At 42.7% G+C, this 60948-nt stretch overlaps 1 protein-coding gene across 2 annotated transcripts; it reads right to left on the bottom strand.

The window, feature by feature from the left end:
* Positions 1–4130: 4130 nt before the first annotated feature.
* BNC1 (basonuclin 1) lies at positions 4131–35155 on the bottom strand. Of its 2 annotated transcripts, none has more exons than XM_003268447.4 (5): positions 34977–35155; positions 16503–16602; positions 15209–15444; positions 11217–13081; positions 4131–6376 (listed from the first exon to the last, which is right to left on the bottom strand). In XM_003268447.4, the coding sequence occupies exons 1-5, from the start codon at positions 35073–35075 to the stop codon at positions 5692–5694; spliced, it is 2985 nt and encodes a 994-aa protein (XP_003268495.2). In that variant the 5' UTR covers positions 35076–35155; the 3' UTR covers positions 4131–5691. The 2 variants fall into 2 exon arrangements, with proteins under 2 accessions (XP_003268495.2, XP_012362640.2); XM_012507186.2 differs by lacking the exon at positions 34977–35155 and adding an exon at positions 33566–33888.
* Positions 35156–60948: the final 25793 nt, after the last annotated feature.

The raw sequence follows: 60948 nt of genomic DNA, 5'->3' as shown, positions 1-60948 counted from the left end.
TGGATGATACCTGAGCTGAGGCTCAAGGGGAAGCTCACGGGTTAGTGGGTCAGAGACTGGAAAGGCAGCTCCCGCAGAGCCAGCAATACACGCATGGCCATAGGCAGCTGACCACCTCTGAGACTGTGGAGCAAGGGCTGGGGTCAGCCTGCCGAGGCCAGGCATAGTCATGAAGGACCTTGCCAAGGCCAGGCACGGTCATGAAGGATCTTCTGTTACTGTAGAACCCCCTGGGGATGTCATCCGAAGGATGGATTTGAGAGTAAGTCAAAAGGCTGCTGAGATAGCCTTAGAGAAGGAAGAGAAAGAAGGAGGGGATCGTCTTGTTGAACTAACATTGATTACGCACATGAAAAGGGGTAAAATTTTAGAGTGTTTTTTGGTAGGTAGACTTGGGATTTGGCAACTGATTGCTGGCTATTGGGAATGAAATAAAAGAAGCCTAGGATAGTGATGATGATGATGATGATGAAGACATTGTAGTTGACATCTGTTGAGTGCTTATGTTCCAGGCATTAAGTGCTTCATAAACACCTTGTCATTTGAGCCCCATCACAAACCACTAAAGTACAGACTGTTTTGTTATTGTTGTATGGGTGTTTTAATTCTGATCAGTACCTTTTCTTTTGGGGAGGGGTGAGACTGTTTTTGTTTGTTTGATTTTTGAGACAGAATCTTGCACTGTTTTCCAGGCTGGAGTGCAGCGGTTTGACCTCGGCTCTCTGTAGCCTTTGCCTCCAGGGTTCAAGTGATTCTTGTACCTCGGCCTCCTGAGTAGCTGGGACTACAGGCGTGTGCCACCACACCTGGCTAATTTTGTATTTTTAGTAGAGACAGGGTTTCACTATGTTGGCCAGACTGGTCTCAAACTCCTGGCCTCAAGCATTCCGCCTGCCTCCGCATCCCAAAGTGCTGGGATTGCAGGCGTTGTTTTTATCCTCATTATACAGATGAAGAAACTGAGACCCAGAAAGCTGTGACTTGGACAAGGCCACTCATTTAGTATGTGGAGTAGCCAAGGTTTGACCCCAGCGTGGGGGAGGGTTGGACCTGAAGAGCCATGCTCTTAACCGTACCTGGTATTGACCCTGGTTTTTTAGTTTGGGTTGGCTGGGTGGGTGGTGGCACCATTCTTCAATCCAAGGAAACAGGAGGAAAATGGTTGATTGGTGGTGAAATGACAAACTGAGTTTGGGACAAGTTGGGCTGGAGATGCTGTGGATTATTCTGTGATATCCAGCAGGTATTTGCTAGTCAGGAGTGCAGCTCTGGAGGGACTCTGTTGGAGGGGTAGACTTAGGAGGCACCAGCCTACAGACAGTAAAGTCATGGGAATGAATGAGACAACCTAGGAGGAAGCATGAGAGTGAGGAGAGGAAAAGGTCAAGAACAAGACTAGGGGACACCAAAGAACCAAATGTGTCCTTTTGGATGTGGCCATCAGGAAGTCACTGGGAACCTTGGTTTCCTAAATGGTAAGGGGCCCTAACGGGTAAGGGGAAGAAACAAGAGTGCAGTGATTAGGGGAGAGGCAAAATCTGCTATTCTAAGGTCCTTGGCTGTAGAAGGAGGAGGAGAGAATATCACTAGAAGGGATCAGGGTCCAGAAGGCTGTCTTTTTCTTTTAATCATTAAGATGAGAGAGATCTGCAAATGTCATAGACTAGAGAGATGGAGCCATCCTAGAGAGATGGAAAGGATGAGTTTGATAATGAATGGGAAAGAAGGGCTGGCACCACACCCTTGAGGCAGCTAAAGGGGTGAAGTGAGGGCATCAGGCTTCAGAAAGAATAGGGAAACTTTTGAGTCCAGAGAAAAGTTAAGTATTGGTTTGAATGCACCTTGAACAGCACATAGGGGCTTTAGAAAAGTAAGATTTGGCCAAGGGCTCCCCCTACTATACTCTGAAATCCACTGTTAACATTTGCTCTGTGGCACCCTTCCCATGGGCTGTTCAAAGCCAATGACTGATCATGGCAGGAATATAATTGCAGGGAACCCATTCCCCAGAGACGCAGGACTGCTCTGATGGTTGACCTTGGCTCAAGGGCTCCTTACGGCCTTCCTGAACTTCCTCAGACTGTGTCAGCTTTGGATACTTTCACCTGACCTTCCCTCCCTCTCCCCTTCACTGAGAGCCAAAACTGTGTTGCACAGGCTGGCTCTCCCAGCTTTCCTTGGCACTCTCTCTCTCTCTGTCTCTCTCTCTACATATATATATATGATTTTTGTTGTTGTTGTTTAGACGAAGTCTCGCTCTGTCACCTAGGCTGGAGTGCAGTAGCGCGATCTCAGCTCACTGCAAGCTCTGCCTCCCGGGTTCATGCCATTCTCCTGCCTCAGCCTCCCAAGTAGCTGGGACTACAGGCACCTGCCACCACACCCGGCTAATTTTTTTGTATTTTTAGTAGAGACGGGGTTTCACCATGTTAGCCAGGATGGTCTTGATCTCCTGACTTCGTGATTCACCTGCCTCGGCCTCCCAAAGTGCTGGGATTACAGGCGTGAGCCACTGCGCCCTGCCTGGCTATTTTATCTCTAAGTAATTTATCTTAATAAGATCCATGCACATTTAGCCCTGTTGGCATCGGCATCATGCAGGACCCAAACACAGCCCCCTATAGGCACAAGTGGATAAAACCAGAAAGGCTGAGTCAGGGAATTTCAGATCCCTCAATGACAGGTGTTGAGCCCAGGGAGATCATGATGGGTCTGGATGTGACAGCAAAATGGGTGGTGGTGGGATCCTGGTAACTTTCTCATAGAGATGTTTGCAGCTTACTGTGATGGCCCACCAGGCATGAGGTGGATTTTCAGGAGGTTGAGGCAGATGTGACCACATGAAGATGGGTGTCATTATACACAAACTGAAAAGGAGGTGGTGGGCGGTGGGGGAGGAGGTCTCTCAATTATCCGAGACTAGGAAGTGAGGCCAGCTACTGTGAATATGGAGAGATGGTGGGGTGGGATCTTGCAAAGTGGTTTTAGAAGAACTGTGGGAGAAGGAAGATAAAGCTGGTAACAGATAAAATGTAAGGAGACTAGTGGGAAAAGCGGATGGAGAAGTAGCAGGGGTGGGAACCTTCCAAATGACAAAGCTGTAGGCCTTGGGAGACTGGATTTTATACTAACTGTTAAGGGAAACCACTGGATGGTTTTGAGATGAGGCACTACATCATCTGATGTACATCTTAGAAGGACCACTTTGGCCATTGTAGAATGTATGAATGGAAACAACAGATCAGTTAAGAGGCAACTGCAATCATTCAGAAAGGAGATAGGGCTTAGAGTAGGGGGAGAACAGTACAGATGATGATAGATGTGTTTAATTTCCCTCTGATAACTTTTATCCCAGTGAAATACGAAGCAAGAACATCAACCGAGAGTGGGGCTGGATTAGATAGGATCATACTCTTATCTATGTATTGGAAGAGTAGGAAAAAAGGTGAAAAAATTAAGTTACAAAAATCTGTTTTTTTTTAAAACCTGCATTTTTAAGAAAAGGCTTAAATTTTTTCACTGCACTCTATTTGGAGCATTTGGAGACTTCTCTTTGATAGCACAGTATTTTTTTTTTAAATCACTTTTTTTTTTGAGATAGAGTCTTGCTCTGTTGCCAGGCAAAAGTGCAGTGGCGCGATCTCAGCTCACTGCAACCTCTGCCTCCCGGGTTCAAGTGATTCTCATGCCTCAGCCTCCCAAGTAGCTGGGATTACAGGAATGCACCACTGTGCCCGGCTAATTTTTTGTATTTTTAGTAGAGACAGGGTTGGCCAGGCTAGTCTCGAACTCCTGACGTCAGGTAATCTGCCCGCCTTGGCCTCCCAAAGTGCTGGATTACGGGCGTTAAGCCACCGGGCCCGGGCTGTATTTTTCTTGATAAAAGATCAGCACACCCAAATCCTCCTCCCAACGAAGTAACCACTTCATTTCTTTTTGAACTCGTTAATTTCTGCAATTTTTGTTTGATGTGTCAGTAGTTACTGACACTCTTCCCTGTCCACCAAACTCTCCCCCACCCTCCAGGGTTTTTCAGCTCTGTCAGATTCATAATGCATCTCTGTGTGTGTGCATAAGGATATACACTTGTACAAAACGCAGCCCATATGACAAAACCATTTTTACAAATGTTTGCCTTTTCAAACAAAAGGTGTGCCATATATTTTTATTAAATCATAGAAAATATTTGTATACAAATCTTTTCACTTTGGGAAAACTGGAATATTAAACAGCTGGGTAACTAAACAGTTGAAAGATACATCTCACTTTAAATAGAAACAAGTTTTAAGTTGTCACATTTATTAAAACGAAAAAAAGTTGAAATAATTGGTAACAGGTTGTTGGCTTTTTTTTTTAACCTTTAGACCACAGAAATAATATCTCTTATAACCCTCAACTTTCTTTAAGAATGTTTTTTATTACTTACATCAACCACGAATTTAAAAGATAGTTAACTTGAATTCTGAATACAAAATCAATGTCCTTGTACCTACACAGGCTTTTAGAATACTGCAAATGCTGAATTTCAGGAGATGGTTTCATTCCACAGGACTGACTGAATTTCCTTTCTACAATGGAAAATGTATGTAACAGTGTGGAATATATTTCAGAATAAGTTAAATATTAAGACATACAATATGGCAATAATGTCCTACTTTTTTTCCTACCAAGTAAATTCAAAAGTTCATCCTAATCTTATACATTTATAAAAGGGTGAAGACTGAGGGATCCAGTGATACTGAAAATACACAACAACTATCAGAACCACATTATCTATGGCAGAATATGTACAAATGTTCCTGCCAAAATCATGCTTGCATTCATTCCACAGGTGACCAAAAAGAACAGACTTTGAAGTTCACCAAATGAAAATGAGTGGTGATTTTGACATTTAGGTCATCACTTGTTCAGCCTCTGAGCAGAGATCCAGAGGTGACACAGTGCAATATCTGCACTCAACACCAAACACCACATAAGCACAAATGAAATATTATTGAAATATTTTTAAATTAAATTGAAGACTGTTATTTAAGTGCATATTTTTCCCCTAGCTTCTTGAATGCATGTTACAGAACAAGAATTAACAAGGAACATGTTAGAGGCCAACCCAATCCTCTGAGAACTCCCTGGGGTAACATATGAGACCTTTGGCGCAGGGCTGAGGGGAGGGACAATTATCCACTCCAAACACAGGGATGGTCTTAAAAAGTCAGTCTTCCAAACTCAGGTCTGGATTTCAAACTAATTGAAGAAGGAACTGAAAATGCTATCTTAGGGACTGGTATCTTGTCCACGGTGAGTCTTCTTCCCCAGGACCCTTCTGATCCAAGACCCTTAACACTGCAAGCCTCATTTAAAGCCACCCCCAGGTCCTGGGCCCACTGGTGTCGATCTGCAGACCTGGATCTGTCCCAGGTAACATGTAAACAAATCTGGGAAAAACTGCATTTCTGCAAGTTTTCCTTGTATCAGTGAAAGACCTCTTGGGCTAAGAAAAATAGGATGGGCTGCCCCAGTGTCATCTTCCCACAAGGTTTGTCTTTTGCTCATTGTGCTGTGGAAAACTATAAAGTCAAATCAAATACTTTTACCTGACTCGTCCCAAATGATATGAAACAAACATTTCTATGGACTACCTTATTCCTGAATTATGAAAAAAGCTTATCTGAGCATATTTGGTTTGCCATCTTGTTACTGGAGGTGACTTGGAGATGAGGCCAGGCTTTTGTGCAGGTTGGGATTCTGGCTGTGTCTGTTTCGACTGCGAACAGACGAAAACATGGTGTTGCAGCCTGGTACTTTGCATTTGTGGAGCTGCCGGAGGTGCACAGTTTTGTAGTGGGCCCTAAAGGTCCCCTTGTTACTGTATGTCTTTTGGCAGAGATGACAGGTTATGGGCAACCCAGAAGGCAGGCTAGCAAGGCTCTGGTCAGCCTTCTCCATCAGGACACAGATGGGGTACTCATCTTCCCCAGGGACAAGGCTCGACCCTTCACAGTTCCCATCACTGTCCTCCATAAGCACAGTGCCTTCCTCACTCACCCCGTCAGAGTCCCAGGAAGAATGGCTGCTACTCTCTGACTTCATGCTCGAGGTAGTGCTCAAATCCAGGATGGTGCCCTCGCTCAAGGGGCCAGAGTTGTAGCTCTCCAGGCTGGCACTATGGACTTGGGTTATTGGGTAAACCAGACTGCCCATTCGACTTGTTCCTTTGAAGATGACAGATGTCTGGGAGGCTTGCTGTGTAAAAGCCACATCCTGATAGGCTTCCTTAGCCACATCTTTCAGAAGGTAAGCTGCACGGAAATGATCTTCACTGCTCTCCAATGCTTCTTGGCTCAATGCTTTTTGGTGGAGGTTTAGGTTTGAGCTGTGTCTATAAGAGTGAAAAGATGGTTAGTAATGGGTTGGGCTGTTTTAGAAACAGTCATCATTCTGAGTGGAGAGACTTGGTAGATACCAGGAAAAACATGTGGTATGGGAGCACCGATGATAAGGGGGTAGTCCCCCATGGGATGTAACACCTGTCTGGTGGATACAGACCCACTGTTGTTCATTGCTTGTCAGAAGTCAGTGTTCACCAGGAAAGCCGACAGTCTGGAAACTGAGAATATGTAGTCTTTGATTTCCATTGTCTGTTTGATGTACTTTCGGTACCTCATGTCCTTTCTGTAAATGAGCTCACTGTTTCAGAGCTACTGGTTTAGACATACCCCTTCTTCCAGGAAGCTTTCCTTAACTTCTCACGGTGCCCTCCCATGTGCCCACAGCAGCACTTCCCCCATTGTAGAAGTCATCACATTCAACTGTAATTGCCTATTTCTGGTCTGTCTCCCAGAATGGCTAGACTACATCAACTAGACCAGTTTAACTAGGACACTGGAACCAGGAGATCCCAGGAGAAAACTGGTCACAAACTATAAGGAACTAAGAAGAGGACTTGATTTCAATGAAATCAGGAAACATTACCTTCTGGGGCTGCACTGTCCAGTGACAGCCACTAGCCATATATGGATACTGAACACCTGAAATGTGGCTAGTATCATATGTTGAAAGGATAATATTTTGGATATACTGAGGTTAAATGTTATTAAATTTTACTGCATCTGCTTTTTTACTTTTTTACAGTGGCTATAATATTTAAAATTTCATATGAAGCTTGCTTCGTATTTCTATTGGATAGCACTGGTCTACAGCATTGACATACACTTCATCCCAAAAATTCTAAAAGTGTGGTTGAGAATCCGATTGGCTAGAATTGTGTGTGTATGTAGTTTAGTTCATATTTGTAACGTTTCACTATCCTATACCAGACAGAAGTTTTGCAAATGCAGCAGAATAAGCATACCACCAATCTTCTACCCAATGATTACTCTCGAAGGACAGATAATGAGTATCCATTATGACACATGCCTTTTAGTCATATGTTATCATTTGGAAGTAACTTGTAAATCAATGTTGGCCTTCCTCAGAAATCCTCTGCTAACTTTTGACAAGCAAAAGTCCTTACCAAGGGGGTTACAATCTTAAAGGTGATAGGAGAATTATTCCAAATAGAGAAAACACTCCCCCAATACATATACATATCAGAATGTATGGCAGAGTCAAGTTGGGAAAACACCTTCACCAAAATAACTAAGAATTAAACTTTTTAAATCCCCAAAGACATGTGTGTGGGAAGCTTAATCATGTTTTATAAAATGTACAAAATTTACTGTTCAACTTCTGTCTTCTACTCCCTTACACATATTTTCTGGACATAATCAGAATTATACTCCCAGATCACCCACTTTGCAAGCAGCCCTTCTTAACTCCAGCTCTGCCCTGTGATTATGTCAGCATTCTGGGTTGAAGGGGCTGGTATGTGCCAACAGAAAACCAGACACTGGGTTGACGTACAGGTTCCAGTACATACAAGTGGTTAAAAAGAAAGACAAACACTTTTATTGGAACCTTGTAAAGAAAGGTCCCTACTGGAACAAAGCAAACCTCTGGGCCTCATACTCAACTCCTGAGTATTCCATGCATACTAATGGCTAACTTGTGGGCTCTCTTGCTCCTCTCAAGCCTTAGAGGGTTAGATACATTTCCTGAGGTGCCATGTCCCCTAAGACCACTAACTACTACAACTGTAAAAACCCTCTGGATCATGTGCCAGGCTTTGGTTTCTAGGACTCTGCTAATCCTGTACTCACTGCCCATGTCTCCATCTCTTCCCTTCAATCCTACAACCTCTGCCTCTCTCCTCCAACTCTTCCTCTTGGCTTCTATTTTGATTAGTTGAGAACAGTGGTTCTCAAAGTGTGGTCTGAGCACCCCTAGTGATCTCTGAGGCCCTTTCGGGGGGTTCCTGAAGTCAAAGTTTCATAATACTAAGATATTATTTGCCTTTTTCACTTTCATTGTCTCATGAGTGAACAGTGGAGTTTTTCAGAGGCTACTTGACACAATTTTGCAACAGAGCATATGCAGAAGCAGATACGAGAATCTAGCTGTCTTCTACGAAGTCAGACATTAGTGAGATTTACAAAAATGTAAAACAAAGCCACTCATCTCACTGAATTTTTGCTTTGGAAAATGTAGGTTTTTTTTCATAAACATGTTAATATATAATTTAAAGTTTTACAATTTTTAAGTTTTTAATTTCTAATATGATAAATTTTGATAGATATAACCCAAATAGAGAAAAGCTCTTGAGTAATCTTAGGTTTTAAGTATTTGTAAAGGGGTTGTAAGACCAAAACGTTTCAGAGTTACTGTTGTAGACATACCCCTTCTTCCAGGAAGCTTTCCTTAACTTCTCAAGGTGCCCTCCCATGTGCCCACAACAGCCTACATTTCCTTCACTGCAGAAGTAATCACATTCAACTGTAATTGCCTGTTTCTGGTCTGTCTCCTCCACTACAGAAGGCCTCTGTGGGCAGGGATTATGTCCCCAGCACCTAACATAGACAGTTCTTAATATTCACTGGGTAAATAAGCATCCAGGGTGTTGTCCCAGTCCCTTCCTGATGGGTCTTGGTAACTGTTGCTGGCAGTAGCAGTGGCTCAAAGAGAAGTTAAATGTCCCTACAGGAATGTGGTTCTCAATCTCTGACTGAGAGAAATGGTGTCAGGTCTGGGCCTGCCCACAAAGTCAAATTTAAAATACTGTAACTTAAATCATAGATTCTAGGTAAAATGCATTTCAAGTTCTAGACTAATTAGTGATTTTAATTTTATAACGCAAGATGCTTTCCTGTTGTGGTGGGGGAAGGCTCGGATCTATTAATACAAATGGGTCAGAACATAAGGAAATATTAAATCTATGAAAAAATAAATATCAAATGAAAAAGTATCTTGAATCCAATATGTCTTCTAATTTAGTAGATATTGTAGAACAGTATCATAAATATCAAAGATAATATGACCAACATGACTGTCTCTATAACAACAGCTTATTCATGAACAAACACTCCTCCTCTTGGAGGCTGAAGGAGAAGGACTAGTTCACTAATTAGGGTACCTTGGTGGTTTGGTTCAACATCCTATCAGTAGAAACACTGATTTAATATAAACATTTAACTAATATCTCCTGTGCTATATCCTCTTTGCTGAAGACAATGAGTATGTTCTTATGAGCCCTGTCCAGGAATGTGTGTGGGAGTCTGTACATTTTTACCCTCTTAACAAATTAGGCATTACAACTTGGACCAAGTGGTGGTGTTGAACTGCTTCAAGTCAAGCTTGTTTCTGCAGATGTAGCATTTTAATATTCAGTGTACCATTTAACATTTATCATATTCCATTTCATCAGGCAGCTGATCTTTTCCATAAGCCTCCTGGGGCCATCTTTTGGTATGCTTGCTCTTCCTTTTATAGGCTGGGGAGGAAGGTGACCTGAAGAGTGGTTAAGTGACTCAAGTTCATGAGGAAAAGCACAAGCAAGACAGTAACACCAGTGCTATCCCCACGGTGATGAGATATACTCTATAGCGGGGGACTTTGTAAACAGTTTGCCTGTGTGTGTGTGTCATGAAAACTCAGGATCTTTCAACCAGAAATCACAGTCCCTGAAACAACCTGCCAATCACCTTTATTCTTTTATATCTTAATATTTAAAAAACCTTCAATAAAGCAGTGATTCTTCCTTTCAAATGTAGCTGGGTAACTAGAAATAAAGGAAAATATTTTATTCTATGGATTTCATATTATCAAATGAAAATGAGTCACGTTTTGGGATGCTATAGTGGCAATTTAAAAAGCTCCCTTCTCACTCTTATTCAAATAGTTGTTTACGCTTTACTCAACCTGCTAATTTGACAACTAGTTCATGATTTCGTTTTTTTTTTTTGAGACGGAGTCTCGCTCTGTCGCTAGGCTGCAGTGCAGTGGCATGATCTCAGCTGACTGCAATCTCCGCCTCTCGGGTTTAAACAATTCTCCTGCCTCTGCCTCCCCAGTGGCTGGGGCATGACTACAGGCGCACGCCACCACGCCCAACTAATTTTTGTATTTTTAGTAGAGACAGGGTTTCACCGTGTTGGCCAGGATGGTCTCGATCTCTTGATCTTGTGATCTGCCCGCCTTGGCCTCCCAAAGTGCTGGGATTACAGGGATGAGCCACCGCGCCCAGCTGTAGTTCATGATTTCTTATCCCACACCCTTGGGGCCGGATGTGTTTCTGAGTTCAGAATTTCTCAGACTTCAGACAGGCAGAATGATGCATATAATGAAACACTGTTAATGCCCTATAATAAATCCATTACTATTTGTACTACATATGTATTTATAAATCCACACAAAAGGAGATTAAAGAAGATTACAAGTAGCCTCACATCACTTCAGGTCAGGTTTTGCAGCCAAATTAGGTTAGGTTTTTGGAAGTAAAAATTCATGAATGTTGAAATATGAAAATTCATAGAATAGTTTCTCAAACTGTAGCCCCCAGAATAGTAACATCAGCATCATCTGGGAACTTGTATTCATGAAAGTTGAAATATGAAAATTCATACAACAGTGTTTCTCAAACTGTGGCCCCCAGAATAGTAACATCAGCATCATCTGGGAACTTGTTAAAAATGCCAAATCCCAGGCCTCACCCTAGATCTAATAAAGTGGAAATTCTAGGGTGGGGCCCAGAAGTCTGTGTTTTAACAATTCTCCGGGTGATTCTGATGATGTTAAACTTGAGGAGCCACTGCCTTAGAAAAAATGATTGCCTAAAGATGCCTTACCTGTCTCTGCTCCTGCGGGAGGGAAAGGTAGCATTACAGCCCTCCACTGTGCATGTGTGCATTTCTTTGACATGCATATTCTTGTGATGCATTTTCACACTGCAAGCATTTTTAAAGGTCTTCTTGCAGATGTCACAGTGGAAGCGATTTTCTTCTATCTGCCTTGCTAATGCATGCTGACCCATGTGCTCCAGTTCTTTAGAATCTTCAAGACAAGGAAAAGCCATTCCCCTGTTGGATAAAGCACTGAAGAGTCCCCCAGCCAGCAGGCGCTGCTGCAGTTCCATGTAGTCAGAAAAAGGAACTTGGGGTTCCATCCCAGGTGTGAAGTAGTGTTCATGGCCACCATCCTCGACCTCCCTTGGCACCAGGATCAACGCTGGTGTCTGCTCAGTCTCCCTCTCTGAATTGTGTGTGGCCTGCTCAGGGGTTCGGCTGATGGCTCCACTGGACTCAATTATTGATTCACGATGGCAGGGCCTCTCCCCTTCAGGAAAAGGCTTCCCTAAGCCTCCTGACTGTACATGCTGCTCCTCAGATACTCTGTGTGACCGAGGACTGCAGGCCTCCTGCTCATCTTCACTGACCACCTGTAGGGGCATGTCTTCATCTGAGCTGAGGCTGTGTCTTTTCTCATTAGCTATTTCCACAGCTTCTTTCTCTATTTTGATAGGCATACTGGACTTCCTGGATTTCTTCTTGGGAAGGGCATCAAATGGCATTTCGTTTGAAATGAGCTGTTCTGGGATTGAAGAGGACAACAGTGGGAGGGAAGGCAGTATCCCAGGCGTGTTTGCTACCTCGGCAGGTGTGGCTGGACTGCGGTAGAAAGGAAGGACCGGCTGGACTGTCTTTAGGTTGGGAAAAAGCACACCATTTTGCCCAATGTTTGGGAAGGATGGTTGGCCTTTGGAATCCTCTCCTGAACCAGGGTAGCTGGGAGGAGGCCTACAGTCTGGGGACGTCACTGTGAAACCTGGGCACTTGTAGTTCTCAGAGCTGGCCAGGTTCAGGCTGTTCCTGAGGTCTTTGTCCCGGTTATTTCTGTTCATTGGCATGTGCAGCCGAGGGTTGGGGTTGGCACTATGGCGATTCCGGCTCCTTAGGGAGCTGAACACCATGTTACACCCTTCGATGGTGCACTTATGCTTGATCTTCAAGTGGACGGCATTGTAGTGGATTTTGAGGGTACCTTTGTCATAGAAGGTCTTCTCACATGCAGTGCAGAACACCCGGCCCTTCTTTGTACCAAGGCTATTCCTCTCAGGCTTCACTTTGGCCTCAGGGGATAACTGTGTCCTTTCAAACTTAGTGACAATGTTGTATGAGCTGGAGTCACTTAAATGGGTGCTGTCTTCTTTTTTAGTAATAGCATCTGGACAGTTTAAACATTGATCTTTTTCAACCTGAAATGGTGTGGAACTGGAAGTTAAGAAGCTGCTGTCAGGGAAGGGCCCATGGACTTCCTGTTTGGGGTCCTGACTTTGGTCATGACCCTGCTCCAACATGTATTGTTCGGGCAATGACCCTATCAGTGCAGGAGGCAGAGGGTTGAAGAACTGGAAAGGCAGCATGAAAGTCATGTTGCTTATGAGGTTCTCAAAGGGGTGTATACTGCTGGGGTTTCCTTTGTCCACAGGAGTGGGGAGGCTAGAACTCCTGTGGCTGCAGCTCTCGATGAAAGCCCTGATATCTACATTTGCTGTGGAAGGTGGTATGATGATGGATTGCTCTTCTTTCTCTTGAATTGCCATGAGTTCAACTATAGATTTGGTCTCTCCAAAACGAAGGAACTGCTGCAAGGTGGCCATTTCTTCCTCACTGGTCATGATGCTCCAGTGATCCAACACCTTTCCTGATGCATCCTAAACCCAAACCAGATGTTAAAAGTGTGATCAATTTACAACTCCTTACCCTTTCCTCTAAAAATGTAGTCCACTAGACTACGGGATACTTTTGTGCATATAGGGAAAAGATGAATGCAGGGCTTTGGGGAATTTAGTCCCTGCTCACCCTACTCTCCCAGGCCAGAAGCTTTGTGCAGAACATAAGCTGCACAAATATTAGCAGTAGTTCTACAATTGGTGCAAAAGAGACAAATAAAATCATATTACTCAAGCTGAAGTCAGGTAAATGTAGTGATTATTTTTTACCTCATTTCAGACCAATTGCTTGTCTAGCATTAGGCATAATAATTTTCCCTGCTAAAATTAAAATATGTATCATTTGAACAATAGTAACTTCTTTATCTAAAGAGAATAGATGGAACAATCAGGCCTAGATACAGCTCAAGTATTCATTTGCTGCAAGTTTAATAATCTTCCTAAGCAACTAACATCAGAAAACAAATGAACTTGTATTGATCTACTGTGCACATTCACAAAGCAGGGCTGTAATTACACGGGAGTGTTGGAGATCTTTCAAACTCTAGCAAGGCCTAACTTTTCCCAAAACTACAATAAATATTTTATCACAGAACATGTATTTGATGGCCTACTGAGATTTTTCACAGTGCATGTAAGAGTTTTGAAGATGACGAAGAATGTAACATCATAAATTTTTCATGCACTAGAGGTTCAAGGTAATTGATTCCATATTTTTAATCCTAACACTAGAAAGCAAGATTATTAGGATCATTAAATATTGATCTATGTCATAACATAAGATCATAATGCTACTCTACATAAACAGTTGTTTCTAGTCTGCTGGGGGTCCTGCACTAGAGGTGAGCAAACATTTTTACAGGGAAAGATTATGGTCTTTTGAGTTAAAAAGAAGTGAGTACAAATTCTGGGTCTGCCACATACTAGTGAAATGACTTTCAGCATGATTTTGAGGCACTCTAAGCCTCTGGTTTTTTGACTGGAAAATGGGGATAATATGCCTAAGCTTAAGATTATTGGGAGAGGGTCTGAGTCTATAAAATTGTTTTTAGTGTTCATTTTAATTACATGGCCTACCTCAGTAAGACTGACATCTATGTTGGTCTTGGAAATATGTTTGCCTCCCATTTCATTGAAATTTTTACCAAACTTTGACATTTTCTGGCGTAATGGCAAGAAAATATAATGCTGTAGCTGTTTCATATCTTAAAGGAATGATGCTTCATCTCAGGAAACATGTTCTTTGCTTCTAGAAACACCTTGATAGCCTCTTTGGAAATGAAACATGAAGCCTACACACTCAGCATAATCTGGGAACAGAGGTAAACTACTCTGCAAAATAAAGAGGACAGAGAGGATGAAGGGCTTGGAATACTGGAGAAAAGAAGAGAATATATGAAGATGCCAAAAGAAAACTGGGGTGTGGGGAGGGAGGGAGGGAAGGAGGGAGACATATATATGTATGTATATATATATATATACACACACACACACACACACACACACACATATGCACATACATATATATATATATATATATATATATAGAGAGAGAGAGAGAGAGAGAGAGAGAGAGAGAGAGAGATTGAGAATGAGCAAATGCATACATGAACACAGAAATATCATAAAAACAGAGCCTAGGAAGGAAGAACATCAGTGAGATGGCAGAAGGCTTTAAAGAACAGGAAGGTGTGCTATGAAATTGTAAGTTGTTTGCTGTGTGGTTCATGTAAGTTCCCTTTCTCAATCCCAAACTCTCAGTAAAATCTGATACAGACTGCATCTTGTGTCAGTAAGTAGTTTGGGACTAATGAAAGACATGGAGGCAGCATCTGAAATGGGGCAAATGGTTTATTGTGGAAGAGGTAGTTTAGTAAAAGCCAAATCAGAGAATATGTAATGCTCCTAAAGCTTCATAGATATCTTGGAGGAAAGCCTTGGACTCCTCCCAAGAACATGAGGTAGGGGCTTAGGCCATTAGAAAAGAAGTATTAAAGGGAAAGATGGCCACCAAGGGCTGTAGCATTGAGAGGTAACTGGGTTATGTCAGTTATATGGGCACAAATTTCAGAAAACACCCTAGGAGGACAATGTTCATGTTTACTGTACCTGCAGTACGTATCCACGGATATAATCCTGAAGTGTCCAGTCCAAGGCATGGAGGATCTGGAGAACCTCATCTTGCTTCAACACACTGAAGAGCCGGTCCAGTAGGATTTTTAGGCGAACGGGGATGGCCTGGGTCCCATAGAGCATGAGGCTGCTAATATCAAACACTACATTGGACTGGACAATCTCCACCTGGCTTGTTGGATACATCGGGGGGATCCTTAGCTTACTTAGAGCTGAAAAATCAAATTGAGGAAATGTCATTTTGAAAAGTTCTAATTGTAAGAGAAACACTGCAAAAAAAAGTAGGTTAGGACTAATTCTTGGTTATTTATTCCACAGAAAATACATGAATATACAAATGATTAAATACCTTAATAGCTATGAAACTTCAAATTATTTACAGGAACTTCTAAAATAAATGAACTAGCCTGAGACTTTTCTCCCTTTCTCGTGGCCTCGCTAAGGAGAGAATAGTCACAAACAAGGAAGGAATAAGGAAAAGGGGTAAAAACTGAGGTGGGAGGTGCATAATCAAGACAATAGCTAATCAGGAAGCACAGAGTCTGGGGGTAAAGAATCTGGGTTTGGGAATCTGAGAGATCTGAGTTTGAGCATTAGTTGTGGGGCTTGACATTTTCTAGTTGTGGGGCTTGACAAATTAACCCCCCTAAGGCCACACTGCCCAGTGTAATAGCCATCAGTCACATATGGCTATTTACATTTAGATTAAATTAAAATTAAACAAAATTTAAAACTCCATTCCTCAGTTACACTAGTCACATTTCAAGTACTCAGTAGCCACAAGTGACTACTGTAGAGTTGTCGGATTTGGCAAATAAAAAAAGATGCCCAGTTAAATCCAAATGTAAATTTGAGATATACAATGAATGGGTGTGATATAAATATACTAAAAATATTCATTGGGATATACCTAGGCTAAAAAATTATCTGTTGTTTATGTGAAATTCAAATTTAACTGAGCGTTCTATATTTTATCTGGCAATTCTAGCCTAGAGGCTGTATTAGATAGAACAGAACACTTCTATCATTATAGAATGATAGCACTGAAGCACTAGTTTCTACATCTTTAGAATGAGGTTAATAAGACACTTCCCATATAGAGTAGTTAAGATTCAAGACTCTGAATCTTAGCCTATTACCCGGGACATGCTAGTAACTTACTAGTTTACTAGTTAGTTGTCATTCTTAAGATACTAAATCAGTTCCTGAATAACTCTAAGTTACTTAGAGGTAACACTACAGGCCAAGAGAGGGTGAAAAATAAAGTTACCATGGGCCACCCATCCATGCTTGCATTGGTCACACTGACGGTGGTTTATTTTCCCGGGTTTGAAACTTTGGCAAGTACAGTTCAGAGTACAGCTGATAGCCTGAAAAAGAGGAGAAAACGGGTATGTGGAGCATGTAAGTGATGTGTGAAACATTCATTGTATTTCAAACAAAACATATTCCTCCATTCGGCAGCATTTATTGAGCAACATGTGCCCACTGTGTGCCAGACCCAGAGGTGTATATTGTACTCTGGAAAGATGAGCAGCCACCCCTGCACCTGGAGACCGTGAAGACATTACACAGATATTCCACATTCAAGAATGAGTTTAAACATCAGAACTTTTTATAAGAAAAGATTATGGGTTAGAATGAAATCTCCTGCACTGTTATTAAGGTCATAGAAAGGGTAAACGTATTTTCACCAAATTTCTAAGTTGACGAAAGCAGCAACCCTGGAAAGTATACAGAAGCTGTCTTGGAACAAGTAAAAGGGAGAATAATCTGAACTGAGAGTAATCTACATATAAAATTTATTTCCCCCCGCCCACAGATATGGTAGAAGCTGAAACTACAAATAAGATTTGAGAACACGTAACAGCTGACTACACTGAGGATGATTCCCTGATGCCACTCACTGAACTATGTGACTGTCAGAGACAGACACAGGCTGAACAAGCCTTGCGTCAATGCCCCTTGCATGTTATGGTGCCATGTTTTATGTGGGGTATAGAGTGTACAAAAATATAGCTGAAATTGAAAATAGAGATGTACATGTCCAACAAAGTTCTAGTATTAAAAACAAAGCTTTGTCTGAGTGTGGTGGCTCACATCTGTAATCCCAGCACTTTGGGAGGCCAAGGTGGGTGGATCACGAAGTCAGGAGTTCAAGACCAGCCTGGCCAATATGGTGAAACCCTGTCTCTACTAAAAATACAAAAATTAGCCGGGTGTGGTGGCACATGCCTGTAGTCCCAGCTACTTGGGAGGCTAAGGCAGAAGAATCGCTTAAACCCGGGAGGCTGAGGTTGCAGTGAGCCAAGACTGCACTGCTGCACTCCAGCCTGGGCGACAGAGTGAGACTCCCTCTCAAAAAAACAAAAACAACAACAACAAAACCCACAAAGCTTCACGTATATTTTTAAGATGAGTTTCTCAAAGGAGGTACAGTCCTGAAGAATATAATCTATTATTAAACAGAAAAAGCCCTCAAAGCAGCTTTGTCAGTGAGGTTCCTGGGAAGAGCTGCGGAGTAGAATTTGTATGATTCACAAGTCTTGAAACTGGGAAGTGCGTGTGTGTGCACGCGCGTGCACAAGCGCATCTGGAGGAGGGGTAAAAAAGCCTTACAATTAAGGTTTAAACCTCTAATCTGCCAATTGAGGGACTATGTGGCCCTGCATGGGGGAGAGGGAAAGGAGACTCTAGCTGAAGACTTGGGAAATTCATTTTAAGGAGTATATGGTCAGTCTCCACTTAAAAATTGGTTGCTGGTGGGATTGTAAAATGGTACAGCCACTTTGGAAAACATTCTGGCAGTTCCTCAAAAAGTTAAACACAGAGTTACTATATGACCCAGAAATTCCACTCCTAGGTATATACCCAAAATAACCAAAAACATGTCTACAAAAACTTGTATATGAATGTTCATAGCAGATTATTCACAATAGCCAAAAAGTAGAGACAACCCCAACATCCAAACAGATCAACAAAATGTGATATATCCACTCAATTGAATACTACTGAACAATAAAAAGTAATGAAATACTGATACATGCTGCAACATGGATGAACTTTGAAAATATTATGTACTAAGTGAGAGAAGCCAGGCACAAAAGTCACAGACTGTATGATTCCATTTACATGAAATGTCAAGAACAGGCCAATTGATAAAGGCAGAAACCAGATTAGTAATTACCTGGGGCTGTGGAGAGGAGGGTATGGATAAGAAGTCACTGCTAGTGGGTAGTAGTTGGAGTGTGTTCTTGTTTGGTTTGTTTTCATCTTTGAGAAAAACAGCTTTATTGAGATACAATTCACACATACCATATAACTCACCCATTTAAAGTCTACAATTCAATGATTTTTAGCATATTCACAGTTAGGCAACCATCATCACAATCTAATTTTGGAACATTTTCATCTTCCCCAAAAGGAACATGTATAAGAATATGGTAGACACGTTTTCATTTCTCTTGGGTATAGTCCTAGGAGTAGAACTACTGGATTGCATAGTAACTCTTGTTTAATGTTTTAAGAAACTGCCTTTCTCTGATGGCCAGTGATGATGAGCATTTTTTCGTGTGTTTTTTGGCTGCATAAATGTCTTCTTTTGAGAAGTGTCTGTTCATGTCCCTTGCCCACTTTTTGATGGAGTTGTTTGTTTTTTTCTTGTAAATTTGTTTGAGTTCATTGTAGATTCTGGATATTAGCCCTTTGTCAGATGAGTAGGTTGCAAAAATTTTCTCCCATTCGGTAGGTTGCCTGTTCACTCTGATGGTAGTTTCTTTTGCTGTGCAGAAGCTCTTTAGTTTAATGAGATCCCATTTGTCGATTTTGGCTTTTGTTGCCATTGCTTTTGGTGTTTTAGATATGAAGTCCTTGCCCACGCCTATGTCCTGAATGGTATTGCCTAGGTTTTCTTGTAGGATTTTAATGGTTTTAGGTCTAACATTTAAGTCTTTAATCCATCTTGAATTAATTTTTGTCTAAGGTGTAAGGAAGGGATCCAGTTTCAGCTTTCTACATATGGCTAGCCAGTTTTCCCAGGACCATTTATTAAATAGGGAATCCTTTCCCCATTTCTTGTTTTTGTCAGGTTTGTCAAAGATCAGACAGTTGTAGATATGCGGCATCATTTCTGAGGGCTCTGTTCTGTTCCATTGATCTATGTCTCTGTTGTGGTACCAGTACCATGCTGTTTTGGTTACTGTAGCCTTGTAGTATAGTTTGAAGTCAGGTAGCGTGATGCCTCCAGCTTTGTTCTTTTGGCTTAGGATTGACTTGGCGATGAGGGCTCTTTTTTGGTTCCATATGAACTTTAAAGTAGTTTTTTCCAATTCTGTGAAGAAAGTCATTGGTAGCTTGATGGGGATGGCATTGAATCTATAAATTACCTTGGGCAGTATGGCCATTTTCACGATATTGATTCTTCCAACCCATGAGCATGGAATGTTCTTCCATTTGTTTGTATCCTCTTTTATTTCATTGAGCAGTGGTTTAGTGAGATACCATCTCACACCAGTTAGAATGGCCATCATTAAAAAATCAGGAAACAACAGGTGCTGGAGAGGATGTGGAGAAATAGGAACACTTTTACACTGTTGGTGGGACTGTAAAATAGTTCAACCATTGTGGAAGTCAGTGTGGCGATTCCTCAGGGATCTAGAACTAGAAATACCATTTGACCCAGCCATCCCATTACTGGGTATATACCCAAAGGACTATAAATCATGCTGCTATAAAGACACATGCACACGTATGTTTATTGCGGCACTATTCACAATAGCAAAGAGTTGGAACCAACCCAAATGTCCAACAACAATAGACTGGATTAAGAAAATGTGGCACATATACACCATGGAATACTATGCAGCCATAAAAAATGATGAGTTCATGTCCTTTGTAGGGACATGGATGAAACTGGAAAACATCATTCTCAGTAAACTATCAGAAGGACAAAAAACCAAACACCACATGTTCTCACTCATAGGTGGGAATTGAACAATGAGAACTCATGGACACAGGAAGGGGAACATCACACTCCGGGGACTGTTGTGGGGTTGGGGGAGGAGGGAGGGACAGCATTAGGAGATATACCTAATGCTAAATGACAAGTTAATGGGTGCAGGAAATCAACATGGCACATGGATACATATGTAACAAACCTGCACATTGTGCACATGTACCCTAAAACCTAAAGTATAATAATAAAAAAAAAGAAACCACCAAACTTTTCCAAAGCAGCTGTCACATTTTTTTTTTTTTTTTTTTTTTTTTGAGATGGAGTCTCGCTCTGTCGCCCAAGCTGGAGTGCAGTGGCGCAATCTCGGCTCACTGCAAGCTCCGCCTCCTGGGTTCATGCCATTCTCCCGCCTCAGCCTCTCCGAGTAGCTGGGACTACAGGTGCCCGCCACCACGCCCGGCTAATTTTTTTGTATTTTTAGTAGAGACGGGGTTTCACCGTGGTCTCGATCTCCTGACCTCATGATCTGCCTGCCTTGGCCTCCCAAAGTGCTGGGATTACAAGCGTGAGCCACCGCGCCCGGCCAGCAGCTGTATCATTTTACATTCTCACCAGCAACGTATGAGGGTTCCAATTTCTCCACATCCTTGTCAACACTTGTTACTGTCTGTCTTTTTGATTAGAGCCATCCTAGTGACTGTGGGTGGGATCTCACTGTGGTTTTCATTTGCATTCCCCTGATGGCGAATGGTGCTCAGCATCTCTTCATGTGCTCATTGGCCATTTGTATGTCTTCCCTGGAGACATGTCTCTTCAGATCTTTTGCCTATTTTTAAATTGGGTTGTTTACCTTTTTAGTATTGAGTTATACAAGACCCTTATACATTTTAGATACACGTGCATTACCAGATATTTGATTTGCATACACTTTCTCCCATCCTTGGGTTATCTTCGCTTTCTTGATGGTATCCTTTGAAGCACAGAAGTTTCAAATTTTGACCACGGTTTCTTTTTGAGGTGATGAAAATGTTCTAAAATTAGATAGCAGTGATATCTGCACAACTCTGAATATACTGAAAGCCACTCAACTGTACACTCTGTAAGTTAGTTTCATGGTATGTCAATTACATCTCAATAAAAATGTTATTAAAACACAGACTGGGCACAGTGGCTCACACCTGTAATCCTAGCATTCTGGGAAGCCGAGGTGGGCAGATCACCTGAGATAAGGAGTTCAAGACCAGTCTGTCCAACATAGTGAAACCCTGTCTCTACCAAAAATACAAAAATTAGCCAGGTGTGGTGGCATGCACCTGTAGACCCAGCTACTCAGGAGGCTGAGACAGGAGAATCGCTTGAACCTGGGAGGTAGGGGTTGCAGCCTGGGAAACAGAGCGAGACTCTGCCTCAAAAAACAAAATAAAAAAACCAGTGACCCTGCTTAAATACAGGTTAAATTTTTCATGATTTGACTGTCTTCTACGATTTATTTTGGACTAGAATGGGTTTGAACACAGCTGCAGCTAGGCATTTTCAGGTGATGCGGAATAGGGCTGTTTATAACTGAGGTGTACGGTAAATAGCAACAGCATTACCTAATCCATTCAAGAGGCTACCAAAAAACAGGAGATGTGTGAGAAAAGGTTTTGCTCTTGTACACTGTACAGTATAATACAAAGAACTCCATGTGATTAACACTCACTTTAATAATGCATGGATTCTCAAGGGTGATGCTATCATCCCCAAAGGAATAAAAATTGGTCTTGGGGGGGGTGAAAGAATTACTCTATGTATAAATACAGATGTACATACATACATAAACCTATATCGCAATGGTGTGATACTAAAATTTCTTTGGAGAGGCACAATTAGGAAAAAATGTCTAAAATCTCCTTAGGTGTGGAGGTTAATGAGAAAAATCAAGAAACACTGTTCTAATGACAGAAATTATTTTACTTTTTGGTTACAGAGTTTCTACTTGCATATACACATACAAATGTATTAAATACATGAACAGTATACATCTATGTAAGTATACCTATATACATAATTATACAGTTACCTTGAATGTAAGTTAAAGGATACAAGTGAGCGATGGTTGAATTTACATTACACATTGTCAAAACAAAAATTCTAAAAGGCACGATTAACTTAGTTTGTAATACACCTAAAACGTTGTCCAGCATCTCAAACTTGGCTGCAACTCTCTGAACATCAGCTCACGGATGAACCAATTATTGCTACATTCTCAATAGCACCAGTACACTCAGTACTAAACCTCTGAAATATTTCACAATCTTGATTCTATAAATATGACAATTTTACAGAAAAATTTTAAAAGGGAGAAAAGTTCTTATTTTGGATTATATCCCTCAAAATGCCATTCCTTTTTTAAAATTTTTATTTATTTTGAGACGGAGTCTCATTCCATTGGCCAGGCTGGAGTGCAGTGGCACAATCTTGGCTCAATGCAACCTCCAGCTCCCAGGTTCAAGTGATTCTTGTGCCTCAGCCTCCTGAGTAGTTGGTATTACAGGCATGCACCACCACACCTGGCTTTTTTTTGTGTGTGTATTTTTAGTAGAGACGGGTTTTGTCATGTTGGCCAGGCTGGTCTCAAACTCCTGACCTTAGATGATCCATCTGCCTCGGCCTCCCAAAGTGCTGGAATTACAGGTATGAGCCACTGCACCAGGCCCCATTCACTCTTTAAAAACAAGATGTTGGAATTATATGAGTAAATTCACATTTTGCTTATTTGGAAAATAAGACCTGCTTTAACCAGAAGTAGAGATGTCCTTAAGCACATGCTTCCTGACGACTCTGCTCAAAAGGTTCATGCAACCCAGGAAAACAGGTGACTGTCTCAGGTTCAGCACAGCAAAATCATAGAGGGAACAATTCCAAGCACATTTCATAGATTAATACTGAAACTTATTTTTTGCATCTCTTGTCACCTAGGTCAGGTTTTCTCAACTTTGGCACTACTGACATTTTGGCTGGATAATGCTTTGTAGTGAGGGGCTGTTCTGTATGTATGACGTCTGGTCAGCATCCCTGACTGCTACAAACCAGATGCCAGTTACACCCTACCCTTCAGTTGTGACCACCAAAAATGTCTCCAGACACTGCCAAATGCCCTTGGGGGGGGGGCCTATACCACCCCCATGGACATTTGGGGCCTATAGTTTTAGTTTGGGGACAATTTTAGCTTCAGTTTTGGGACAATTTTAAATAATTTTGTCTATAATTCAATGAATGAATGCAGCTTTATGAGAAATATTCTTGTGGTTCTCCATGAGCCCATTTGAATAAGGCTTAATAAAGCTCATTAAACATCTATGGAAATAAATCTCAGAGGAATTATTTATGAACTAAAAAAGCTAATTACAGTGTCTAAGAAAACTTCCAATATCAAGGCCCTTGGGTTTTTCCACCCATCTTAGAACTCCACGACATAGTAAAATTACAGCACCATTATCTAAAGATAAATGAAAACTTCTAAAATGAAATTAAATGAAAATATTCTAATTACAGGACAAAAAGTACTCATGTAAATCAAAACGGAAAACTCTTAAAATGTATATAGCCTTTGGAATCCATTCTTGTTCCATTCTTCAGAAACATAAAGCAGATGTTTACAACATTCTGAACTCATCAAGACACGGTTATTGCTTTTTAACGCACTCATCTTAATCAGACTATTTTCAGAATTGTTATTAATCACTTTGATGTGCTACAAATCAACATTCAAAATCTTGGTTTGCTTTTTTGTAACTATCGTTTTCTCATTTATCTAAAAACTACTGACACACCTAGTATGTGATGGAAGTTTGGGTTTTGCAGTCTTGGGATAGAAAGTTATGACCTAGTTTTTAGGCAGGCTCCTGGACCCACTTCGTCTCTCGGACACCCTGTTCTACCTTTGGCTTGAGGAGATGCTACCACAGGCCTCTTGTCAGGAGATGCTGAGTTGAATTCCTGGCAGTGGTCAGGCTAGGCACATAGTTGGGTATATACATAGATATTCAGTGCCGGACAGAGTAGGCCTCTCATGGGATTTGAATTGAGCTCAGAATAAAAACTGTTTAGTTCAAGGCTGTTTTCATCTCTCGTATGTGCATATACTTTCATTTCACTGAAGACAAACCCAGGGGTATATTCCTGGGGGACTAACTGGTAAGGGGAAGAGGGAATTTTGGGGTTCCCAGATTCACAGCACTGGCCCTTTGACGGGAGTCATTTGTGTTCATTAAAATCAAATCAAATGGCCAGGCAAGGTGGCTCACGCCTGTAATCCCGCACTTTGGGAGGCCGAGGCGGGTGGATCACAAGGTCAGGAGATTGAGACCACGGGCGGATCACAAGGTCAGGAGATTGAGACCATCCTGGCTAACACGGCAAAACCCATCTCTACTAAAAAACACAAAAAATTTGCCGGGCGTGGTGGCAGGCACCTGTAGTCCCAGCTACTGGGGAGGCTGAGCCAGGAGAATGGTGTGAACCTGGGAGGCGGAGCTTGCAGTGAGCTGAGATCGCGCCACTGCACTCCAGCCTGGGTGACAGAGTGAGACTCCATCTCAAAAGAAATAAATAAAAAAAATGTAAAATTCAGCCCCTTGGTCACACTAGCCACATTTCAGGTGCATAGTAGCAAAATGTAGGTAGTGGCTACTCTATTGGACAGTGGAGATATAGAACATTTCCATCATCACAGAAAGCTCTACCGGACAAGGCTGAGTTCAATGGTAGGTAGATTAGCCACCCTTCCAGATCTGCTTTTTAACATGGTTTAACATGTGATCTATTTTAAACCTCACTACAGTACTGTGAGGGGAGAATTATTCTCAGAAACTTAAACTTATGGAAGATTTGTAACATGCCCAGGGTCACACAGTTGGTGAGCCTTATTGAGCATTTATTACATGTGCGAACTGTACTAATCAGTGTACAAGTATTATTTCATTTCTTTCTCACAACTACCCGGGGAGATTAGGTATTACTATCCCCATTTTATAGATGAGGAAGGTGAAGAACTTACAGGCTACTGGGATGGTCTCAAATTTGGATACTAGGGGAGGATTATGCCTTGAAATATCAGTATTTGGTGCTAACTACAGTTATAGTTTCATTTAATTCCTACAACCACTTTCAGAGTTAGGTATTATCATACACATTCTGCGGATGAGGACATTAAAGTTCCACACAGTAAAGACATTTCATTCATTGAATAAGTATTTACTGAGCATTTATGAGCCAGGCATTGTTCTAAATTCTACAGATTAAAATGTTGAACAAAACTGATGAGGTCCCTACCTTCAGGAGCTTATATTCTGAGGGCAGAGACAGGAAATGAACAACAAACAGTAACATTTCAGAGTAAGGCAAGTGTTATGAAAGAACAAAGAAGAGGCCAGGCGCAGTGGCTCACGCCTGTAATCCCAGCACTTTGGAAGGCCAAGGCAGGGAACCTAAAGTCAGGGGTTCGGGTCCAGACTGGCCAACATGGCAAAACCCCATCTCTACTAAAAATACAAAAATTAGCCAGGCGTGGTGGCGCATGCCCATAATCCCAGCTACTTGGGAAGCTGAGGCAGAAGAATTGCTTGAACCCGGGAGGCGGAGGCTGCAGTGAGACGAGATTGTGCCACTGCACTCCAGCCTGGGCGACAGAGACTCCGTATCAAAAAAAAAAAAAAAAAAAAGAACTAAGAAGAAAGCTATGCTAATGATTTAACTGGGTGGCATGGAGGGATAGAGACAGGAGTAAGAATGTTTTACATTGAGTCATCATCAACAGCCTTGGAGGAGGTAACATGTGAATTGAGTCCCAAGGCATGTCAAGGAGTTGGTCATGTGCAGACTGGAGAGAGAGGAAGTATTTAAGGGAGAAGGCATAGCAAGTGCAAAGGCTCTGAGGCACAATAGAGATGGGTGTTCAGGAAACAGTTAAGGGGCCAATGTAGCTGGAGTGAAGTTGGTGAGGTTATTAGCAGAAAATGGGAATAAGAGAGGTGTCAGAGACCACTCTGCATAGGACCTTGTGGGGCAGGTGAAGGAGTCTGGATTTTAACACTAAGTCTTTTTTTTTTTTTTTTAATGTATGAAATGAATATAATCTCCCTGTTAAAAAGATATCTCTGGCTGCAGGGTGGGGGAGCCTGAGCTCCTTCCCCTTCACCTCACTGAGCACCTTTCACTGAGAGGTAGTAAAACCTAGGATTGGCCTCAACCTATGTCTTACTTCCATTTAAGCCATGTAAAAACTTCAGCTCCATGCCTTGGTGCCTTTGGCTATCACATGGGCTGGAAACCCACTCCTGCCTACCTCAGAGGCCTGTTAGGCATATTAATGTGGATACACAGATGGGGAGCTGAAGCGATCAATCAAAACAGTGAGACTGTTACTGCTGCCAGACCCACAACAAGCAAGTTCTTCGGTCTTCTGGGCCCTGGTGGTCCAACTCTGCACAGAGCTACCAAAAATATCTAAGGTAAAAAGCCCCTATAAAAGTTGCTTCACAATGAATCATTCCTGCAAGAGGCAATGAAACAACTAAAACTCCAAACCAACACCTAGCACTGGGCCTGTTACTTGGTAAGCCCTCCATTGGTATTATTTGAGAAAGTAAACGAATGATTGAACAAATCAATGAGAGAACTGTACTATGCTTACCGATTATTAATCTTTTTCCCCCAGTTATCTTTTTCCCCAATATGCCTTAGTAAAAAGAACTTTAATTTCCAAGTCTCAGTTGGTGGTGAGGTGACTTAAGTACTGACCAATGGTATACAATACAAATTGCTGGGTGAAGTATTGTAGAAAACTCCTCATAAATAGCAGCTGACACTACTGTAAGACCTGTCTGCCTTTCCCTCTTCCTCTTTTTTGGAACAAGAACCTGATGGCAGGAGCTCAGATACCATTTTGTGACTATGAGGCAACACCGAGGTCATGCCCTAAGGATGGCTGAGAAGAAAGGGTAGCAACTATTATTTAGGAATTCTTTTAATTTGCAGCCAAATGCAGTTCCTAGTTTACACATTGATCTTCCAGCTGACTATGGAGAGGGCCATGTAAAAACCACGTGGAAAATGACTCACCAGCAGAGATTACCGAAGTTAAGTTTAGAGTGTGTGGTCCTCTCTTACGTGTGAGATTCTAAGGCTATGCCAGATTCTCGGTGGAAAAAATCGTAACTCTTCAACTTGAAATTAAAAAACCCAGTCTGGCAAACTACAAATCACTTTTTAACAGCCACCAAGCTTTACAATAAACATGCTTCAGGATTTTCTTTTTTTGAGACAGGGTCTTGTTCTGTCACCCAGGCTGGAGGACAGTGATCACTGTTCACAGCAGTCTCTACCTCCCAGGCTCAAGGGATCCACCCACTTTATTCACCCTCCCAAACCCCACATAGGCGCATGCCACCATAACCAGCTAATTTAAAAAAAAAATGTTTTTCTAGAGACGGGCGGCGGGGGGGGGGGGTCTCACTATGTTGCTTAGGCTGGTCTTGAACTCCTGATTCAGTTTTCTTCTTTTTTGGAGACAGTCTGGCTCTGTCGCCCAGGCTGGAATGCTGTGGTGGGATCTTGGCTCACTACAACCTCTGCCTCCCAGGTTCAAGTGATTCTCCTGCCTCAGCCTCCTGAGTAGCTGGGACTACAGACGTACGCCACCACACCGGCTAATTTTTTGTATTTTTAGTAGAGATGGGGTTTCACCGTGTTAGTCAGGATGGCCTCTATCTCCTGACCTCATGATCTGCCCACTTCGGCCTCCCAAAGTGCTGGGATTACAGGCGTGAGCCACCGCGCCTGGCCAGTTTTTTCTAAGTAGTACTTTTAAAATGTTGAATATAGATAATTGTTGCTAACGTGCATATCAAAAACTGCCAATCAGGACACATAAAACAAGACATCTTTTAAAGCAGCTGGGGTACCTTTGGTGTCTAGGTGGAGAGCCTGGCTTCACTTAACCTGTTGTGAAATTGTCATTCTTACTCTTTCTGTGGCTGCAGAGCTAGCCTTCCTGGTTTAGGAAACTGCATCATTCAAGGGTGGGAGTTAATTCTCTACCCCACTGCTCTTTGGAGCTGCTCCGCCTCTGCACTTCTCACTTTCCTTATTAGAACTGGATTTTTTTTTTCTCCTTACCTTCCCACCTCTCACTTTCCACTCACTTCTTCCACTTTTTCAAGTTTCCCATTGTTTTTCTTACATATGCAAACCCACAGAGGTACAACTAGGATTCTGAAAAATAGTATCACCCTTTGCCAAATAAGTAATAAGGACAACCGGGAAGAACAGAGGTGAAACCCACCAAGTCCTTTAATGTGAGGCAGCTTATCTGCAGGTGAAAGTGTCGGACTTTAGCTGACCTTGAGAAACACACATGGGGCAGACACTCAACACATCATGCCATCATCTTCCACTAATAGTTTAAGAAAATGATAATCATTTATTTAACAAGGTTTTTATTTGTTTGTTTCTAAAGCATCTACCATATACTTGGTAACCATGCGGAGCTTCATAGAGATACAAAGATGAGTAATTCCCAGTGTCTGACACTAGGGAAGACTTGTATGACTGCAAGAAAAATCACACAACTGGGTTGGTCAAAAACAGCAGAGTAGAGAATATGATTTGTCAAAAATTAGCATGAGTCATTCACTGTTAAAATCTAGGAATTCAAAATATACTCAAAACAAACAAAACTCATTGGCCACTTTTAGAAAATGCTAGGAAACCAACTATTCTGAAAATTGGTAAAGGAAAAAAATCAAGTACGTATCCTTTGCTATATAACCTGTATTTCAGGGTAAAAAAATCATTGATGAGACAAAGATTCTCTCTGAATGTGGATCAAATAAATGAAGAACTAGAGTATCACCATTCCACAACTCCTAATGAAAAATAGGAGGCCATTTGCCTCTGGACTGAAGGATACATACCACCACACATCTGGTGTTCTTGACAAAAAAGTTCAAACCTGAATTGGATCAAGCCTCTTACTCAACTTCAATTTAAGAATATACAGGAGATACAGGAATGTTTAAATGATACTACAAGGAAATAATCATTAAAATTCAGACCAGGGAGCACTCTACAGGATAAATGACCCAGCTTTTTCAATAAATAAATTGCAAGGAAAAAAGTAAAGTATGAACCTATATATTAAAAAAGACAATGTATGGACCTTACTTGAATCCTGATTTGAAGAAACCAACTGTAATATAAAGTTTATCAGGTAATCAAAGAAATTTGAACACCAATTAGAAATTTAATGATGTTACAGTTATTGTTAATTTTTTAGGTGCTATATGGTATATTGCCCTGGTTTTTTAAAAAAAGAGCCTTTGTATTTTAGAGCTTCATATTGTAATATATGAATGAAATTATATAATGCCTAGGATTTGCTTTAAAGTAATCTAGCGTTGGTTATGATGGGGGGAATGGGTAGGAAATACAGATGAAATGAGACTGGCCCAAAGTTGGTAACTGTTGAAACCCCAAGCACATATTACCAAGTTTCATTCTAATTTTGATTGTTTGAAATCTTCTATAATAAAAAGTGAAAAAAATAAGTCAAACTCCTACTCTCCCCCAAATTAAATAGTTTGAGTGAGATAGGAGAAATGGAGAAGTCAAGGTTGTACAGAGAGGCCAGAGAGGGCTTCCTCCTGGAAGAAGGCATGCTCTCATCAGTGCATGCAAGAAATACCACAAGCCTAGGTACAAAGTAAAGCTTATCATGTACATATGTGTCAGGCCAAGGAGCCTGGGCCACAGAGCACAGGTCTCTGTTATGGGCAGTGAGACCTACCTTGAAAGACAACATAAGGTGGGCCTGGGCTGTCCAGATGAGCAGCTAGGAGTCTCTTTATTGGGTTCATAGGATCATTAGCTTTCTAAACAATGGGGAGGCACTGTTTACCACAAGCATGGTTAAAAGGGGATGTGGGGAGCCTCAGAAACCAGGTAGTCAGCATTTGCAATATAAACACAACACTAAAGGAGAATGGACAAAATCTGGTTTCTCACTGCAAGTATGAGGATGAAATGAGAGACCAAAGAAGACTGAGGGCATGGAGAAGGGTCTGGCAGAGAAAGGGCAGGTGGGAGGTAGAGCTCCTTCAAGTGACAGATATTGGGCTGAGTCTGCCTGTGAGTTTAAAGTATGCATGACACATTTGTAGTGTTCTCTAGCTGCTTAGTTCAAAGACAGTGATGGGGAAAATACTTGTTCTTTTGATGTCTATGAATCAAAGTATAAACTCTGTGCCAAAATAATTTAATGTCTGTGCTTTTTTTCTTAAAATTATTAGTTTCAAAAACTGAAAATATATGAAATAGCTGAAAAACATGCAAACATTACCTTAAAAGCCAAGCCAAATATTTCTTCTTTAAAAAAATTTAAGAACTGTACAGAAATGTAAATTATATGGATATATTTTTTCCTTTATAACCTAAATTTGGGAAACCTCAGAGGTAATCTTTAGAAACCTTTGATAACAAAAAACCAAAAGATATTAATTGCATGTAAAGGGAACTTTCCGAACATAGTTGAATCAGCCTGAGGAAAAAAATACAGAGCAAAACACACACTTTAGCGTAATTTTACCTAAGTTACATAAGCAATGCAACTTCACTACTGCTGCTGATACAAAATAAAGACGAAATTGTGAACATTTCTAAGTAAAACTTTGGAAAACATTCTTTTCGGGATTCATTGAGAACTAGGTTTTCGAAACTAAGTTTTTAAAAAGAAAAGATCAAACTTAGTTAATTATGCCATCCTGATCCCTTTCTTCAAATTCACCGTGAAGTATCATGAAATGCTAAGAGTTGACAGTATAAAAATTTTACCTTCATAATGAATAATCCAAGAAACAATTAGAGGACTACAGAACAAGGACAACACTTCCGGAACCTGATGTACAGCTAGAAAAAAAATTTGAGGTTTGAGTATTTGGTAGGATCACACAAATAATCTGTAGGAGGAGACAATCAAACTAATCTAACTATATGAAAAAATGTTAGAACCCTGAATTAAGAGTTTACCTGAGGCAACTATTTCCCTATGGACAGGGCTGTTTGGCCTGACCCTCACATTTTACTTCTCCATCTCTCTTTTGTTTCACATTAGTTGAATGAAATTATCCCCAAGGCAGAGTCCTCCTGTGATTTGTTAGGCTGGTTTATAATAATGAGTCCATGTGTGGACGGCAAGAGTGACAGTCTGTTTGCCTATAACTAACTATGTGAGGTTTGAGAAGGCCCCAAATTGGACCCTGGAGAAACAAATCTGTTCTCTGTTTATACCCACCTTCTTTGGCTAAAATAGGCATGTGTCTGTGCGGAGAAATGGTGCCACAATGGAATCTTGGAATTTCCAGAATTAGGAAAAGGACTTCAAAGGATGACAAGATATGCAGAAATAAGGTTTTCAGGTGGAAACCAGTTTAAAAGGAAAAAGAAATGCTTTCCAGATGCTTCTTTTGAGCAGAATCCAGTTATCTTTAACATCTCTCAGAGAAGTCATCAAAAATAAAGAAACAAAAACTCTGCAATAGAACACTTGGAATTAGGTAATTAAAAGTACCAACTCCCTAAATCTTGATTTTAGATACCAAAATGATGGGTGACTCATCATTGAGATTTTACCTTAGCTAAGGTATTTTCAGTTCTAAAAAGGACAGTTTCTGACAAAAGTAACCCACTCTAAATGACAGCTGTAGAGGAGAAAATTCACCCTGGGGTGAAGCACACTCCTGTAAGTAATTTACCCTGTGGAACCTTCAGGGCATCCCTTTTAATGGCCACATCAAAATTACTTCTAAAGCCACATACAGAAGCTAAAAGACACTTTTGCCCCCCACTCCATAAGCTGCAGTTTAATTTTACTGACAAATTGAACTTTTAAAATGTTCCCCTGTTTATACTTGTCCCTAGGCATTCATAAATGACAAATGTGTACTTAGGGACAATTATTTTGTTCCACAGGGAAACCTGTATGGCTTTTCTCTCTCATCTGTCAGGTTGGATCGTCTTTCCAACCTGATGATCTTGAGGTACAGAAAGTGGGCATGGGCCTGGGATGCAGGCCTAACTGCTACATGGGGGAGATGCAATAAAAAATAAAATAGCCCTCTAGTAAATCTCATGCTTCCAAGGCAATTACTTCATGTTAGTCAATATTTCTAATGTGAATTATAACCACAGCAAACAGATCACTGTAGATATCAATGGCCAAAGAACTTTAACCACTTTCTGAAGGAGGAGAACGTCCCTAAATCCTTACTAGCCTGAAAGGACACTATAGGTACAGATGATATTCAAATTAAATTATGCAGATGCCTGAACATAATTACGAGTTCCCAAAGTGTGAGCAGCATGTGTGCTAGGTGAAGATTTCACCACCTCTTCTCAGCATTTAACTACAACAGGAACACGTTCAACCAACAGTTGACTTGAAATAGTAATAGTTTCTTAGTGAAATTAGTTAGCAAACTTATTAGATGAGAAATCAAACGATGACTCGTATCTTATTCGTTTTAACCATCTGAAAGTATGCCAAAAAGAATAAAGTTATTTCTCAAAATTCATCATCACAAAAGGGGAAGCTATCTTTTCACACCTCTTTAAAGAGCAAATCAAATCCAGTATAATTTGTAACATCTAAAGTAATGTTCTTTTATATGATGTACAAAATTTTATTTTGACAAACTATTTTAACAAGGTTTTAATAATATGTATCAACGAATCTGGGAAGGGATCACTGAAAAGAGAGTCAATGTATCCATCACTGAACAAAAGTTCCAATATATAAACACGTATTTGCAAACTCAGGGTCGAAGACTCTTAGAATCTTAGAAGAGATACCATAAAATCGAATAGCAAATTAAAGCAATAAACAGCGAATAAAAAAAATCTGCCAAATGCTGTCTTTCAATTCACTTACTGTCAAGCCAAAATCTTGTCGCTTTGATGAAAAGAATGTATTTTTTAAAAAATTGTTGCTACATCTGCTCTGTGGTCCTATGCAGAAACACGTTCTCTCTCCCTCATACACACACACACACACACACACACCCCACCTCCTCTCTCTCTCTCTCTCTCTCTCTCTCTCTGACAGGGATTCCCAGGACACCGGTGGGGCCTCTTTTAGGCCCCTTAAGTGTTAACAGCAGAGGCCTGGCTGAGACCAGGCGTCTGGGCCGATTTAAATGCCCTGGCCTTCACAGGACTGCGGCGAGCACAGCCATAAAACCAGGGGACGTTACCGAACCCCCGAGCGTCTGATGTCCCACACCCCCCAACCGCACACAACTTCACTCACACAATTAAGGCTGGGAGATGGCATTCCACTTAACTGTCAGACTCGCAGCAGTGGCAGCCCCGCAGCCACAAAGAGATGCCTTAAATGAGAAGAACATGTTTCTACACCGCATTTGAGAAAGTTTGGCTCGGAGCTACGCGCTGATTAATATCAGATCTCCTTCACTCGCCTCGCCACAATCTTGTCACATCTGGCTGACAAATCCTGAGGAGCTCAGGCAAAGCCAGGCGGCGGCGGGGCTCCGGGTCCGGGCGGCGGCTCCGGAGGAGCAGCGGGAGACCCCGCAGCGGCCTCCTCCTCCTCCGCCCGCGGCCCCCAGCCTCGCCGCCGCCGCCCGGCTCCCAGCACGGAACCGACGGGGCGCTCCCGAGACGGGCGAGCCACGAGCTCGCAGGTCCCGAGGCCAGGCTGGGCGGGACTGTTAAAGGAGCTCGAAGTCGGGGGCCGGGGGCTTCCCGTGCCGGCGCTTCCCATGCAAACCCCTGCAAACCCCTGCAGGCAGCGGCGGGCGCAGCCGCGGGCTCCCGCAGCCCAGGCCCACTTCCTGTCAATCCAGGGAAACCTCGGGGCGGCGGACGCGGCTCGGCCCGGCTTCCACCCCGGAGCCCAAGCGCCTTAGCCCCGTCCCAGCGCTTTCTGAAAGACGGGCCACCTCGCGCGGAGCCGCGACAAGGACTCCACGGTCCGCAGTGAAGCTGGTCAAATCTGACCCCGCACACGGTCAACGCTCGGTCTATGTCCCGTACGCTTTCGGACCGGACCTGTCTAAATAGCGATTTTCAGTCGTGGGTTTTTTTTGTTCTTGTGGGTTTTTTAAGTTTGTTTTTTGTTGTTGTTGTTGCTCTACAAGTAAAGATTTGTCCCGCAGTGGACGGGAGCCTCCTCACGGCCACCCGCCCGTCTCCGCAATTCTCCTCAGAGTGACCGGAGGCTGCCGCGCGCCCCGTTCTGCAGAGAAACAATCCCCGGGGAGAAAGACGACCGGTGTGAAATATCAGCTGTTTCACAAATTCTGAGGTAAAAGAAAAAAAAAAAAGGGGGTCGACCCCCCCCCCACAGGTGGAAACAGCAAGTCCTAACGTCCTGGGCTGAAGTCTGGGGTGTGGGCGGCGGGGAGTGGCGTGTAGGGTACCCGCCGAGTGCCGCCTCCGATTTCCACAGCCTCGCCCGCCGGCACCTCCGACGCGCCCGCTGCCCCGGCGCCGAGACCGTTTGCCGGCTCCGGGACGTCGGGCGGGGACCGGTACCAGCGCCGCCCCCCCCACCCTCCCGGCCAGAGACCACGGTCCCTCCCGCCGCGCCTCGGGGCCGCGCTGCCGCGCAGGTAGCCAGCTGGCCCTCGGGAGGTGGCCCTCAGGTACCCACGGGAGCCGGAGCCCAGCGGCGTCCCGAGCCGCCTGCCCCGCGCACAGAGTCCCCGCGCCCGCGGAGGGCGCCGCGCTTACCTCAGCCATCCTGCGACCGCTGCGGTGCCGGGGCTGCCGGCGCGTCTCCCCGGCCCGGGCCGCCCCGCGTCCGCCCCGGCTCGGCGGGCGCCGCCGCATCCACGCTCCGGCCGTCGGGGCGCGACCCGGCGAAGTGGGCGGCTCCCCAAGCGCCCAGGCTGCGCCGCACGATGGCCGCCCCCGCCGCGCACACCGCGTGTGCCCGCACGCCCGCCCCCTGTGCCCCGGGGACGCCCCTCCGCCCCTCCCCCTCCGCCCTCCGCCCACCGCCCACCGCCTGGTCGCCCCACGCTGCGGGCGCTGCTGCGCCGCCCGGGAGGCCGCCTCCCGCCCGGGGACCGGATAACGCCCTAAGTCAGCGCAGCTGAGGCGAGGCCGTGGCCCCCGCAGACCGCGGAGACCTCGCCGGCGGCCGGCGCGGAGGTGTCTGCCCCCGCCGGGCTTGAAGGCACTTGTTGGTAAAAGACACAGACGTGTCGGTGTTTGCCTCTCCTGGGGAAGGGCGAAACGCTCTGAAGTTCTCTGGCGCTCTTCTCAGGAGATGATTCGGCCTCCTCTCCTACCCTGGGGCGTCCTCGGGGTCTCACTGCCGCCGAGGAAGAAGGCAGCGCCGCCCTCGCCTGCAGAAACCTCATTCCTGAGAAAGTGCGGGACGAGCGTCCTGGGATGTGGAAAAAGGGGGTCGCCAGGAGGTTTTCTTAAGAACTCAAACAAGCCCCCCCACCGCCCCCCCACACACACACACCTTCCCTTGGGTGGTCTGAAGAGTTAAAGTCCCAGCTTGACCAGTTTCCCAGGACAAATGGCTTTGCTTTCTGGGCCTCAGTGGCTTCAGTTGTAAAATGGGATTAAGTTTTTCGCGTCTTACTGGATGCTAGGGACGGAATGAAATGAAGTGCCCTGGAGCAGCCAACTGGAGGTGGTGGCCCCGAGAGCAGACGCGGAGGGGCTGAGGCCGCACAATCCTGGAGCCCAGGAGCTGACGGAGATCGCCCACAGCTGCTGCAGCGGCGCCCGGGTTTCTGCTGCCCCGGGGCAGGGCAGGCCTCTCCCAGCCTCTACAGCTCCTTAAAAGGAGTCTGTAAAGGCTAGACTTGGGGGGGCGGCGGGGGTCCTGCTTCCTCTTTCCCCAGTTTCTTCCACCTGCCTTGCTGCTGGTGGCGATCCTTGAAAAGGAAACAAAGCTCTTCCTTCCCTCTCTGAGAGGAAAAGGAAGATGAAATGAGTTGCCCTCAGCCACCCAGAGTGTGCCTGGTTGTGGCTATGGAAGGCACAGGCAGGTGGAAGGCTTCTGAGGGGAACAGAAGGGAAAGGAGGGAACAGGGTGTACGAGGAAGAAAGTGTGGCTGTCTGGGCGTCCTGGGGTCCAGCGGGTCCTGCTGCCTCTCCCGGGGTGGACACACAGGTGAGTGTCCTGGGCCTGATGTGTGGCGCCTTTCGTTGTAGGCTTGAAGTCTCCTGGCCTCACGTGATGGACCTTGCCTTAGGGGGGAGATTCATTTTTTTTTTTTCACGTGGCTAACTTCATGGTGTAGCTTTGCTAGATTCATTCCGCATCTAAACTGCTTACCTCTCATTCCTCCGTGCCCCTGTATTGAGGCCTTTCTTCTAGCACCTCCATCTCTGTTGTAACACAGTGCATCTTTCAAGGACTTTCTGGAATGTCACCACATCTCAAAAACCTTCCCTGATCCACCAGGCCTCCACTCGATGTGCTTTTGCCTTGTTGTGACCCCCAGGCGCTTTTTTCTGCCTCTTTCATCGTGCCAGTTGCATTCTGTAGCCTAGTTGTGATGTGTGCTTGTCTTAACTCCTTTGGTCGTTACTCATCTTAGTGGCTTCTGTGCTATGAGATACGGTAGCAGATAAACCTCTGGTTTTGCAGTCAGAGTGACCCAGGGATAGCTCATTCCTAGCAACTGGAAACTGGCTGAGGAAGTCAGCTTTCTTGGCCCCTCTTTCCTTCTCTATAAAAGCAGATATGAAAGCCTGTCTCAGGCCAGATTGGTAAGACTAAATAAAATAGTCTCTGTTCTGCAAACCCTTACCCCCTTTCCTTTCTGCTGCATCTAAAACCAATTTTTGGATTAACGTAAATTTGTTACCTACAATAATATTATAACCAAGAGAGATCCTTGATTACAATATTACTGAATGCCACCTATGCCTATTGTAAATACACCACAATGTCTATGTCCCAGGCGGTGGCCCACTTAAATAACTTTAATCTGTCCAATTGAAGGTTTTGGTCATTATCTTTATATTAATTGCAACTAAATTATATGTGTTTTAGTAAAACTTTCTGCTAGCAACAAATAACAGAATCAACTGTGTAACTCTATTCCTAGCTACAAACACAAGAAGGGTTCTGGCAGTACATAATTTGAAAACATGAAAACAAGCTGCCTCTTCCAACATGTACCGTTGGGATCGACAGATACATTTTTTTCAAATATGACAATTTAGACCGACATATAGGGAATCAGTAGGTCGAGATAAAAATTACTAATTAATCTTTTGCAGGTTCATTTTAAATCATGTACCTAATAGTACCATGTGACCTCTGAAATCAGTCCTCAAATTTATTTCTGAGGTCTGATGGGCTTCTCTGCCGTTCCTTGGAAATGTAAGTAGAAACAGGAACAGAGAAACCACCTGTGCCTGTAGACAGGAGTGTGGTACTGGCTGGCTAAAGACTACCCAGACCATCTTCCTATTTTCCTACTGGTTACCAGTGGGGTCTGGCATGGCCTTTCCCTCCTCTAGATCTCACCTTTTTCATCTGGCAAATGAGAGCATCTCTGAGAGCCCGTCCTGCTCTTGCAAAGTCCTCACGTTTTGCTTCTATGTTTCAACCTTGCCATTTTCTTTTGTGGCAAGTTCCTTGTCTTGGCAAGTGGTAAAAACAGACTATCTTCCCTAACTTTACATTATCAAGGACTAAAAGAAGCTTTATTAAAAATTGGAAAGATTGAGAAGATACAAAATAATGAAATCTTTGTGACCTGATGATAAGGAGGTAAGAATCAGCTCTTCTGAGATGCACGGCTTGATTGGGTTGCTGTGTCTCTGACTGAGGCATTTCCAAGAGTGAATGTGTTGTCACTCTCCATCCTGAGAATCAATGACAAATGCTGAGGGGCTAGGCAGGCTGAGTCAGGGGGAAATGGGGAGGTGGGGGGCCATGTGAACCCAGAGCCAGTGCCTGTCTGAAGTGGGCAGTAGTTACTCTACTTGTCATCAGCCAGGAATGTGGGCTCAGTTTTGCCAGATTTCTTGAGTTTTCAAGAGAAGCTGTAAATGTTCTGATGTTTAAAAGTTGGCAACTCATTCAAATTTTTGATAAATACAGTATGAGTCAAAGAAAATGTTTGCGAGCTGAATCTGGCCAATATGCTATTCATTTCCACACTCTGCTATATAGTGATGTCTTCTTGAGGCCTGGGATTGTAGCACATAATAGATGTGCAATAAATATTTGTAGCGTGAACATCACTCCTGATGGAGAACAGCTTATAACCTCCCTAAGTTTTAAATGGAATTCTCGAAAAACACACTGAGATTAGACACAACCTTTTTGTGTTGGATCTGAAGTCCACAAATGGGCAGGTAAACCTTTCTAATATTTACACCCTAGAAGACCCCCTCCGGTTGTCAATAAATAATTCTGTTAAATACAGAATAGCCTCTTCTTAGGAAACTAAATCTCACAAGCAGTTTTTCCCCAGTGGGGACAGATGAGCTTGAAAAAAATTTTAAAGAATATTTTTAATCATGGAAATCATATTAGAAAAAAAAACACCTTTTAGCTGTAGAGGTTTGGGCACTAACAGTGGGAACATCACGATACTACAGCAGGTCAGGCAAGCAGGTAATCTGCCTGAGGAGGTAGCCACCTCTCACTTGAGCCCACCAGCAGCCTGGAGGAGGACCCAGCCCTGGGGCTGTTGGCAGAAAGACAGGGTGAGGGCCAAAGGGGCAGGGCAGGCAAAGGCTTTTGAAATAGCAGGGTGGGCAGAGAGCAGTGGCCCTGTCGGTGGCCTTCTGCGGTGTCCTCTCCTGAGTCCTCCACATTCCTCTGAGGTGTCAGGAAACAGCAGGAGGCAAGAGTCACCTTTGTGCCGTCACCTCCCGGCCCAGAGACAGACACCTGGTGGCGGCAGGTCTGGGCACATCTGCAGCTTGGCTCGGTGTTAGAGCCTGACTAAGCAGCACTTGGGCCAAACTGGCCCCCCCACGCAGCTGTCTGCTGGGGGACAGGCTGGCCTGCCACAAACCTGGCACAGGTGTCACAATTTCCCCTCTTCAGCTCCAGGGCTGCTCCCTTTTGAGGGAGAGGACAAGAGACCATCCCAAATGTGGCCCAGGGTTTTGGTGGCAAAAAATTGTTGCTGTTCCTCAATCTCTCACACAAGGCCTGGGGTTGAAGGGAGCAAAATACCCTGCAGGTCATGCTACACAGAGGCGAATGCACTGTGCTTGGCATTTTGGGTTTTGCCAAAGATTGCCAAATCTCAAGGGGGTGGTGGGAGTTGGTGTCAGTGAGGAAGTGATAAATACAGTAGTAAATTCCAAAGTGAAAACAAACCCAGGCCTGATTCGTAATTACTGCTTGCCTGAATGTGGCTGCCAGTGATGCAACTTGTGAGCCTCAGTGGCATCTTCTGCAACCAGAAAATTCTCATTTCTGAAACAGACAAGTTGAAGGCTTACAATGATTTTTTCAAGTGGAATGCTTGGAACAAATATTGAAAGTTTGGCTACCATTGCTTTGGTATGTCTGGGGTGTGTGAGGTTAGTTTCTCATTTAGGCTGTTGTCCATGGCTTTTAAACAGTCAGCAACAGTCACAAGAAGGCGATGGCTTGCCTTCCAGACAACTCATTCTTTCATCACCAAGGCAGTGGGAAGAAAATACCACAGGTTAACTTATCTCTGGACACTTTGTTTAGAACAAGCTTGTCCAATCTAAGTTCTGTGGGCCACATGTGGTCCAGGACAGCTTTGAATGCAGCCCAACATTCAAAGTTTAAATTCTTAAACTTTCTTAAAACATTACGAGTTTTTTTGTTTTTTGTTTTGTTTTGTTTTTTTGCTCATCAGCTATCATTAGTGTTAGTGTATTTGATGTGTGGCCCAAGACAATTCTTCTTCCAATGTGGTCCAGGGAAGCCAAAAGATTGGACATCCCTGATTTAGTACTACACGTGTGGAAGAAATACTTAGTTGTTGAAAATTCCTTAAACTAGGCACTTTACAGATTGAGTTGGTGAATTTGGGGTGAGTTTCATGAGGCAGGACAGGTCCTGCTTGGATGGGTTTTGGGAGGCTGGTGAACATATATCAGAAAACTTTTAAAGTTCATTATGCCTTGGAACATGGTGTCTTCTGCAGATTTAATGATCCATTATCCAAGGTGAAGGAGGATATATTTGGTAGGTCATATTGCTTTTGGAAACTGAGGATAAAAGGGTTAGGGAAGATGGACTATAGGACAAATTTTGAATCATTCTCACTGATATCAAATGGTAAAAACATTTTTAGGGGGATACTTTTTGTATATTAAGGGAAGAGAGAACTCTGCAAAAAAAATTTGAGTTACCCATTTTGTTGTTTTTGAAAAAGTAAAACCATCTTTAAATGTCTGACTTAGAAATTTTATAGAAAACAGATTCCCCTTTATAGAGTTTATGTCTGATATTGAATAAAAAAAATAATTAGCAATCCAGGCTGTGCATGAAAAAAGATTATAGCAGGCAGTGTGATGTGTGACTGGCCTCTTCACCCTTCCTTTTATTCCTTCTCCACAGTGTAGCAGCCATGTTCTCTGGGTAATCAACCCCAGTCCCATAGGTGATTGGCTCAGGTGACCCATGCCTAAACCAGTCAGCACCAAGGTATTTTCCTGGGCACAGGAATTGGTTCCAGGTCGTCCAGTCAGCTTAAAGCTCAGAACTTTTGTTTGATGGGCATGAAATGCCAAGTTCTTTTTTTCCCATGGGGTGAAAAAGGATAACATGTAATCCCTGTTGTTCCTGGCATCTTGTGAATAATAAAGGTAAATCGGGCTGGGAATAGAGCTGACATGTGGAGATGAGAGCTGAGAGAATTGTAGAGGAATTCAGCTGGAGCTCTGATTCACGCCTGAAGCCTTTGGCCTTCATGGATCTGTGAAAAATTAAATCACTTTTGTCACTTAAGCCAGTTTGAGATGGGTTTTTTTCTTATTTTTAAGAGAAAGCTTCTCAACTGATATAGAAACTTACTTTCAGTTTTACTGGAAGATTATTCTGGATGAAGGATAAGTGAAATACCAACTGTTCTCTGTCATAACAGTCTTTGTTCATTATTTGCACTTTTAGATGACATTGGTGATGGAGGATTAGGAGAGAACCTCCTGACACAGACCTTCAATCCACAAACCCTGGGTCAAGTGAAGAGATTTTTCCAATCAAAGTACATTGATGCGGCCGGGCGCGGTGGCTCACGCTTGTAATCCCAGCACTTTGGGAGGCCGAGGCGGGCGGATCACGAGGTCAGGAGATCAAGACCACGGTGAAACCCCGTCTCTACTAAAAATACAAAAAAAGTTAGCCGGGCGTGGTGGCAGGCACCTGTAGTCCCAGCTACTCGGAGAGGCTGAGGCAGGAGAATGGCGTGAACCCGGGAGGCGGAGCTTGCAGTGAGCCGAGATTGCGCCACTGCACTCCAGCCTGGGCGACAGAGTGAGACTCCGTCTCAAAAAAAAAAAAAAAAAAGTACATTGATGCTGTAATCATTAGTTTTTTCCTTACTGTTAAGTAAAATATTTTCCAGAAAGGCACTGACCACATACTTTGATTTTTTAATAACATTTTCTTCATTGGATTATGAAATTTAGGAGGTTAGGGACTGTGTTTTGTTGTTTTTTTTTTCCAAGACAGAGTCTTGCTCTGTCACCCAGGCTGGAGTGCGGTGGCGTGATCTGGGCTCACTGCAACCTCTGCATCCCAGGTTCAAGTAATTCTACCTCAGCCTCCGGAGTAGCTGGGATTACAGGCACCCAGCACCACACCCGGCCAATTTTTGTATTTTTAGTATAGATAGGGTTTCACCGTGTTGGCCAGGCTGGTCTTGAACTCCTGACCTCGTGATCTGCCCACTCGGCCTCCCAAAGTGCTGGGTGCTGGGATTACAGGCATGAGCCACCGTGCCCGGCCTTTTTTATTCAAGACAGAGTCTTGCTCTGTCACCCAGGCTGGAGTGCAGTGGTGTGATCTTGGCTCACTGCAACCTCTGCCTCCTGGGTTCAAGCGATTCTCATGCCTCAGCCTCCCGTGTAGCTGAGACTACAGGTGTGCGCCACCACGCTCAGCTAATTTTTGTGTTTTTAGTAGAAATGGGGTTTCACCATGTTGCCCAGGCTAGTCTTTAACTCCTGGCCTCAAGGGATCTGCTTGCCTCGGCCTCCCAAAGGGCTGGGATTATAGGCATGAGCCACCGCACCCGGCCCAGGACTGCTGATTTTTGCTGTATCTAGCACAGTGCTCTTCTGTACACTGTAGGTGCTTCTTAAATGTGGGCTTTACCTATACATTTATAAATGAAGAGATTTAAACACATATTCCTGACTTGTAGCTCCTTAAAAGTACCTTCTTGTAAATGGCGTAATAGAAGACTTCTAAAAATGTAATTGCTAACTGTGCTTGGAAATCTACTTTGTCAAACTGTGGCTTCTACACCTTGTCTCCAACATCAAATCAGTTTTGATACTGATGTTTCCCAGAGGTGTGGCTTTTAATCCTCAAATTACAGCACAAGTTTTAACAGGCCAGTTTTGTCTGTCACCAGGAGTTTAGTAATTAACAAAATGCTCCATCTCTAATGGTTTATCAAAAGGCCAGTAAGCAAGTAAGAGACATTATACAGGAAACAGACTTGGTATGCTCATTGAGAGAATTCATTTAAGGAGCACTCCAATTACATGCTATGTTTAATTTGAGCCCAGTTGCTGAAGCTCAATGTAAGACATGCAAAGGAAGGTCTGAAGCAAGCCCTGACCATGGATCCTATATATGAACAAAATTGAGGGTCCTTCTGAATGTCCATTCTAGGAATCACATACCTTGGAGTCATTTTCACAGCCATGGATGTTTTGCAACATGCTTTGCTACAAACACTTTTATAAAAGTGGCTTTTCTTGGGAGTCCAGGACAGGCGTATAACAACCACTGAGTAACCTGCAAGTAATGTTCGTGGTGACAATTCTGCTTTGTTCTGTGGAAGTGTAAATAGCTGAATCAGGACACAGATCGCTCTCCGTGAGTGCTGGGAAAGGAAGGTCTGCACACTCAAAGCAGGGAGTGTTCTCTTTATCTGAGGTGGCTGCCAAGTCTTAAATACTAAAACATGTAGGTGTACTTGAGTAAAGAGAAGGCACTGGCATTTCAAAGATAACTTGATAGAAGGCAAGAAAGAAGAGGAACTGGGTTATTTGGCAAAAATGTAAGTTTGCCCCAGAATGGTCACCTTTTTTAGGACCTTGGTGTCCTGAGATTCTGACAGGGTTGGACACATCCTCAGGCTGGTGTTTGTACAGAGCAGGCTTTCTGCCTGAACCTCTCCTCTCACTTTCCTTCATCAGGACACCCCTAATGGATTGCAGATGTCGTATTTGGTTAGAAGCACGTTTCAGATACATCTGCCCTTCTTGCTTTTATGCAAAAAACACCTGCAAATCTTTATCTTTGGTTGGATTTACCACACATTTGAAGCTTTGAAATTTTGGTCCAGTGGGAAAGAGGAGCATGTCACCACCTTCCTCCTTAAGTTGAATTCCATAACTGACAATAGCCTCTGGGGGAGATGTTTCCATTTTTCTTTAAGGATAGTAGTTGGTAAGGTTTTAAAAGCCTCTGTCCTATTCAGCTGAAAGTTCATTAATTTCTTTAATCCTAGGGAGTCTGGAAAAATCCATAGTGACTATGTGTAGATAGCTGATAATGTGTGTGTGTGTGTTTGTGTTTCTTCCCGATTTTCTGAGTCTTAAAAGAAAATGAGACCACAGTACCAGAAGAGGAGAGAACAATGAGATGTTGGCAAATTGGCTAGAATAACGCTACAGGACCAGAGTCCTTGGATGTGCCTTGAAAAGACATGTGGTGTATTTCCAATAAGTAAATCCCTCTAGGCCTCAAGGAAGATTTTAACCACTCCCTTTATTCATTCAACTGTATTCATTCAAAGATATTTCATCCAAACAATGACAAATGCCACTTAAATGGTTGTGAGATAATAAAATAATGAGCTGCCTCTGGGAATGTTGAGAAGGACTTCCACATTGGGTATGGTTTTGTAAGGAAGTAGGAAGCCTTGGCTAGGTGTACACTAACTTTGGTGACTGAACAATACATTTGCCCTTTGGGGGGCCTCAGTTTTCTCATCTGTAAAATGAGGGAGATGAATTAAAGTTATTTGTTTATTCCACAAATTTTTACTAATATTGAACAGCATCTTTTTTTTTTTTTCTTTTTTCTTTTTGAGATGGAGTCTCGCTCTGTCACACAGGCTGGAGTGCAGTGGCACAATCTCGGCTCACTGCAAGCTCCGCCTCCTGGGTTCACACCATTCTCCTGCCTCAGCCTCCCAAGTAGCTGGGACTACAGGCGCCTGCCACCACGCCCTGCTAATTTTTGTATTTTTAGTAGAGAAGGAGTTTCACCATGTTAGCCAGGATGGTCTCAATCTCCTGACCTCATGATCTGCTCACCTCAGCCTCTCAAAGCACTGGGATTACAGGTGAAAGCCACCACGCCCAGACTTTTTTTTTTTTTTTTTTTAAACGTAGTCTTCCTCTGTTGTCCAGGCTGGAGTGCAGTGGCGCAATCTCGGCTCACTGTAGCTTCCACCTCCCAGATTCAAGTGATTCTCGTGCCTCAGCCTCCCAAGTAGCTGGGACTATAGGTGTGCACCACCATGCCAGTTAATTTTTGTATTTTTATTTTTATTTATTTATTTTTTTGAGATGGAGTCTCCCTCTGTCGCCCAGGCTGGAGTGCAGTGGCACAATCTCAGCTCACTGCAACCTCTGCCTCCTGGGTTCAAGCGATTCTCCTGCCTCAGCCTCTCGTGTAGCTGGGACTACAGGTGTGCTCCACCATGCTGGGCTAATTTCTTTGTATTTTTTAGTAGAGACGGGGTTTCACCATGTTGGCCAGGCTGGTCTCAAACTCCTGACCTCAAGTGATTAGTCCACCTTGGCCTCCCAAAGTGCTGGGATTACAGGCATGAGCCACCTTGCCTGGCCTAATATTGAGCATATTCTATGTGCACTGTACTTGCATCTGGGGATACAATGGACCCAGTCCTTGTACTCATGAGCAGCCCTTCAGCAGCACTGTCACTTCCTGGTTACTTTCCATCATTCACTGCAGTCATTGAGAATTGGCTTAGAACACTCCACCCCCTTCAACCTTTATTAATTCCTGAATTTTATTTTATATTTTTTAACAACATTCATTTTTGTTTGTTTAGAGATGGAATCACTAAGTTGCCCAGGCTGGATTTGAACTCCTGCACTCAATGCCTAGAGGGATTTACTTATTGGAAATACACCGCATGTCTTTTCAAGGCACATCCAAGGAAGCTGGTCCTGTAGTGTTATTCTAGCCAGTTTGCCAACATCTCATTGTTCTCTCCTCATCTGGGGCTGTGGTCTCATCTTCCTGCCCTTCAGCCTCTTGAGTATCTGGGACTACAGGCATGTGCTACTGCACCCAATTCCTGGATTTTCTGTCAAATTACCCTTTCCAGTAACCCATGATTCCTGGCACCATTATCCTTCTGCAGCACCCACCAACCAAATTCTAAACCTGGATCAATGCTGTAATCAGCCTTTTCAGCCTCAACATGCACACTTGAGTATTGATGGAGAAGCAAAATTATGGCAGAATTGGTGTTACCACAAATTCCAAGTCTTTACCCCAGGGCTACATTTCCATGAACAACTCCCTTTTCTGTTCCCCTCAGTGATTAAACTGAAATATATACATAACCCATTTTAAATCTCTCTTCCACCAGGCTCAGAGGATGGTGTTCATCCCCGTCATTCGCCCATCCATCATACCTTTTGGGACCCTTTTAGTAATAGCCTCTCTTTATTGTGCATTCAGCATCTCCCTTTCAATTAGTTCCTTAGCCTATAAACATTTTAAATTCTAAAATACCCTTATATAGTGGACAATTAAAAGGATAAACAACCATCCCCCTGCACTTCATCCCTGTGTTCCTTCCTGTGTAGACTCTAGCCGTGATCATGTAATTTGCTTTGGCTAATGGTCATTAGCAAGTATGCTACCATTAGAAGCTTAGTAATTGCTTGCACACTGAGCTTATCTCTCCTGGATTATTCCCTTTGGAGCCCAGCCACCATGTTGTGAGAGGTCCAGGCTGTCCTAATGGAGAGAATGGCCATGTGGAATCGGCTCTGGAGCATGAGAGACCACTTTGAGAGGAAGGTTCTGAGAGTACATGGAGAGAAACCTCGAGTCCCAACTAGCCCAAACAGTTGGCCTACCAGCTAAAGGTAGTCTGAATAGTGACCAAAGGAGAGACCAGAAGAAAAGCTACTTAGTTAATTGATTGGATTCTGAGAAATAATAAATCTTTGTTTTAAAAAGTCGTATGCTTCCGGGTGGTTTGCTGGGCAGAAGCAGATAACTGAAGCAATCCTAAAAATAAGAAACAACATTCCTTTAACCTCTCTATCTCTTCTTGGCTAACCTTCTGGAAATAGTCTATATATGCCTTTTTTTTTTTTTTAAACAGAGTCTCCGTCTGTCACCCTTGCTGGAGTGCAATGGTGCCATCTCGGCTCACTGCAACCTCCATTTCCTGGGTTCAAGCAATTTTCCTGCCTCAGCCTCCCGAGTAGCTTGGACTACAGGCGCACTCCACCACACCCGGCTAATTTTTTGTATTTTTAGTAGAGACGCGGGGGGCAGCGGGGGGGGGTCTCACCAGGTTGCCCAGGCTGGTCTCGAACTCCTGACCTCAAGTGATCTGCCTGCCTCGGCCTCCCAAAGTGCTGGGTTTACAGCCGTGAGCCACCACGCCCAGCCTGGAAGTAGTCTATCCTTGATGCCTAGATTCCCCAATTTCTAATCTAATAGGCGTTCTTCAGCTGTTTGTACTGCCCCTCGCTGCTGTACTAGTCTCTGGGGACTTCTTCCCTGATTTCCATGACTCCTAGCCTCCTGGTTCTCCTCATTTCTCTCTCACTGGACATTTTCCATTACCTTAATGGCCTCCTCTTCCTCCACTTGCTCTTTTCGTGTTCCTCAGGCTCAGGTTCTATCTTAGCTACCTTTTTCTTTTCTTTTTTTAAAAAATACTTCATACGCTGTCTTGATATCTCATTTGTTGTATGATTTCAACCATAACTGATGATCCATAAATCTAGGTGCTGGGCATTGGTTTAGATCCTATGAGCACAGTATGAAAAACAGGCACAGTCCTAGGCCTATAGTCAGTGAACACTTAATAGTTCTTTGTAAGCGCTAAACAATCTCTTGCCTCCATGCTTTTACTCCTATCTCCTCTACTGGCAATAGCCTCACCTGCTGAGGTGGAACAATGCTCCCTGCACTTGGCTTTTAGCTAATTCCTGTTCCTCCTTTAAACTTAGTTCAAACACACTGTTCTCAAGAAGTCTTTGCTAATAGACCCCTGTTTTATCTTTCCTTCATGGGCTACGTGACTCCAGTCCATGGCTGTACTCTGAATAGATTTCATTTGCGTTTAATTATTTTAATTGTTCTTTTATGTGTCCCCTCTCCATTAGAATCTGAACTCCTTGAGGGCAAGGACCATATCTTACTAATTTGTTATTTCCCAGGGTTTAACATAGTGCTCAATGTATCATCTGTGCCCAATAATAGTTGTTCAAGAAAAGATTGTTCAAAGACTGACTTGTAGACTTTCCTTCTAATGTCCTGTGGAATTCTATCCTACTTGAGGTTTTCGTGTCCGTATTTATAAGTGAAATTGGTCTATAATCAAGTGTATATGTAAGTCAAAGAAGCCTGGAGTCCACTGACATGTTTAATTTGTAAAATCATTTGGCATCTCCCATTTTCCCAGTGCTATGGCAAAGTTTTTAAAACATGGAAATTATCTTTCTCTAAGATTTGACAGCGCTCACCTGGATTCCTGATACTGGTAGTGGGGATAGAGGGTTTTTAATTTTTTTTAATAGTTTTTTTTTTCTGTTTGTTTTCCTCTATTACACTTTTCCAAATTTTCTGTTTCTTATACTTTCATTATTTTATTTTTAGGGAGAAATGATCACCTAATTGCTATTTTTAAATTCAAAACTCAAAATTCTTAATTATATACCAACTTAAAGAGATATTCTAAGGCCGGGCGTGGTGGCTCACGCCTGTAATCCCAGCACTCTGGGAGGCCGAGGCAGGTGGATCACAAGGTCAGGGGATCAAGAACATCCTGGATAACACAGTGAAACCCTGTCTCTGTTAAAAATACAAAAAATTAGCTGGGTGTGGTGGCATGCACCTGTGGTCCCAGCTACTCAGGAGGCTGAGGCAGAATTGCTTGAACCCGCAAGGTGGAGGTTGCAGTGAGCTGAGATCGCGCTATGCACTCCAGCCTGGGTGACAGAGTGAGACTCCGTCTCAAAAAAAAGAAAAAAAAAGACATTGTAGCTACTGTTATATCAATTTTCTCAATTCTAATTTTGCTTCCTTCTTTTCTCTTAGATGGGCTACTATATTGCTTGTTTTATTTGTTCTTTCAACAAGTCTGCTTCTTTTATCTTTATTATTTCCCTACTCTTATTTTCTTAGGATTTCTTTTGTGTTCTATTTCTAGAAGTTTAAATTGAATGCTAAGTTATTTTTAAAAAATCACTTCATAAATTCAATTTTGAGTATATCTTTAACCACATTTCCTATATTTGCTTATGTAATGTTTCTGTAATAATTTTTTCTAAAATATCTTTATTTTTTTTTTGAACCAGATGTCATATAAGGCTTTTCAATCTTTTAATGACTTTTTTGTCTTAAGCTTTATGATTTCTCTTTATTACATATCAGAAATTGTGACCAATATAATTTCTACTTGTTTGAATTTATTGAGAGTCTTATTTAAAAATATAAGTTCTTGTTCATAAAGTAATAAAGTATAATTTATTAATTGTACCTTAAAATTATTTTGTTCATATTCTCTAATTCTTTTTTGGTACATACTCTATTTAATCTGACACAGCCCAATAACAATGAATTAAAATCTTTCACTGCAGTCATCTGTGTGTGTATGTGTGTGTGTGTTTTATAGTTAGGGCTTAGGAATCTTGGAAGGCTCCCTGGAAGTGGGGTGCCGATATGGACATAATCTAAAACAGGGGTGTCCAATCTTTTGGCTTCCCTGGGCCACATTGGAAGAAGAATTGTCTTGGGCCACACATAAAATACACTTACATTAACGATAGCTGATAAACTAAAAAAAAAAAAGGCAAAATGTCTCATAATGTTTCCAGAAAATTTATGAATTTGTGTTGGGCCGCATTCAAAGCCGTCCTGGCCACATGTGGGACAAGCTTGGTCTAAAACAAAAGGGGTTAAAAATACTAAGATAGGAAAAGTTACATTGATCAACTTTTCATTTGTCCTGTACTTCCCTCTTGTTGCACTTACTATTCTGTGTTATAATAGCTTGTTTGTATTTCCATCAGATTGAATCAGACTTGTTTACCACAGTTAGCTCAGTGGTCACTCAATAGTTATTTGCTCATCAAATAAGTAAATATCACTGGATCCTCTTTTTAAAACTAACCTGTGATTCCTTGGTACCTGGCCTAATTGTTTCACTTGCTCTGACTTCAGAGATTTTAGTACTTGTTCTCTCAGCGTTTCTTTTCTATTTTCATGCTGGCATATGCAATATATTCTGTTTACTTTTAGACATTTGGAAGCCAATCGCCATATTGCTAACCTAGTAATAATTTTCTTAAAACATCTTAGACAGTTTTCGTTCTGTTCTTAATCAAAACTGGTATCTTTCGGCTCACTTTCACGGAAAAAAGAAATATTGTGCCCTTCAGGGCTTCCCTCTACTTTTTGTCCCTCTCCCCATTTTTCTAAAATTTAAAATATAATCAGATAATAGGTATTTTAGTTATATGTTGCTGTGTAACAAATTATCCTAAAACTGAGTGGCTTAAAACAACAAACATTTATTATCTCTTGGGATGTGGCTTTGCTGGGTCCTCTGGTCCAGGGTCGCTAGTAAGTCAGCAATCAAGGTGTTGGCTGGGGCTGCAGTCTTCTCAAGGCTCAACAAGGAGAGGATTTGCTTCCAAGTTCACTCATGTGGCTGTTGGCAGCCTCAGAAGATCCACTTCCAAGCTCACTCACATGGCTGTTGGCAGGAAGGCATCAGGTTCTGGCTGGCTGTTTGCCAGAGGTATCAGCTTCTTGTTACATGGGTCTATCCAGGGGGGAGCTCACAACGTGGCAGTGCTTAGAGCAAGCAAAAGAGAAAGCAGGAAGAGATACAAAAAGAGAGAGCAAGTGAGAGCTCAAGCAAGAGAGTGCAAGAGGTGGTGAGCAAGATGGAAACCAGAATATTTTTGTAACCAAATCTCAGAAGTGACATCCCATCACTTTTGCTGTATTTTATTTGTTAGAAGACAGTGTAGGTCCAGCCCACCCTGCAGGGGAGATTTCACAAAGGGTGAACATCAGGAGGAAGGAATCATTGGGAGCCATCTCAGATGCTGCATACCACAGTAGAAAACTTCCTGTCTCTATTCTTTCAAAGTCATTTTCCTTTTATTCCAATATCTGTATTAATTATTTTAGACACCAATTATACTCTTTCCCTGTTACTTGTAAAAACATTATGAGCATTTTATACTTATTTCTGAAACTTAATATCAGTGACGATCACTATTTCTTTTTAATCATAACTTACCAACTAATAGTTTCATTGACAGTTTCAGAAGAGATATATAAGGCAGCAAGACTGATCTTAAATCCTTGTTCACCCTCCCCAAACTCTTATCAACTTACAGGTGTATTTTTATCTCTTGGGTTTAAGAATTCACCAGAATTTATATTAATATTGTTCCCTTTTTATTACCCTTATCTCAGATAAAGTAAGTCCTCTTGATTTCTAATATCAGGGTTCCCCCTCCAGACCCCTAATTCTGAAAACTTTGATAATTAAGTCTTAACCATTTGTTTCTCTTTATCAGGAATGTTTTATCCACAGGTTGGCTATCAGGTCAGTGTCCTGTTCTTCATATCTATTGTCTTCTTTTGTTCCTTTTAAAATATTTTATTGACTTATTTTGTGTTTGGTATAACACTCTTGACACTATCATTTATTTGGATGAAAAGATTTTCTGTAGTTTTAATTCTGCTTTTTATGGAGACCCAATTCCAGCTATTATGGATATAATTTTGTTGCATTCTCCTTTTATGCTGACCTGTTCGTTGATTGATGTGATGAATTCCTGTATCTCATTGAAACATAAAGCAGGTTTATCTTCAGGTTAACCTACTTTAGGAGGAAAATTTTCCTTTGGGGAAGTCTTACATGTTCTTTAATGCTGTAAAATTTTTTCATATATCCCATGCTCCCTTTTCCTTTGCATTTTTTTTGCAGTCTTTACTGTATTTGTCTGGAAGACTTGAGGGACTGGATTGTTGGAAAAAAAAAATGAACCCTCATCCACATGGAGAGCTCTCCCTGGGACTAGTGCCAAAGGTTCAATTAAAAGCTGCCAGTGACTCCCCTAGGAAGCACTTGGTTCTGAAAATGAAGGACAGACCAGGAATAGTTGCAGGTTAGCTAACCTAAATCTTTCTGGGAATAAGACTAGAGTATATCAATCAATAGATGCAGGTCACTCATCTCTCTGCCGCATGGCTGAGCAAAGAGAATCTAGAGCATACCAAGTTCTTTCTTAATAATGCTGATGAATTATTTCTTTGTTTTGGCTCATGTTTCACCTTTTTTCTTATGGTTCTTCAGGTAACATCAGGTCCAAATGTACAGTCAATAGTTAATCTATCAATATATTTTTTCTTATTTGGGGCTTTCTGTCTTTCCTTGCATCCTATTCCATTCCTCTGGGCTTACTTTTCTTCTTGCTGAAGTAAATCCTTTAGTAGTCTTTTCAGTGAGGATCTGCGAATGACAAATGCCCTTAGACTTTATAAATCTGAGTAGCTTTTTATTTTGTTCTCACATTACAAGCGTGAGTCACCGTACCTGGCCGATGGTATTTTTTCTTCAGCACACGGATGAAGACAATTCTTCCATTAAAATTCTTCCAGGCCGGATGTGGATTATGCCTGTAATCCCAGCACTTTGGGAGGCCGAGGCTGGTGGGTCACGAGGTCAGGAGTTCGACACCAGCCTGGCCAACATGGTGAAACCCTGTCTGTACTAAAAATACAAAAATTAGCTGGGCGTGGTGGCACATGCCTGTGGTCCCAGCTACTTGGGAGATTGAGGCACGAGAATCACTTGAACCCGGGAGGTGGATGTTACAGTGAGCCAAGACCACGCCATTGCACTCCAGCCTGGGTGACAGAGTGAGACTGTGTCTCAAAAAAAAAAAAAATCTGGTTTCTGATATTGTTGATGAGTGCTCTGCTCTTGGTCTAACCATTGTTCTGTTGCCAGTAGTCTGTCTTGCCTCTTACATAGCTTTATTGTTTTTCTCTATATCCTTAGTTTTCTGCAGTTTTATAATGATATGTTTAGGAATGGCTTATTTTGATTATTCTGATTGGCATTTGGTGTGCTTATACGATATTAGGAAAAATTATCAGCCAAAAGTTATTTAACTATTACTCTCCCTTATTATCTCTACCCTCTTACTCCAGACTGTTCTTGACATATGCTGAAACTTCTCTACCCATCACCTGGGTTTCTGAACTGCTGCTGGTTATTTTTTATCTTTATTTTTCTGTGCTAAATTCTGGAAAATTTCTGGTACTATCTCCCGCTACTTTTCTTTTTGTGTCCATTAGACCCAATTATTTTTTACATCAAGGAATTTTTTTTACTTCTAAGATTTATTATAAATTATTTTTCATATTTCTGTTATGTAATTTCTGCCTGTTTTGTTTCATAACTTTTTATTCTTTTATGAATGTTATTTCACTTTTTTTTGAAGTCCTTAAAATGGTATTTTAATGTCATTTTTAGAGAGCTGTATTATTGCCATTTCAGTGGAATGAATTCACCTACTGATTATTGATTTAGAACTTCATGCAAGAGTAGGGACCAGACCCAAGATAACCACATAAAACTGAGATTAAGGTGGGACATTCTTACCTACTAATTAAGCCTGAAAAAAAATACTAAGCGTGCCACCGGAACCTATGGTTTCTTAAAAAGTAACATACCTACGGAGATGGGGAAAAGTTCACCTTACATCCAGGACTTGAGAAAAGTCATCTCATTGCCCAGTGTTTGGATCTGTGCAGTTCTGCAATAATCCTGGCTTCAATTCTCCATCTCTCATGCAGTAATTTTCAACCTACCAACTCTGCTTACCACTTATAAGCTTACATTTCTCATAAGTTTCTAGTCCATGGAGGTGCTTATTTTCCTTTCAAGCATGGCTATAAATTTTTAGTATTCTATTTCTACATTTTATCTATCACTGTCATGTGTTTAGAGTTGGAGAGGGGCTCAGAGTAGAAACAACTCAGCTTTGACTAACTCCTGCTTCCATGCATAATTTATATTAAAATTTCAGTATCAATTTCATATCTTCAGTGTCTCTACATTTCCATAAGATGTTCTGATTTCCAATAACAATTTGAGCATTCACTTACAATAAGCATTAGATATAATTCTTTAATTTTGACTTTTCTATTATCTGCATTGAAAATTAGCATAATCATATTATACATTATCCTCCCAACCACTGCTTAGATACAAACTTAAATGCCTTATGAATCTTTGAACTGTGGCTGTATGTCCAGGGATGTGACCATTATATTAAACAACTACCAGTGTACGTTATTTCAAGCTCACAGTTCTTGTTTATACAGATTTGGTTGAGTCTCTCAGGCAGAGATGTTTATTGATGACTTTGCTCCTGGACCAGTGCAGTACCAGGGCCTAGGGCCAATCAAGTGTGCTAGAAATAGGTTAGCAGAGGCTTCCTCTGCACCCAGAAAGGCTCTGGACCTCAGTGCACATTTGTGTTATTCTGTGTCCAGTGTAACATCTGTGTAACAGCCAGAACAAGGTGGTAGTATAGGAGAGGGGTGGGGAAGAATGATGTCTCTGCCGACGACTAGAAGAAAGATTTGAGGTGATGGTCACCCATATCTTCTCTTTTCCCTCCCACAGTCACCAAGGAATAGTTGCAACGTCTCCTCTTTGCTTCACAGGCCCCAGGCTGTATGCGTGTCTGCCTCTGTGTGTGTATGTATGAATGTGTGTGTCCTCCCTCATGCTTATGTATTAAATACTTGTAGCTGCAAGGTAAAAACTTTTCAGAGAGTTGTCTTAGACCCCTTCCTCTAATGGGATGCCAGTCCAAGGTTTAACATAAGATGCTGGGGGCACAGATCAGAAGCGCATTGGGAAAGAAAGAACTTTGGGGCTCATATTAGAAATTAAGCCCAGACTTCAGTGGTCAATGAAGCTGAGTAACAGAGAACTGCATTCTGATTCGGAGAGCCTCTAGAGTCATACAGCTAAGAGGACTGGGCCTACCTAGCCAGGATGCGAATGTCACAGAATGAAAAATGCCTAGGAAAATGTGGCCAGGAGAAATAGTACTTTTCACTCCTCAATTCACTTTCATTTTCTACTGTGGCAGTTTAAGGTAAGAAGAGTTAGATGTATAAGTTCATCAATACCTGCCTTGATACTTGCACTATATACAGGATAGAAAAAGAAATTGGTTTGTGTCCCTAAATTCTGGGTATATGATATAAAATTTGTTCCCTATTTTGCTAATCTTATTATATTGGAGTTCTGACAAGTGACTCCCCCTCTCAATATTTATCCTTATTACAAGAAGGTACTCTGATGTTTTAATTCTGTTCTGTTCTATCTAGCAGTTTGTTTTATTAAAAAAAAAAAGTCTGCAAATGTCCTTTGACAGATGAATGGATAAACAAAATGTGGTATATACATACCGAAAAATATTATTCAGCCTTAAAAAGGAAGGAAATCCTGTCATATGCTGAAGATGAATGAACCTTGAGGACATTGAACTATGTGAAATAAGTCACCCATGAAAAAACAAATACTAGGCCAGGCACGGTGGCTCACGCCTGTAATCCCAGCACTTTGGGAGGCCGAGGCGGGCGGATCACGAGATCAGGAGATCGAGACCATCCTGGCCAACACAGTGAAACCCCATCTCTACTAAAAATACAAAAAATTAGCCGGGCGAGGTGGCGGGCGCCTGTAGTCCCAGCTACTCGGGAGGCTGAGGCAGGAGAATGGCGTGAATCCCGGGGGGCGGAGCCTGCAGTGAGCCGAGATCGCGCCACTGCACTCCAGCCTGGGCGACAGCGAGACTCCGTCTCAAAAAAAAAAAAAAAAAAAAAATACTGTATGAGTCCCTAGAGTAATCAAATTCGTAGGGAGAGAAAGTAGAATGATGGCTGCCAGAGGCTTAGAGGGAGGGGGAGATGAGCAGTTGTGCTTTAATGGGTGTAGATGAAGGAGTTCTGGAGATTGGTTGCACAAAAATGTGAATACAGTTAACACTACTGAACTACACTTAGAAATGTTTAAGATGGTAAATTTTAGATTATGATTTTTTTTAAAACACAAAACAACACAATGGGGTATTATGAGAAAGCAAGTGGGCTTCTGTAGGAATATATCTGGGGTCAGTCAGAGAGGGCTCCCCTGAGGAAGTGGCATTTCAGCCAAGACCTAAGGAATGAATGAAGTTAGCCACAGAAGGGTATAGAGGGTAGGGGCTGAAGGACACACTAGACAGCAAGGGGAACCACGAATAAGTTAAGCAGCCACTGCCCAGCCCATGTCAAGCCCTATGTGGGTTACCACAGTCAAACAGCTTCCTGCTTTCAGTCTCTAGCTAATGCCAGATTAATTTTTCTAGAACACCACCTGGATCATGTCACCCTCCCACCTTCCTGGCTAGTTCTTCTAGAACTTCTTTTTTTTTTTTTTTTTTTAGTTTTGCTTGCTGAATAACCTCTCTGCCTGGCACTTGAAGCCCTTTCATGTGGCCCTACCCTGGCTCCAGAGTTACTCTTCCGTTACTCCCCCGTGTGAACTCTTGCACCAGCCATATCCCTCCCCCTGTTTTTCCCTGAACACAGCATGTTAGTTCCCGCCTCAGCACCTTTGCTTATGTAATTTCTCCTGTCCGGAACACCCCCATTCTCCCCAGGCCTTGATCACTTTTGTTCCTTCAGTTAGCCCCTCCACTCCTCGGGGATCATCCCCTTTCTGGATTCTGCAACACATCATTTCCTTGCTACCTTGCCCTTTCACTTCACCGCCTCCTCCCCCACCTCCACACACATTACCTGGGAACCGTGTCTTACTCATGTCTGAGTCTCTAGGGCTTAGTGCCACATTCGAGGGTCTAGCTTAACATGTTAACAGTCATCCACTAATCACGATTCCTTATGGTCAGCAGCTTATCGCTGGCGATGGGGAGCTGGCAGACCCGAGGCTGATGTCCAGCAGGGAAGCAGCCTGTTTACCCTCAGCACTGCCCCTGGAGCCCACCTCCAGCACCATTCTATCTACTTCTGACATTCTTGAGCTGAACATCTCCTGACCAGGCCCTCCAGATGCTTAACAGGATTATCTGCCTAACAGCACAGCCCTCCCAGGCGAGTGACTTCGTCTAGGGAAATGCAGGAGCAGTAACAAGCACCAGGACACATTTTCCTAAAGCTCAGAGGACACTTCAGGGTGGTGATGGGGATAGGAGGGGATCAGGTGGAGGCCCTACACACATTAGATGCAAAGCAAGTGATTTAACTCAGGAGAAAAGCCGCTTTCACAGATGGGAGTTTTGCACAGCAACTCACTGCCTAACTATTCCATTGGCAAATGCAGCCATGGTCGTGGGCTGGAGAGGAGAAGTGGGGGCGGAGAATGAGGAGGCACAGGGGTTGGGAAATCCACCTGGATGCCATCAGTCTTGCCAGAGTAAACAGAGCTGACAGGAGTGCTTGCCGGCAGCCTGGTACAGGTTAGGAGGGGGTCACAGAAGCTGCCCGGTGACCCGCCTGCCTTAAGGTAGAGACGCTCTGGAATCTGTCACAAAGGACAGAGCTGAAAGCTCATTCCTCGCAGAATGAACTCGTTTCCTGGCATTCCACACAATTGGGAGTGCATGCACTTTTAAAATGTTTAAATGTAAAGCTGAGCTAGGATCAAATACACACATTTAAAGCAAAACAAACAAAAAAGATCCCCTCCCCCACCTCAAAGTAGGACCCATATTATAGATGTCACCAGCAATAAAAAGTAATTTTTAAAAAGCTCCTCAATTTTCTTGAAGCTTGAGGGTTTAGAAAGAAGAGCCAGATTTTTAAGGAGAAACCTACTACTTAATTATTTAGAACTTTCCAATGCAACAGCAGAATATAACAAGTAAAAGTCCTTTATTACAATCCTATAGTAATATGTATGGGAGATGGAAATCGCTTTTCTTAAGAATAAGCATTCCCAAACACTCCATTCTTCTTAGAGAGTGCAAATGTGAAAGTGATAGCAGTGGCATATTTAGCATACTTCACAAGAGTCTTCCACAAGCCATACATAGTGGGAGAGAAATTTCAAATAAAAGATTTTGAGTAACTAATAAGGAATAATTTTTGACTTGAAAGCACCAGTAAGACTATGGTTTATTCCTCCCTTCAGCAGGCACTGAGGGCCTATTAAGGAGATTGAGGATGGATGAAGGTCACCTAAATGTTGAAAGTCATGGCCATGGTTCTCTAGCTCAAAAGACACATGAATAGTGTCTTGTAAGGCTGAAGAAAAACAGTCACCACTTAAATCTACCTGTGCCCTCCAAGATGTCCTTTTGATAGGTTATGTGACCTTGGGCAAGTCACTTCATCAGCCGGTCTTGTTTCTTCACCTATAAAATGAAGATAGTAAAACCCTGGTGCCTTCAGGGTATTCCTGGCACTAATGAAGGCTCATAAAGTGCTTTGAGATCCTTAGGATGAAAGTCTCTTCAGAACAGTAAAGCTTGATTATTATGCTGCAAACATGACATTCCCATGAAAGTCCTGGTCAGGCTCTTACCCCACCTCTCAGGGAAGATTTAATAGTGGAGAATTGTAATATGTTCTTAAAGGATGGAGATCTCCATTACTGATACAAAATATGCCACAGTAAACTAGTATATTAAGGGCTATTATCATGAATTATTTAAAGCCAAGTTCTACTTACAGATTAATGAACCAAGTATATATTATGATGCAGTAGATTTTCATTGTGGCTTCCCCCAACAGACTAATGTGACAAAAAATTATTATTCTCAGTGGATCCTCCAGTTTGCATAGATTAGCAGGTTGACTTCACATAATGGGTCATCACAGTAAACTTCTGAGGGATACCTTTATATCTACTCTAAGAAATAAACCCAATTAGAGGTCTCTTCTTAGTACAGAAGAAGAGGTTCATTAATGATAATGAGAGACTGGGTTACACTAGGCCCTAAGTTTGTAATTAATCTTGTACAGACCTTCCCGCTTGAAAATATTGAAGAATATCAAAGTCATGTACATCACTCCAGGCTAAAACACATGCACGTGAAAAGGGGAGAGCAGGCTCATGCACAGACGTCTTGGCTGATCTTGGACAATGCTACTTCTGATGATGCATTGGAAGGTGTAACCATAATTAGATCAAATGAAAGCCTTTTGTGAGCTCATTTAGATAATTCACTAAGTCTGAATATTAAAAATCCACAATTTCTGTATTCCATAGCATTAAAAAAGATGTCCACAGTAAGGTACAAAGGATGGATTTTAAAAGCCATGCTAAGAGGAATTACAGACACTAATGTGTTAGTGGAATGACAGATTATAGTCGTCTCAAGACAATTTTAAAGAAATATCCAGGCCGGGCACAGTGGCTCACGCCTGTAATCCCAGCACTTTGGGAGGCCGAGGCAAGCAGGTCACGAGGTCAGGATCAAGACCATCCTGGCTAACACGGTAAAACCCATCTCTACTAAAAATACAAAAAAAAAAAAAAAAAAAAATTAGCTGGGTGTGGTGGCAGGTGCCTGTAGTCCCAGCTACTCGGGAGGCTGAGGCAGGAGAATAGCGTGAACCTGGGACGTGGAGCTTGCAGTGAGCCGAGATAGCACCACTGCACTCCAGCCTGGGTGACAGAGCGAGACTCCATCTTAAAAGAAAAAAAAAAAAAAGAAATATCCAAAGTATTAGTGTTACATTGTGTGTTCCTTTTCTGAGATTTCCATGTCTTCCTATGATTTTTTTAAAAAATAATGCTGCCATTGGCATCAGCTAATATAAGATAATTGGCAATGCCATTGTACTCTTGACTGTAGTGGGAGAGAAAAATAGATTACTTTCTGCTAGAGATAAGGGACACTTTCAGATTTCTGGAATGCTATATGAAAGGGGAAAGGTGCTCGGTAAAAGACTAGGGATGTTGCCACAATAGTGAGTTCTATCTCTGCAGCTGGGAAACTCACCTACAACAGGCCTGACGGTCCAAATACTGAAAAAATAATTAAGGCCATTCGGAACCATTAAGTTTATAGATAAGCAGGATAAACTGACCTTCAAGGGAATCTGCAATTCTTTTCCTGACTCCAAGCCAAGTTTTCCTAACGTGCTGTGCATTGGTGTACCTCCGTGCCTTTGCTCAGCAAGTACCTTCACCCACCTACCCACTTCTCTGCCTGAGAAACTCTTACTCATCCTTCAAGATGTAGATCTAAATATCTCTTGCTGTGTGGAGCCTTCTTTGGTGTTGCAGAGGTAGAGATAGATGCTTGATGCTCTCGTAACACTCAGTTTCCTTCCTTCCTTCCTTCCTTCCTTCCTTCCTTCCTTCCTTCCTTCCTTCTTTTCTGAGATGGAGTTTCACTCTTGTGCCCAGGCTGGAGTGCAATGGCACGATCTTGGTTCACCGCAACCTCTGCCTCCCAGGCTCAAGCGATTCTCCTGCCTCAGCCTCCCCAGTAGCTGGGATTACAGGCATGTGCCACCACACCCGGCTAATTTTTTTGTATTTTTAGTAGAATCGAGGTTTCTCCATGATGGTCAGGCTGGTCTGGAACTCCTGACCTCAGGTGATCCGCCCACCTCGGCCTCCCAAAGTGCTGGGATTACAGGTGTGAGCCACCGCACCCAGTCAGTTTCCATCTTTTTCTATGATGCATTACATCCTATTGCAAGGTTTTCAGTGTCTGTTTCCCCTTCGATGCTTGAGCCTTGAAGCACTGGGACCACATCTTATCACTTTAGTTGTAAAAGACATGATAAAACTGTCTGGTGCCTAATACAAGTCCAATGACTCTAAATTCAAGTATTTACTGTCCAGTGTGACACAGGAACTGACCAATCAGAGCACATGCTGGCTGTAAACAATTGTCAGGGCTGTTCTGGGATGTAGCTCTCCACAGGCTTCGTAAGAGCCACCAGATGTTTATTGAAATAAACTCAACCATAGCCTGACTTATTGAGTGTACGATAAAGCTTTTATAGCCCCAGAGCTAAGTGTCACCATTTTCCCATCTATAAAATGGGAGAGTAATACCTTCTTCATGATGTTGTTATAAATCTAATATGAATCAAATGAAAAGGTGCCTCATGCCTAATACAAGATAATTGACTCTGTGCTTGTGGCCAAATCACCTGTCAACTACTAAAAGCTCTAGAAAATGGCCCTAACCCATCATTTCAAAAGGGATCATTATCTCCTAAATCACCAGGGATAGTTTGGGG

Source organism: Nomascus leucogenys, chromosome 6 (genome assembly GCF_006542625.1).
Source record: "Nomascus leucogenys isolate Asia chromosome 6, Asia_NLE_v1, whole genome shotgun sequence".
In the NCBI taxonomy this organism is placed as follows: domain Eukaryota; kingdom Metazoa; phylum Chordata; class Mammalia; order Primates; family Hylobatidae; genus Nomascus; species Nomascus leucogenys.
The sequence above is the reverse complement of the archived record's forward strand: the minus strand, read 5'-3'. Positions and strand labels throughout refer to the sequence as shown.

Excerpts from the sequence above, each read along its gene's own strand:
- BNC1 (XM_003268447.4), bottom strand. The coding sequence starts at position 35,075 with ATGCGGCGGCGCCCGCCGAGCCGGGGCGGACGCGGGGCGGCCCGGGCC. Across the intron at positions 16,603-34,976 it reads GCGGTCGCAGGATGGCTGAG|GCTATCAGCTGTACTCTGAA; the intron begins GTAAGCGCGGCG and ends CCTCTTTTTCAG. Across the intron at positions 6,377-11,216 it reads TCCCGCAGGAGCAGAGACAG|ACACAGCTCAAACCTAAACC; the intron begins GTAAGGCATCTT and ends TCACTCTTATAG.